Consider the following 71,138-nt stretch of genomic DNA (forward strand, 5'->3'; position numbering starts at 1 on the left):
ACCTCCTTTTCTCATTTTATCCAATTTTGTGGTCCGGAGGCGTAAGCTTTGGGATCAAGCCCCTCTAGCTAGGATAGCAATCCAAATTTCCATAAGATCTATATTTTCATCAAACCTGGTGAGGTTGGGAGTGACACAATGACCTGTGATGTCAGTCTTTAAAGGGACGTCATCCCATTTGGTCGCTATATTTGCATATTTATAGTTACACAAGAACCAGTCCTATCTACTTGAACACGGAGGACAGATATCTCTAAATTTGCTGGCTCACAAGTAAACAAAATAGAGTCACTGTCCTTTCAAAACCTCAGATGTCCAAATTCTGCACTTTTTAAATAAAACCCAGTGACAGACATAAAGGATGACTAAACATAATGATGATTTATGGCACATACACAAAAAGCTGAAAATATGGAGATAAAGGGTTTCAGAAGGACAGAAGTGATATTTACCACACACAGTTAAAGGGACGGTTCACTCTTAGGGAAACTAAACAGTTCTGGGGCACCATCGACTATCATAGGGATGCTTTTGACTTCCATCGAAAGAGCCCCAGAACTGTTTGGATACAAACATTCTTCTAAATATTTATTTTTGTGTTCATTAGAGCAAAATCTTGACTATGGGAAGAGTAAATGATCACAGAGTTTTCATTTTTGGGTGAACAATTGCTTTAAATGGGATATCGACTACCATAAATTGTGCTAAAATATTTTTTAAACTAGTGCATTCAAACAATTAATCGCATCCGGAATAAAAGTTGTTTTTACATAATACTCTATGTGTACTGTGCATATTAATTTTGTATTTATAAACACATAGACATACATATGTATATTAATGTATTTATATAATGTGTTTATTTATATTTACCAATAATTGAACGTTTATTAATTTTTATACTTTATATTTTTCCGAACTATATGCATTTATGTGTATGTTCTTATAAATACAAAATGAATATGCACAGTAGACAAAATGTCCTTAATCATTATTCTTGATGAAATTAGTCTCTGGTGTTATTTGAGACGCTGTTTTTTTTTCATAGTAATATTTTTTAAACAAAATAACCTCATTGACATCTATTTCAACAATATACATCTTTCGAAAAAAATTTCAGGGCCATTATAACATTTTTATTGTACTGTATATATAACAGGTGTGGCATAATGTTCATTTTGGACTCTGTTTATGTGTCAATAAACCAGTTTAAACATTTCACATACAACGGCAACTGTTTTATGCAAACCAATTTCTGACCAATTTTAAACTCGCTTATTTACACTTATATACAGAACTGTGTATAACCAAACCTTTAGATATTGAGGTTGACAAACCATAAGTGAAGATCTGAGATGATATGATCGCAGTAAATTTGTGATTTATGAGAATGTCAAGAACAGGCTAAATTGTGTATTGTAAGTCCACCCTTCATGTCATACATTTTTAATGTCCCCTGTTTTGCGTTCAAAAAGCCGTATGTCAAAAAAAAAACAATCTCTCATCTGAGCTGCTTAACCTTGCATTACCTGATATTTTGATGTTTCCACAAACCTGTAATTCCCTAAACTTGGCAATATTTTACTAATGCCCTTCCATGTGATGTATCTATATGATTATAATAAATTAGGAACATACAAATGCTCTTTGTCATGTGATAGCCAATAAGAGGGTGTGGATTTTCCAAAATGTCCCATTAATAAGGCTTGTTACATTACAAAGTGCCCATTACCGAGATCATTATCGAATAATGTAGATGTCGAAAACAATCTCATTTTGCACATTCAGATGATTCAGATCTGTTCTGAGTGCTGGCAATGGATTGGGATCGTTTGAAAAGGCTGGTTTTGTGGAAAGCGTTGCTGCGGGGCATCAAGTTAGATACTGTGGGTAGCATGATAAATATTCTCTCCTGTTAGACTCCGTCTGGCTCATACCACTGGTGTTTACACATGAATGTAAAACTAATACAGATTTAATAAAGAACTTTCATATCCCTGGACTCATGATGTCATCATTATTATTATTTATATGAATACATTATTTAGCACATACTTTTAATCCTGGCACACCGTAATGGTTTACAGGTTACCTAACTTTAGCAATACAATTTAATATTTACTACTTATATTCTGTCATCTTGTTTAGACAAGTTAACAACTAACTGCTTTCTTTATAGTGCCCTCGACTTCCTAGCCTTCACCCTCGAATGCACGCACGCATAAACCTGCACATATAAGCTTAGCGCTCGCAAGACTGATTTGCTCCTCCTGCACTTTGAAGACTATAAAAATAAATTAAGTTTTGAGTCCCAAGAGGCTTTAGTTCCGGCAGTCTAGTCCTGATTTATGGCACTTCTTAATCCTCTCCATTGTTCTATACTTACTCTGCTTTAACAGGAAGGCGTTTGGCCGAAATTAATTTGCGTTAACTGATCTGACAGCTCTTTATAACAAATTTTACACAAAACTTAGTTTTGTTTTTAATGAGGATATAGAAATGTCCCAGATATGTTCACATTGCCGGGAGACATCAGAGTTCTCCGCCGTGTTTGATGAGAAGCATCGGTAGGCTTGCTGTAGGGTTTGGGTGGCACCGAAAAGCACATTAACATATTGTGTTAATATGGTCGATGGGCAGTCACTGCTTAGGGTCCGGTCGTGTTGAGGAAGGAGAGAGAGAATGATATAAAATGCTGAGTCAGTGGTTTCATTATGCTAACAGTCCGAGCGAGGGAATTAGTATTCACCGTGCAGAGCGTGTGTGTAGGAAAGAGCACAGTCTGAAGAAATTGATAAAACAGACAGGTATGTAGCTGAGACGGGGAATATAAATGACACTCCAATATAAACTTTGCTTATCTTTAAATTCAGCATGACTCTGTTTGAATTGTTAATACATGTACCTGAACCTTGGTGTACAATTCATCAGTCCAGATTCAAATATATCGCCTCTTAGGAAAATTGACCATGTTTTTATTATAGTAAAAGTATGCACAGTGTAATTTGGCAGATTGATTGATTATGTTTGTATTATTATAGTTTTTTTGTATTATTGTAGTTAGTATAACAAGAGTTTGTATGTTCTATTCTATTTTTTCTATTTTCTAAGGGATAGTTTACACAAAAATAAACATTCTGGATTTATGAATTTTTCTTTCTTCTAAGTTTATGGTGGCCAGTAATGATGGGTGAGCAACATTCTTCGAAATATCTTCTTTTAGGGTTCTGCAGAAAAAAGTCATATCAGGTTTGTAATGACAAATTGTTGTAAACTATCCCTTTAAAGCTACTAGACAGACAGCTTGGTTGCTATTCTTGTTACCTTAACTCACTGCTCCATGTCTACGTCCCCTCCCGTCATCTTCGGTCTGAAAATGAGCGACGCCTGCTTGTTCCATCACAGCGAGACACCAAATCGATTGCAAAAACATTCACTCATTCGGTTCCCCTGTGGTGGAATGAACTTCCAGCCTCCACCCGAATCCTTCACAACTTTCAAAAAACAGCTCAAAACATACCTGTTCCACATTTATTTGACTAACCAATAACTGTCTATGTCTTGTGTCTAGAAAAACATATATTTGGTCATTCTCTCGATTACTTTTTAGCGTGGTGACAAAATGTTTGTATGGTCTCCTACTTGTAAGTCGCATGCGGATAAAAGCGTCTGCCAAATGAATAAATGTACAGTAAAATGTAAACGTATTCTGTTTAGAATCTCGAGTTAATAAAAAATGAATGTTGCTTGACATTCGTCCCCTCCATATATATATCACCATTATATATCACGAGTCCCATCATTATTGTGCTGACATTTTGCTTATTTCTAAGATCATAATACATTGATATGCTTCACAGATCGCTGAGGAGAAATTAGGTGCTAAGCAAAAGAGGAAATGTAAAGCAATAAAACAAGAACACAAGCACGTCCTCCAGTGTAAAGTTTTATTACAAAATCATTGCATCTCATCATCTGGTAATATGGATGCATATTTGTTTTTGAAAGAGTGTGCAGGGAAAGGGCGCTGATCGTCTGGGTTGTGTCAAATGAATACTTCATTAAATTTCCCTGCAGCGGGACTTAATATGCACGGATGGGTGTGGGAATGTGCCGGGGGACTTTGGCAGTCATGCATCAGGGGTTCGCACACAAGCACACACATGTGCACGTTTTAGGGTGTTTGCACCCACCATCCCACACTTTTATTAGGCAGCGTGCCCACTCAGAATTTTCCAGCCCCTCCCACCAGGGAAGGGAGACCCCTTTCAGCCAATGTGTAGAAATCCAAACAAATCTCAAGTCTCCCGGCGAAACACGGCTCATTCTAGCACAGACTCCAGCAGAGCTCAGACTGGCTCGTCGTCTCTCCCCAGGGTCGACTTCTCTGTCTGCATCTGAACTGTACGGACAGATACAACAAGGTGGTTGGGCGTACACCCGGAACGTTCCTTGGAGATCAAGTGCGAGACGCATTTTGAGTTGGGAAAATGCAGGATAAGAAGTTTGTATCTGAGGGTCTGGGGCTAAAGGTTCAGCCCCAAATGGGTGTCTTCTCCTCTCCCCACACCCGGACGGGTAACACCATCTCCAGCGCTGTCCAACAGCAGGATTACTCGGCCATGATCTGGCTAAAAAGAAGAGATAAAATGGAACGGGTAAGCCTGAGCGAAGATATTGACAGTAACTGCTGACTGTTGCCCTTTTCCCCTCAGCAGAGACAGCATCCACCTGTAACGCTGAATGCACCACACACACACGCTCCTGAACGCTCAGTTGTCTTGTGTTATGAATACCATATAATTGCACGTCGTTCATTGTCAGTCATGAGCGGATGTTTAAGTTAATAGTTAAAAAGACATGTTTGAGGCAATATTACATTTATTTTTGAAGAAACATGTTCCAGAAGTAATTGAGACCGATGTTCAAGCTGCGACGATGCATCTTGTTACATGAACGTCGGCACAGATTTATAATGAAGTCTGTTGCTCAGAAATCAATCTCATTAAACGCTCCCTGAAAGCTTCTAGTTAGGTCACGTTTTACACTTATGCATTTGGCAGATGCTTTTATTCAATGTGACTTATGCAGTATCATTTTTTTAAATATGCATGTTCCCAGACTAAAGGTTTGAGCTGTCTTAAATGAAAATAACTTGCCCTGACATCTTAAACATCTTTAATCATACAATGCATTTCAACTGTACCTGCAAGCTTTCTACATGAATGTTCAATTTACTGCAGAAAGCCCAACGTGTCATCAAACATACTTTAAGAATGCAGTAAAGCAGGGATTTCTTCATCCCTGTGCACTGTGTAGTGTATCATCCAGGCTCGCTGGCTCTTTCTCTTCGTGAAACATGGCACATGGGAGTTAGATGGAGGAAAGTGTGCTCTGCTCTGCCTTCGCCAATAATAATTGATTACCTTCCTCTCTCTGACACTCTCCCTGCGTTTCTTTGATAAAAATATAAATCTCGCTGCCTTAACCTTGTCTTCTTTTCCCAATTACACAAGCAGACCACTATACCTGAGAATATAGCAGGCATAGCGGTGTAAAGAAGCATTTGATCAAAGCGGATGTTTCTTTCCTTTCTTCTCTTTCACCTGCTGTTTAAATGAGATCTGTTTAACCGTGGGGCTTCAATCTTTTATCACAGGAGATGCCGGTGGGTGTTTAAAGTACTCTGGCTGAAAGAGACTCGTCCTCAGATAGTCTGATCACACACATCTATTGTTAGGCCGTTATTAACCCTACGTAAACAATATACTTGACCTTTATAGCAAATCTTCTGAAAAACAAAAGCATATACTTAAAAGGATTCATACTTATTAAGCACACAGTAAATAAAGTCCCAAACAGGTCTCATGCAAATGTGTGCATGCATTCATTTTCATAATCATGTATTACTGCAAAGACATGTTTATGTCTCTGAATTCTATTATAAATCTTCTTTTAATTAAACTTATGTTGAGGAACGACATTTAGTCAAAGGAACGACATTTAAAAAAGGAACGACATTTAGTCATCTTCATGTCATTCCGAACCTGCATGGCATAATTTCTTCTGCATAACACAAAAGGAGATATTTAGAAGAGTGTTGGTAACCAAACAACATTGTTCCCCATTGACTTTCATTGTGAGACGTTTCTCTTGTATTTTTGTCTCTTTAACAAAAAGCAATTTTGTAGAACATACGGTTCTGTTTAATATTTTATCATAGTCGGTGTTAGATGGTATGCTTTCTTCAAGAACATATAGAGGTGAATTATTAGATTAATGTGGCGATGTAATATTATGCTGTCATCAGTTAAGTCCTACATGGATCAATTTAGCTGTTATTAAGATCTATAAAGACAGAAGATAATTATGTCTGAGTTCAAGGACAGAACAGCTCTGAGTAAAGCTTTTACTGGAAGATATTACGATTATTCTGAAATAAGATAATTAGAGTCAACATTAATAGGATATGAAGGTTACATTTAAAAAATATAATTTGTATTAACGATATTATTCTAAAATAAAACTATTGTAAACATTAGCTTAATTGTAAACCGATTACTGTTGCCAAGCAACGTAGCAATTTGATGCGAAAATATACTGTAGAGAAGGCTTGTTAATGGCACAGTTCACCCAAAAATGCAAATTCTCTTATCATTTAATCACCCTCAGGTTGTTTCAAACCTACATAAATTGATTTGTTTTGTCAAACGTAACAATCATATACGGTAAATCAATATACTGTTATGCTTTAAGTGGGCCTCATCCAATCCGATTTTAGTCAATATTATGTCGTCTGTTTTGTTGTAATAAGAGTTAGTCCGTTCCAACTTGACACTAGTGATTCCAATATTTCCTTTCCGCAAATCTTTGAATCTAATTTTATGATCCAGTGAGAAAGATTGTATTCAAAACACTGCGAGGCATTTTCAGGCTCAGAAGATGGAACTAATATAAATCACTCAAGAAGGTTCCAGCCTTTAATACTTTCTTCATTATTTTTTCATTCTTTCTAATAATGTGTTTTCATTACGAGTATAGTCCTTGTGTGAGTCAACCCGCCCATTAATATCAATTCCTGATGCAACCCGCTGCCCCATTTCTGCCCTTTCATCAAAGTCAGTCTGACTGTGTGATCCTTCCTGAAGTTTAAAGTGCGATATCCTGCAGACAGGAGCACGACACACACACAGAAACACTGATCTTAAATCGCACACGAGTACACGCTCGCACACAGCGGGTGGCAATGAGTCAGGAACTCGAGAAACTCACAGCCCATCTTTATATGAATTAATAACCCATGGAAGCGTGTTGTTGTTGTAGTCAGATTGGGTTTTGGTGTTTTGTGTTGTGTGAGATCTCATTTCACAGTGGACAGCGAGGGGAGTAACTGGAGCAGGTAGAGGGTTCCTAATGAGTCTTGCGGGAGCCAAACGGCCCTTAATGATGTGGCGGAGATGTTGCTGTCGAATCGGATGATGCGGCTGTTGAGGTCCTATAATGGATGAATGCCAACCGCCTGAATTTTGACAATCGCTTTTACTGAGAAAGACATGATTAAGCCCTGGGAACGTATAATTATGGTTTCTGTGTTCCATAATCAAATTGTGGTAAAGTGTAAAGCTCAGGGGGTGAAACATGGCCAGTTTCATGTCCTCAAGGAGTACATCGAGACCAATGCATGACCTCGATTTAGAAAAACTCTCTAATTATTACGTTTATTTATGTGGCAAATAAAGTCACACAGTAAATTTCACACATATTTGTGTGAAACATATATGAGCTATAAAGTGAACATGCCGACCTGTATGAGTTTCTTCTGCAGAACACAAAAGAAGATATTTTGTAAATGCAAAACCCCCGTTGACTTCTATTGTGTGAACACAAAACCACCGGCACATTTTTCAAAATATCTTAATTTGTGTTCCACAGAAGGACGAGTCGTGTACAGGCTTTGAATGACACGAGTCTGAAAAAATGATAAGAAAATGTTGGCTAAACTGTCCCTTTAACTGTTTGAGTGCATTTGCAATTTTACCTTTTGTTTAATTCTTAAACTTTCAAAAATCACACTTCATCAAAATCATGTATAATTTACTAGTATGGTACAGAAAATACTTTAGATGCTAGTGTACTCTACTAAATTCCAAAATATCTGAACTTGGAGACCATTAGAGAAACAGAAGATTGGTCTTGTGTTTGCAGTGTTTCAGTACTTATTAATGCCAAGGCCCAAAATAAGTTTCGCTTCTGGCTGTAATGGTCCTCTGTGAAAGAAGGACACACTCGTTTCTATTATACGTATAATACACCAGCCTGCTGTATCTGTCCCGGGAGACATGACTCACCTTCTGACGTCTGGACCAACAGGCCACCTTTGTAGCTCTCAGTCTAAAATTCTGTTGTTTCCCAGAGGAATATGTTATTGCTCAGAGGTTGCTCTTTCATTGCTCAGGAGATTTGATGGAGAGAGTTCTTACGGGTGTGTTTAGTTTTAGATGTTTCTTCTAAAATTGTTAAAAAATAGAAACTGTTGAAAAAAGAGAAATGAGACTGCTTTATAATGACATGAAGAGAAGGTGTAAGATGAAAGTAGGGGTAAAATAATCTGGATTCAATTTGATAGAACATGTTTGAGTTCATATTGAGATCTTCAATAATATTGACTTTTGAATGCAGGCTTGACAAATCTGAGCTCAGTTTGAGACATGGTTGAGATATCTTCTACTGTAGAAACAAGGTAAATTCCATATCGAAATGCTCATTCTGAGCTAATAAAAACATAAAACTTCATTATGTAAGGTCTTTATGCACTTCTGAACACATAGTTATGTAGATTATATTGCGTTTCTGTCAATAGATACTCCCATCACAAACAGCACTTTTAAAAGCTCAGAACCAAAATGCCAGACTGGATTGTAGGTGGTTGCCAGGGCGCTGCTATGTGGTTGCTACGGTGTTTTGGGTGTTTATTGTAAAGTGTGTAGTTCAAGTGTAAATAGTCTTAACTGGTTTAGATTGATCTCGCTGGTCACCCAACATGCGGTTCTCTAGAGCAAACCAGCATTAAGACCAGCACAAGGTCTTACGTTTTTAACTGGCTCACTCTTTTTTCTTAATAATTTGTCTGAAATGCATCCATTTTGCATAATGCCTGTGTTTATTAAAACACAAGAACCGTTCTTCTCCTCTGCTGTACTGTATGTTCAATGGTGATGCACAGTGACTTGCAGTTGTGTGTAAATACAGCATCTGTGCAGTGATGGAGTGGTCAGAGTTTTGAGATGAGGAGCTCAGCTCAATCTAATGGATTTCATGCTGACTGTGTCCTCTCTTACTGTGATCTGTTCAGGGTCATTTCTTGTTTCATTTTGACTGTAAAGTTATGCAAGGGAAACGCCGGTGCACGAGCTTACTCAAACTGTGCTGTGTATAGTCATAATCACAAAGGATGGAGAGCAGAAGTACATACGGGCTGAAGTATAAGCAACGATAAAAGTCCCGGTGAGGCAGGTCAGCCGTATCTCATGAGTATAGACATTAATTACAGTGCATACGTGAGATGAGATTCAGTAAATGTCTCCTGCTGTAGGCGCTGTGTGTTTTTTATTTCTGCCTATATACTGTACCGTGAATGTCTATAGATTGAGCCCGGAGGAAATGGTCGGTTAGAGACATCAAAGCAAAAGTTAAAATTAAATTATTTATTCACCCTCATGTTGTTTATGTGACTCTTTATTCTGTAGAACACAAAAGACGATATTTCGAGAAACGTCTTTGTGGTTTTGTGACTAGACAACGGAAATGAATGGGGTTCAACCAACATTCTTCAAAATATAGTTTTTTGTGTTCTGCAGATGAAAGAAAGTCATACAGGTTTGAGCAAAAGATAGCACGATTTTCATTTTTTTGCATGAACTATCCCATTTGCAAAAAGAAGATTTTTAAGCTGTCCAGCGATTTGTCTTTCCTACGGGAGGGTCCTCTGAATCTGAGGTTGCTGTGACTGTCTCGCTTGAGAGATTAGTTCACAAGCTTGCCAGGCAGTTGTAAGGATGCTGAATTATTTATATCGTGGATGTGTCAAGCTCATTGGGGTTTGTGCCGGACTCTCCCTCCACCGTGCGGGAAAAAAGAGAGAGAACATCTTAGAGATGCTCGGAGTCAAAGATTGATGTTTTATAACATGTTTTTTTCTCGTGTCCTCCTGCTGAAGCCAAATCAATTTCACTGTGCTGGGAGAGTTTTTGCTTCACAGGGCAGGTGTGGAGGATGCAGATGGGAGGGGGCTAGTTTTGTCTAAGCCCAGCATTGGATGTTTCGAGAGAGGGTGGGGACCGTATCGTTCTCTCTCTCTGAATCACTATGGAGTTAAGGAGAGAAAAGCACACACACATGCACGCAGCCAGCAGGAGGATGCGTAAGCTGATACAAAAAACAGGCTATCTGTTAACCACGATCTCATCGCAGAGACGTGCACACTCATCGCGGTGATGAGCGTAAGGGGAGGCTGGAGGGGACACGTTACCAAGGAGACTGAAATGATGGCTTGTACTGGCTACTCGTTTTCGTGAAGTCTAAAAGAACTTAAAGCTGTAATGCCTGGCTCTGCCACTCAGGAAAACATCATGAAGGTGAGAAGAACTTCATCTTTTGACCATCGACAATCCAACACAAATCGTGCGCTGCCATCATGGTGGTGGCTGTGTAAAAGATTAATATGGAAATTGTGTGAACCTCGCAAAAATGTCAACGAACGCATGGGTCCTACTTCAGTTTGATCAGTGATCAAATGTAGAAATTAGGTTTTGTGGAAAGACAATGACTCTTTCTTTAATATATAGTTTCTTTAATTTATGTTATTTATTAAGGGGTGTGGTCACTGATTGGTTTAGTTGCCTGCCCTTTTTATTTGAATATCACCGTGGATTGGTCCATGGGTAGCCTTATTTAGTTTGACCAGGCGCGAACAAAACATTGTCTTATTAATGAGAAAATACCTGAAAGCAAGTTGGCATTTGTTGTGTATATTAATAGGATGCAAGGCTTTGTTTTAACATCATTAAACATTTAGCATTGTTGTAATACTTGTTTAAAGTAAACATTACTGTAATACTGTCAGGTTTTTTTATGAAATGAATGAAAGAAAAATGTGCGTAGTTGGCATAAAAATATCACAACGCCAATCATCCTATGGTCCTGAATAAAGGAAGGCACATGACAAAACTTAAAAATAAAATTCTTTGTCTCAAGTACAACCAGGTTTACAGTACAAGTCTGACTAAGATGTGTGTCAGAACGCTCGACTCGGCAAGAGGGTACTTTGAAAAGCAGCAGATAAGGTTGGAAAGAGCAGCGCGTTGTCGTGTCAATCAAACGTGTCCGCTCGGGCAGATCGGTGCAAACACAGCGTTCATTTGACACAATTTCCCTTCAGGCCAGGAAAGCATAAGACTTTCTGTATTTTCCGACAACTCTAATCTCCTAATCACCACCGGAAAACAACTTACTGTGCAAGAAATCAAAGATAGACTGTATCTTTTGATTAAAAACAAAGGTATGAGGAGATCTGAAAATCTATCCCGATTTTATCACAATACATACTCTGTATGCTATATACCATCTCTGCTGCTGTCCAAACAGAGAACCAAAGATTTCTTTGGTATCTCAATTATTTCTCTTAGACATCAATGAGATTAAATGGAGAGCAAATGGAAATGTTTTATGTCTCAGATGTTTCTCTTGTGAAAGAATTCTCACAAATGTTTCCATTAGAGTTCAAGAGAGATCTCAATGTCACGAACTGAGCTCAAATTTGTCAAGTCTTCATTCAAAGGTCAATATTATTGAAACTCTCAATATGAACTCAAACATTTCTCATCAAATTTAATTAAATTCAGATTATTTCACCTACAATCTACATTCCTTTTTTTACACCTCTATAGTTAACATAAGAATTGTCTCAGATGTTTATGTTTTTACATCTCCTGAACGATTTCAGGAGAATCATCTGAGACTAAATTGACGCTAACAAAATTCCTTCATGCCAACTCTCGGAGGGTTTGGCATGGTAGTGTTCATAGTATTGGAATGTATTTGGTCTTGACGGAATAGATCTGCTACGCTGATGCCGCGGGGCAGCAAGTACGGACTCTGAGACTTGCTACTGCCAAAAAAATCCACATCATGCTGCTTCTGCACATATAACATGAATAAACCCCCATAGATTACGTGATCACCTTGTCAGATCTATGCAAGTGGAGCTGGGGAAGGAGGAGGGTTTCTGAAACCTACAACAAACACTAGCAACATATATTAAACATTGAAATATCAACTTGATATTCAAATTAACCACATGTGACCACAAATATGTTTGTCATATATTGTTGGAAAAATGGAGTAAAGTCCATATTAACTGGTTTCAAAAGAAGAACAGAAGACTAACCAATTTCACACTAGAAGGTGCATCAGTCTGCAGCCTTTCGATCCGTACACCCCGCTCTTTAATTAAACTTCACTTTGCTCTTCTCCTTCTGAGTGAAAAGATGTACATGTCACTCAGCAGACAGATGTGCTCCCCATTCCGAGGGTCGACAGATGGAATTGGAGACTCTCGGGAAAGATAACGCTCAGTAAAGCTGCAGTGCTTGCAAAAATCAAGTTGCAAGTGTCCACATTTTTGGAGGGAAAATTAAAACTCCCACAACTCGCCACAATCTTGATTATTGACATTTGTTTCGGTTTAATGTCGCTGTTTGTTTACAGGGGTTTGTTTATAGATGCTATTAGCAAGCACACACTACAAACAACAGTTTATCTGCCTTAATACCCAGGAAAAAAAACAGGTTCAGAGCATATGGTGAAATCTGACAGCTATGTTCTATCATTCTCTAAGTCTCTGAATGTAATTACAGGAGAGAAATTATTTCAGAGCAGAAATGCGAAAGCACAGGCAGGCACGCATATCTGGAACGCCGTAAAACTTTACCCGGCAAATTATGGAACCTGTCAATAAACCAAAACAGAAATGGGGGATGAGAACGGGGAAAAATCACTACATTCCAAATGGAAGATTCAGTTTAAAGAGCCTTTTGCTAGTTGCACTGCCTGTTCATCTTTTTATCTGAGATATCCAGACCAAAAGACAACTTTTTAACATGATCTATTTTATTCAATTTGTTCGACTGAAAATTTCTGATATTTCAATATATTCCTGATAAGAAAAACTGGGGGCACTGTCCAGAGTATACTGACTCCCCTTTCATTGACTGTAAAATGCATTAGTAAATAAACCTCATAAATGATTAATTCATCCAATATGGAAAATCTGTTATTATTTACCTCATTTTGTTCCATCCCTGCACAGTCTGTACTTTCTTTTACCTGTAAAATACAAAACGGTAAATCAAGAATTGTAGAGGTTGTATGAATGATGATTTTAGGGTCCTTTCAAGATTTGACAATCATTATTATGCCATGTTGCATGGTTTATAATATTATATTTATTAATTTGTGCCCTCATAGTCTTTAATAAGAAATATGAACATCCCCTCCAGACGCCGTTTCTTCCCTGCATGAAGAAGGTCCAATGATCAGGATGCCAACTTATAAATGATCCAATGAATTACCAAAAGATAAAATAGAGTTCCGCCCTACAATTTTCTCATTCCAGAAGCCGTTTTATAAATTAAATATAAAATAAATGGTTATATAATGAAACTTTGGCCCAGCGCGTGCGTCTATATGTCTTTATTCACCAACACAGTATCATTCAGCAACCGTGGTGTTTTGTTTAAAATGGCATTTTTAGAGTTTCTTGAATATCATTTTCAATAGCTGTCTCTAAAGTGATTTATAGTGCTGTATTAGTACAGTTGGATGTAACTTCTTGTGCTTAATGACTGCAGCCATTTTGTGAATGAAATAAGGCATCAGACTGTAAGACGCTTTGTATAATGCCTAGCAGTTAAAACATGATAATTACATTGAGATACATACAGTGATATCCAATAATAAACGTATCGGTCTTTTGAACCAAATCTTTTCAATAAATTGGTCTGAACGATTCGTTCACAAATCAGACTCTGTTGACCGAATCTAACCTGTGACCTATGATACGTTTTACTACTATGGTAGTGAATGGTTCCTCTTTCAAAGATCTTTTCTTGTGCTCAACCGAACAAATACGTTTTAACAGGTTTGGAACAACTAGATGGTGAGAAATTCATGACGAAATGTTTCACCTTTTTGGGTGAACTATCCATTTAATGTGATACGTAAATGGCGCTTTTGATTTCCTTGAACACCTCAATGACGACTAAATACGTGAAAAACAAACCTAATCGTACACGACCGAATTTTGGGCCAAACTATTCCTCTGGTTAATAAGAAATCTGAAAACCCCTGTAATATTTGTGTGTAATGCAGTCCCAGCAGAAGTGTATCGCTGTGTTCGCGCTGATCTGCTGTTTTGCCATCTTGGTGGCTCTTATCTTTTCTGCGGTGGACGTCTGGGGAGAGGAAGAGGATGGAGTCACTGAGGAAAACTGCAGCAAAAATTGTCGGTAAGAACATGGCAATCCTCAAGTAATCACACTGAGGGCTGTTATCAGTTGTGTGACCAGATTTAAGAGTGAAACTACTTGTATTTTAAAGTCTAGCTGGGGTGATTTATGTGCTCTTAGTATCGTCCTTGTTGAGAACATCCCAGGAGAGCTGTCCTTCAACTCCAATAGCACAACTCATCTCTCTCTCACTATGGGTCTCAACCAACTTTTGGACAAAGCTAAGCTGTCAGTTGAGATAGTATCACCACAATGGGCCCTGACATCCAGCGATCAGGGGTCGCGGCTTTATCCTGCATATCAGGTTAGTTACTCAACAGCTCATGTACTTCATCGACTTGCATTGCAAACTGTATATCCATTGTTCTACCGTGTTATGTTTTCCACAGGGCCAGTTTTTGTTTCAGAGACTGCTAAGTCTAAAATCTCGAGGTGTCAGATTAAAGATCGCCAGTGACCAGCCCAACTCCACTGAGCTGAAAGGCATGACCGACCGCTGTAAGTGAACTCAGCTGAACTCTCGCATCTCTCCGCGATATGTTTTGTTGTGTATTGATTTCTGTCTGCCGTGGAGTGAATACAACGCAAATGCTGTGAGATCACACACACATCCATCTATCAAAACTTAACTCCTTAGACTTTCCCAGCTCTACACCCGAAAGGTCAAATACACTGAACGTGTAATGAATGACAGTTAGGGAAGGTTGAGAGCCTGATGGTTGCCCACATGCCGTGTCTGTTTCCCACTCAGATGCAGAAGTGCGCTTCGTCAACATGACCGCGCTCACCAGAGGAAGACTCCTGTCCTCGTTTTGGGTGGTGGACCGGAAGCACATTTACATCGGCAGTGGCGGCATGAGTTGGGAGGCACTGTCCAAGGTACCTGATTTCCACCATTCATCATTTGGATACACCATATACTCAAAAGTTGTCATTATTTTAGCTAACAAAGTATAAAACCACTTTTAATAAGAAATAGCATGAGCAAATCCTTGAATAAAACCTTTCAGATATGTGTGAAACGAAAGGCTTTGGCTTTAAAATTTACATTTATCAACTATATCCAGACGATGTACATGCATGCTTTAGTCTCTTCCGACATCGCAAGGTCTCACTAACTCCATCTCCTCATCTTACATATCTTGGTTTTTATTTTCTTCTCCGTTCATTAGAAGTCCCATGGGGGTTAAACAAGAGCTCGAATCGAGTTTCCTCCTTCCGCCAAGAGTTAAGCTCTTAAATTACTTTATCCTGAACCTCTTATATGGCCTTGTGAGCTTCTGAACCAGACATACGCTACCAATCAAACATTTAGGGTAACTTAACTTAAATGTTTCTCATGATCTAAAAACAAATTCGACGTGCACGTGTTTGCTTAAATGTTTTAAATATGTTTTAGAGATCAAATAAAATAGTGCCAACCCATTCTTTTATTTGACAACAAAACTTAGATTCTTTTAAAGTCACGTGCAACGGAAGCAACAATCATGAGAAGATGTAGGGTGGGACTTGATTTCCCAAATCGAGAACTGATTGGTTGGCTGAAAGATTGGCGCATTGCTAATAAAATGGAGGCAGATTTCAATCCAAGTTTGCAGTCAATTTGAGAACCTCAGAGATGATGTTTTTTTGTAAGCTAACCCACTTTAAATGGTGTGTTTTCTGTCATAAAAAGTACGTCATCTCTGAGGTACTCCACTGTGGAAGATTGTGATTAAAAATGTGAATCTTGGTGGGAGAGAAGATGGCTAATAAAAGCTAAGACACCTTTTTTCGAAATTATAGGGTGACTACATTGCTAAAATATGACCTAGTTTTCATTTATTTTGGATGTTTTACAGCTTTGATGAATGTATTCTAAAATGTTGAAAAAATTTTAAAGGATCAATTGGATACCTTAATGAAGTTATCTACGTATATGAGAAATATAGTAATAATAAAGTGAATTTGGTTAAACGTCATTGGCTTTCTATATTTCTAATGTTCTGTAAACAAAGTCAGTATGACTCATAAGGCTCATATATCCACAACATAGCTCTGTTGTGAGGAACAGAGTCAGACTGAGATTTAAACAACTTGTCACACCTAATGCCTGCTGCTATATATCATCTGAAAGTTACCCTGGAGGGGATATATTGGCCTTTTCATCGCACACGTTTCTGTACAGCTTTTAAAGGCTTTAAAAATAGTACACAAATACTTTTAGATTTCTAGAGTGCTCTATGCATCTTTTATGCAATTTTGGTAACAATATTCCTCTGATGGTCGTACAAACAACACTGCAACCTCTCAAAACAGAGGTATTGTGATTATGTCATTTTGATGTTTTTAAAAGCTGACGCATGTTTTTTTATCAGCTCAAGGAGCTTGGAGTTATAGTGTACAACTGCAGTTGTCTAGCTATGGACTTGCACAGGATCTTTGCTCTCTACTGGCAGCTGCAGTACAGAGACTACATCCCTTCAATCTGGTCCAAGAGAGTCACAGCCGTGTTCAGCAAAGATGAACCGCTTGAGCTCAAACTCAACAATACAGACGCTTACGCATACGTATCGGTGAGATCCTTCTTCACATGTTCCATCTTGGTCTGAATCTGACTTTGGTGATCTCTCTTTTGGGTGATGTATCCCTTTAAAACCGACCTAAATGATGATTCATTCACAGTATTATCCATCCATTTAGCTTGCATAATGAAATATAAACTTCAGATTAATATTCATTTAAAAGCGTACACCACTATATTTCAGTTTGCATATATTACTGTATCAATACTGCATATATAAATGATGAATTTACAACATCATTGCTTTGACATCACTGCACATGTAGAGACTGCTGTAATTCTACAATGTGAAATATGTTTCACCGGCTTTATTCATTCTTAATTCAAACATTTGCATGCAAAGGATTGGTTACAGCATATATAACATGATTATCCCGTCGAGTCTTCTATTCTGGCTGCACCACACAGGGCATCTGACTCTAATAGGAGCGTAATGAATCCCGACTCTCTTCTATCCAAATAATTTTTTCCCAAACACATCTGAAACATCCATCATCCGTTCTAATGAATCGAGCTGTAAAATGTTACAGGCTGCAGGGAGCCATTTCCAGCTCGCTGATAAGGTTTCTTCTCTGACAGTGATGTATGCACACATATGGCTATGTCGATGCTGGTTTTCTGACCTAACAAAATGAAAGCGAGCAGGTTTCAAAAACTGCATCTTTTATCATTCGCCAGACGTCGCCAGAGCTCTTTTGCCCAAAGGGTCGAAGCCGTGATATAGATGCCATCCGCCACCTTATCCGAGAAGCAAGGAGATTCGTCTACATCTCTGTAACGGATTACCTGCCCTTAGTGAACCTCAGCTCGCGAGGATCAGGGATTATAAGGTAAGGCGGCTTTCATAAATTCCTTTATTATTTCCTACACTTTAAAAAATGCCTTTTAGGATGTAAGTTCTTGTATTTAACATTTTAGTATTTTGCCATCCAAATCTTTGGAACTATCAGTTAGTTCGGGTCTTTGAATCGGATTGCTACTTATGCATGTTTTTTGCAATCGATTAACAGTCCATTGAAGGCAAACATTTGACTGTATGTGTGTTGCCTGGGGATCAGACCATGACCTTCATGTTACTAAAGCAAGGCTTCACCCATTGAGCCACAGGAACACATAAGGCATCCCAAGAGCGTCATCACACGTGCAATCTTGCAGTTGTGGCTGCGTATCCGAACACTTACATTACCTGTGGCCTTGTGTGTATGATTGAATCACAGCTGATATACAGCCATAACACATAACATCTTAGTTGTGTGATATTGCTTTTATATTAAAAACACTGTGTATTGCGGAGTTTTGTCAACCGTGTGAATTGTGTTTTGTTTTTGCACCAGATATTGGTCACCAGTAGACGAGATTCTCCGAGAGGCAGCAGTTCTGAGAAAGGTCAAAGTTCGTCTCCTGATAAGCCTGTGGACACACACACAACCGCTGACCTTTAACTTTATGACATCAATGCAGGCGCTGTGCACAGGGCTCCCCGGCTGCTCTGTCGAGGTGGTGAGGAAAGAATCTGACAGACTGATCCCTTAATATAATTACATGCATGTACAGACGGGCACGAATTTGTTGGTACCCTAACAGCTCATAGAAATAGTGCTTCATTCCTCCTGAAGAGTGATGAAATTAAAAAGCTATTGTTTCATGTATACTTGCATACCTTTGCGATGTCATAGAATAAAGCTGTGGAAAGAGATTAATTATTGCTTGTCCTACAAAGAGATTATTAAATGGCCTGGACACATTTGTTGGTACCCCTTACTTTAAGCAAAAGTTGGCTTCATGGAAGAAGACCCAGGAGGACTCCACTCTACTTTTTCATATTGAGAAGCCGCAATCCTTCTGGGAGAATGTCCTTTGGACAGAGGAGTCAAAACTGGAGCTTTTTGGCAAATCACATCAGCTCGATGTTCAAGGACGGAAAAAAATCAAGATTTCAAAGAAGTAAAAACCAAGGACACATGGAGGACGCTCGGTTATGTTTTGGGGCTGCTTTTCTCCATCTGGCACAGGGTGCCTTGAATCTGTGCAGGGCACAATGAAATCTCAAGACCATCAAGGCATTCTAGAGAGAAACGGACTGACCAGATTCAGAAGGCTCGGTCTCAGTCGCAGGCCATGGTTCTCCAACAGGATAATGACCCAAAACACACAACTAAAATCACCCAAGAATGGGTAAGAACAAAACATTGGACTATTCTGAAGGGGCCTTCTATGAGTCCTGATCTGAATCCTATCAAACATAAACGGAAAGAGCTGAAACTTGCAGTTTGGAGAAGGCAGCCATCAAATCTGAGACAGCTGGAGCAGTTTGCTCAGGAAGAGTAGACCAAGCTACCTGTTAACAGGTAAAGAAAGTCTCATTTAGAGCTACAGAAAACGTATCTCCTCTAAATGTTGTACAACAAAACATTAGGTTGGGGTCCCAGCATTTTTGGCCATGACATTTTCTTTTGTTTTATTATTAACAATATTATGTTGAATAAATAATCTAAAGCAAAGTCTTATTTCTATTGAATATGAAATAAACAATGGCGGTTGCAAATGACTTTTGTCAGTTTCAAGTTATTTCAGAGAAAATCGTGCATTCTTCAGGTTTTTGTGGAGGGGTACCAACACATTTGAGCACGTCTGTACATCCAGACACATCTTCAAATATGTTATAATATATGGGCGCACGTGTTTGTTTTGATTTAGAGATTTTACAGAGGCAAGGAACAGACGGGAGGAATAAATGAGAATAAATTCATGGTGACAGACAACGCAGTGTACATAGGTAAGACTATTACTCCCTCTCTCTCTCTGCTACTCATTCTCAATGTCGGGTTAATGTATTTTGCCTTATCGGCATGAAAAATAACAAACGGATGTACTGCCCCATTCCTCTGTATTTGCATTTATTATTTAATTAATTTAACACATGTTTTTGAAGATTTTTGCAACAATGGTGAATCTTGTCACATGGGGCAAGTTGTCACATTGTGAATATACATTGCATATTGTGGGTTATTTAATGGCTTTTCAGCAACAACAAAAATAACTGAAAATGAAACAGAAAGATTTGTTTTACACAACAGATATTGTTAATAATCATTTGCATAATAAACACGTGACAACATGCCCCAATGACAAAACGACACTTTGCTACAACTTTACATTTTTACAAAAAAACACAGACAGCTGCAAACAATTTATTCATGCCCAATTTAGCGTGTTGAAACGTAGGGTTTATACACATTAATATTGAAATTCTCTGTTGATAAGGGAATCTGAACTGGGTTGGCAGGGAATTTGCCTTCAACGCAGGAGCCGGTCTGGTGATTCAGGAATCGCAGAGCCAGCAGCAGGACGGTCAGAACTCTATTGTAGAGCAGATGACTGCTGTATTTGAAAGAGACTGGTTTTCACCCTACACAATAAGCCTGCAGGCTGGCAAGAACATCATGCAGGAGAGCCAAAACACGTGGAAGAAAGTATAGCTCAGAAGACAAAACCCCGATGATTGAGCGCAGGGAATCTTTCTAAAGCGGGACCAAGAAGCAAAGCACACAACTGTGTCTCCGAACATCTGTGCCGTGACTCTGAACATCTGACTCTTTCAATCCTGTCAATGGAACTTAATCACAGTCTTCAAAGGACTTCTGTGGAGGGAATATTTTTTTAGCGTGTACTCTCATTTTTACATTATAACAATTTCAATAAAAACCAATTTCTGTATTACGGGATGGTTATATAATGCATGCTTAGTTAGATAAGCAAACCCTAGCTGTTGAATGTGTCAACATTCATAAACTCAATATTCAAAGACTTTCTTTCCAATCCAAAATATTCAGACTTGAGGCTGCTCAAGGAAGATTTTCAAGATGGGACATTGCCAAACTTGTATATTTGTTTTTCATGAAATGCTTGACTGGGATCAGTAACATAAAGATTTGTTTACAGCATTTACATACTGTATGTATGTGCACCGTTTCTCTCTGTTTGAGTTGACATTATAGCACAGATACACTGTGTACATATATCAAATGTTTACATTATGAGGCATGCACAGTTTTTTTAAGCTTGAACTATAATATCACTTGCACAAAATAATTTTCATGTGGAATGCAAGGTAAGCTTATACCCTTTAAATATAGCTTTATAGAATAGCGTTTTATATATCATTCATTATGATATTAATCCCAAAAATCTTTTTCGGCTGCTTTTTGGTGCACTTCTACAGGTCACATTGCTTTGATTTCTCTATAGTTTGTGGCCTGATGCTAATAGCATGTCTTTGCCTTATATATGCTGCTATAAACCGTATCTGTTGTCGCTTTCCGGATGACTACCTCCTATTATACAATGTATCTTGTGATATACTCTATATGTATATATTTCTGTATGAAACTGCTTGCTGTGGCATGGGTAATATATCGGACCGAGTTATATTCCCGTGTGCATTATGGTTTTCTTACATGGAATGAAAACTTCACCATACGAGTATAGCACCCTGACTGACTGTTATAATTAAATATTAAAATGTTCATTAAACGTTGACTGCTGGTTGTAAATATAGGCAATGTTGCTCCAATGGATTTCTCACTGTATCGATGTGACGGGTTGTGAGAAAATGTCTATCAAAGCCAAATCAATGCAGTGCTCTCTTGAGGGAGCAGTTTATTTGCCGGGTGTGAAGAAGCTCATTGACTTCATAACTGTGACATGCATTAGGAGAACACATGTTCCCTTGAAAAGAAAATATAGCAGAATAGTGAGAAGAGTTATGTAGATAATAGTACTGAAAAAGTTTAGTTACTTGTTTGCAGATGATGTTATACAGTATTGTTTTGTCATCCACATTCAAACGAGCCTAAATTTAGTAGCCTACCAGTCATTTTAGACCTAGTGGGGACATTTTTTGCTAACCTTTGGAAAGGATGTACTATTTATTTTTGTCAAATGCAGAAAGATTTCTGTCATGGTTATGTAAGGAGATAGAATAGAAGGCCTACAGTTTGTACAAAATAAAACTCGATATAGCTTTGGAAACACATTCCCCCACACTGCGTGCGTGCGTGCGTGCGTGCGTGCGTCTTAGTCCCTGTGTTTGTGTGGGGTTGGTAATCAAAACAATGCTGCAGTTTATAATTCGTCCGCGAGATGTCGCCATAATACTAGTTAACAATTAAGCAGCAACATCTTCCTCTGGATTATTTCACCCAACGAGTGTAATTATATTAAATAAATGTTTAAATCTATACACAAAATCAAGCAAAACTGACGTTTCAAATGTATGTATTCAATTATCATTCTGAAATCAATTTAATAAACACAAATTATATATATTTAATGATCATTATTTTAATAAACACAATCTTATTTTTTAAATGAGATCTTAAATTGAATAATCTTGTTATAATATTTGACTGCTGTTTAGGGGGTTTGGGGGGGGGTTGAAAGCTGTTTGTAACAGATTAAGGTCACCGATGGACTAAACCAGACCCGTTGACATTGAATTACAGTCCGGTTTAGGGCACTCGGGAGTCTGGAAACGTCAAAAAAACGTTTTCACTTAAAAAAAGTCTCTTTTTACAAATTTGACAAGTTTGCATGTAAATAATGAAATCAGCCCAAACTCACGGTTACTGAAACACCATATTGTTTTTGCTACCACTTGTTAGTGAGTGAGTGAGTGAGTGAGTAGCCTAATGGCCCCTCGGAAGTCAACACCCCTCGCGCACACTGCAGTTTGGGCTTGATGTCTGAAGGATGCGGCAGTCGAGGACGGAAGATTTAAACAGCAACAATCTGCGTTTATTTTCGACCTAATAACAAACAAGTGTGTTGACGACCAACAAACAAGCCACTTGAATATTAAATCATGCGTGAATTGCAGATTTGACTTCAGACGATGCGGTTGCATGTATTCGGTCCGCTGGAATAAAACTGCTGGATTTATGTGGATGTACTGTATTATTCCTCAGATCTGTTTATTTCAAGTGTTTTTATGACTGGTAAATCTTTGATTGTTTAATATGGATTGTGAGATGCAAGTCATATTAGAGCAGTTTATGACCAGCCCTCTTGTTACTTGGGTAAGTTGCGGTATTATTTCTTTTCGTTGCAATTTTGTCACTGTGTCAGTTTGTATCACTGAGAATCTCCCCTTACAAAAATCAACAATGATTTCCGCAAATACATCTATAGTATACTGTGGTATATTATTATAGTAATGACTACACTTTGTAACTGTACAGTTTTCTGTATAGTTCATTTATAAACTATTGTAAATAATGTTACTAACTATTTAAAAATAAGGCTCAAAACACTATAGTATATAGGAATGTATATAAAGTTTACCGTGGTAAACTCTAAAGTATATGACAGTATTTATTTCTTATGGGTTTAACTATGCAATGCTTTCGTGGTTATATTTGAAGTAAAAACCACAGTAACCACAAATTTACTCGGTTTAGCTATGGTATTTGTTGTAATACACCTTGTAATCAAACTTAATGTTATCAATCTGCCATTATAATAGTTTTACTGTTATAAATTCATAGTTAAAGCGTGATACTGTATGACAGTTATGTAAAATTGCAATGTGATGAATCTGAGATTCGACATGTGACTAGTTACAACATCAAATATGTTTAACTTTTTCTTATATGTTTATGACACATAATGTACATTTACATACAATTACTTAAGTGGCAATATGTGGCTGCCAAATTCTATGTTATGCTAAACCGTCAATATCTGTTTATGTTTAAGGTTAAGACATTTGGTCAACTAGGTGATCAAGAAAGCAACATGTTCTCCGAATACACTGAATTAGTTGACGGCATATTTCTAAACACGGTCATGGATCAAATGTAAGTATGTTTTATATGTATAAGTATGTGTAATGTGTCTGTATATGCAGTATAGAAATTGATCTTTGCTTGGTATTCTGTATACCTTTTGTAAGGAATTTTGGATAAATACGTGAGTCTTTAAGCACACATTCAAGTCTTTTTGGAATTGAACTAAAGTTTTCCTACATTAAGTCTAACCAAGATATTTGTAGTAACTCTATGGTTTTGCAAATGGTGATCGATCTAACATAAACCATGCACTTTTACTTAAAAAAATAAAATAAAGCTTGTTGTTTAGTTAATACTTTTAATTCAAAGCAATTCAGTGATGTACTGAGTTTATTAGCATTCGTCTTATTGTCTCTCCATGTGTTATGCAAACATTATGCTAACTGTCTAGACATCTAACTATAAAATTACCTCCACCCCTCGGTCTTGTTTGCTTGTAATATCGAGCAGTTGTTGCACACAACATGTGTTTCAGCTTTTAAATGGCCCGTTCCATACAGAAAGCCCAAAACACAGTACGCTTTGTTACGGCAATGAAGGAACACTTTGTAGTCTATCGTTTGGGCTGTATTTCAGGATAAAATTAGGATGGGTGCATATGGGTGGAAGGTTTCTCTCCTTAAATGTCTCTCTTTCCACACAGCAGAATGTTTTGTTTATGTTTATCTGCTGTAATGATAAAGACACTACACTGTATTTTCCAAAGCAAACTAATCTGTGAAGATGCTGAGATAGTAAACAGTAGAGTATGAAACTGGTCTCTGTAATCCCATGGATTGGGGGAGGTTGTTGGATTAGTACTTGTCCTGAGATTTTTTTTGTGAGGGTGGCATGGACTTCATCCCAGACACAAGTGCATCATGGGAGAGCCTTGTATGAGGTCACTGTGTCAGGACTTGGACGTTGAGCTGCTAAATGATGGAGGAAAGGCGAATTAAGGCTCAATTCTTTTGACTGTATTTCTACCTTATAAAAGTATAAACTAAACAACAAGCTTTATTTTATTTTTTTAAGTAAAAGTGCATGTTAGATCGATCACCATTTGTAAAACCATAGTTTTGCTGCAAATATCTTGGTTAAACTATGGTCAATGTGGAAAAACAAAAAGACTTGAATGTGTGCTTAAAGACTCATGTGTTGTATTATTTACTTGAGGAATGAAGTCTGAAAATCCGAAAGAACTGATTGTTAGTTTTTTAGTTTTGCCCTTAGCCCAGGATCATATACTCAACGGTTCTGAGAACCGTGTTTTAGATGATATAAGTTAATGTTTTACGTACTGGTTTTCACAGAAATCCCGAAGGGACCGTTCAAGGCTTAAACAAAGTGAATAATGATGTCAGCCAGAGAGCTCAAAATCTGTCTGTTCTCATTTACCACATCAAAACATACTACCAGGTAAGGCACAAATATTTCTCCGGTACCTTTTGAAGGATTTATTTTAAAAAGTGTGCAAGAATAGGGATTCCAGAATCCAGTTTTAACCTCTGGAAATATTATTTTTCGCATTACCCTTTCAAGACAGAACTATGAGATTTCATTCGGTGAACATTTTTCAGTAAAAATACCAACAGAAGTTGATAAAAGTGATTTGCTCTTAAACTTCTAAAAAAAAATATGTTTTAATATTGTGCTGTTAACCTAAAACATATGGTGTTGTTTGCTTCAAAAAAATGATTTATAGACAGTAGTTTTGTGAATTACCGATGTTCCTGGTTTTAATCCATCACTTGCAGTACTCAGTGAGATGTCTACTTTAACACGTGCTCATTTCGAAGTTTTATACTTTTGTTGTGTTCAACAATTCATATTTATCTCCAGGCACGTTGATTTGGTTTAAGGCTTCATTTATTTTCAAGTCTTTGAAGAAAATAAGGAAAGGAAACATAAAGAACTAAATCTACTTGAAATTTGATTCAACAAGCACTGTTGCGCACGTTCAATAACAAGTCAGGTTTACTCTAATACATTATGTTCGCTACATTCACATTTGGAGGCCCCTAAATAAAACAACAGGTTCTAAAGTTATTGCCTAAATTTCCCATTACCCCTGCCTCTCCATAGAGGACCCATTCTGCGTCCTCCACATCTGTCCCCGTGGAAACAGTCTCGCCATCAGACCCGCAACCTCCTCTTAAGAGATTGGCCTAGATATGAGTCTGCCAAGCCAACATCTGTTTAATCAGTAGCGAGGAAACGGCAGTGGCCCACAGCAAAGCTGCAAAATGACCCAATTCACATCCCATCAGACCTCTCTCTCTCTCTCTCGCTATTGGTGAAACTGGTCAGAGTAACGATGTTACCCCAGAAAGCAGACAAGCCAAATGATGGAGTTATATCCATGTAATAATATAGACGAATAGTAATGCTGTCTATGTTGCTTTTAAATGGTATTTATGCATATTTACACAAAGACCCAAAAACATTGGCTGATTTACAAAAATACTAACAAAATATGAAAAACGAATGTTTATAGTTTTAGTTTCATTTAATCAAACACATAAGCTGTTTGGACTTCATTAGAAATCACTCTGAAATGGACTTGGACATCCTCTCTTGGGTTTTGTTAGCCTGGGGAGTTTTAGAAGAATCAATCTCTGGTCGAGCATATTCAGCAGAAATAAAAACGTGTTTTTTGCATAAGCAAGAATCTGCATTAATGAATTCCCTTGTGGATACGTGACAGTCGGAGTAAGATCATTTTTGTCCATTTGTATTGACTCAAACATCCACTGACGAGAAGAAAACATGAAATTACATGAAATTGTTATTTTAATATTAATAATGCCTTTCTGTCTTTAGCTAAAATGCTCTGTAAAGAAATTGTCTGCTGTGGTCGTCTGGTTATGTGCCTAGTGTTTATTTAATAACCACTAATGAATCTGTGGTAAATAATCACAATATAAAAAGTTCTTGAAGTACCTCTGCAAAGGCTCTTTTACATGCTTTTGAAAACGAAGTCTGGTGACCTCAACCCTTGATTCCCACATCAAGGTTTAATAATTGACTTCCCCCCGGGGGTCTGCACGAGTTTCCTGAAGTATTTGGGATGGTTAAGAACAATTACTGTTCCAGGACAATTATTAGTCCCCCAAACAGTTTAAACGCTTGAAAGTGATGGCAAGCAGGTTGGGTATCCGCACTTTTTGAAAGCAAGCTTCTTGAGTGTTGGTGTCTTTAGGGAGAAGATTCTGTGTATCTCATCTCGTTTGTTTCTGAATTTGTCTCTATTTTAGGAGACCCTGCATCAGCTGGTTATGGTTTCACCTCCAAACGTGCTGCTGCTGGGCAGAAACCCGCTCTGTGGTACGTCAGCTCTTGAAAAACAATGCAGAACTGTTCCTGAGGCTTAAATCTAATGACATGAACATGTGTCAGGAACTCTCAGAGAAACATCAGTGTATTATAATGTATGTTAAAGCTGGTGTGTGTTCTTTATTTATGTTCAAATACTCTATTATTGTTGCGCAGAAAGCTCTATAAGGAATGCTTATACTGTAGATGGGAAGTTCGCATTTATGATTCAGGAAGATGTTATTATGATGTGTTTGAGTCATTTGTGGTCTGAAATGTGCACGTGGTCATTTTCAGATTGTATTGTTTTGTTTTAGAGGAAAGTCTGGAGGAAATCCACAAGTTGATCTTATTGTTACTTGGATGTGCTGTACAGGTAATTAGTTTTATTATTTATGTATATAATGTATCATGACTTTTATTTTGATAGCTTATGTCTTTTGTTTCACTCCATGCTTTCTGAATCTGAAGTTTGACTTGAGTTGTGTCCCAAATGACATACTGTACACTATGCACTGAAACTATGCACTATGCACTCAACTATGTAGTGTGTGAATTTAAGAAGGGTAGTATCGTCCCAAATGGAATGCTAAATGGTTTTATACTAACCGGAAGTATATCGGTTTCCCAGACGAGCGCAAATGATGTCAATCGCACGGCAAAATGTGTGTGAATAAAAACCAATTTGTGCATTCTTCACTTAATGTAGTTTTCATCTGTTTTACCCAGCAATACTTTAGTCATCATCAGATTGAAGCGTTATCACTGCAGTTCCATACCTCATGCCCGTTTCTCAATATGCGTTCTTCAGCGACCTTGTGTCCTTGTGTTCTCACTCTATGTCATCAACAACCGTCAAAGTCGGTTCCAATACTCAAGTAGAGAGAACGCATGAAAGTACCCGGATGTGTTCTCCATATCAAGGATGCATGATTGTATGCAGCCTTGCGTGCCTTCGGAATCCGCATGAAGGTTTCCTAAGAACACAAGACCGTTCTTTGGGTTTTTGGAATTGAGAAACGGCCCATATTTTCGGTTGAAAAAGTGCATCGTCCGGGTACTTAAAGTGCACTTCTTTTTTGAGCATTTTCAATGTGAACGCGCTATATTCAAGTAAATGTCACTCGCACAAAAAAAACTGTTTTATTTTACTTTATCAAGATTGTAAACAAGTTCTTGCATATCTGTAAAAGACCCACAGCACTGTTACATTATAACACACTGAAATTATGCTAATGACCCCAAAATCTTGTTGCTCTTTGACTTCACACTGACATAAAAAAACGTATTGATGCTTGATGCAATAACGTTATTTACCAGAATGCTTTCTTTTTTTACAGTGTGAAAAGAAAGAAGAGTACATTGAGAAGATCCAGAGTCTTGATTTTGACACCCAAGCAGCGATCGCAGCTCATATCCAAGAGGTTCTGGAATCCATCCATCTATCCAAACCCGCTTGTCTAAGAAAAATAAAGACAAGTCTTATTTCATTTCGAGTTAGTATGAAGATGGCGATGTATGTATCATTAAAGCGATGCTTTGTGCAAATGCTTCGCTGTAGGTGACCCACTGTCAGGAGAACGTCTTTGATCTGCACTGGCTGGAGATGGAGGGTTTGTGTCCAGAGGAATGGGAAAATCTTTGCAGAAATATAATCAGCGATCTGAAAATGCTAGTGGAGCAGCGATACCGGCAGTTTGAGGTACCTTCAGAAGTCTTTATAAGAATATCAGTGGGGTGTAGGGATGATTCTAACATGTCCGTTCCTCTATTACTCTCTCTCTCTCTCTCTCTCTCTCTCTCTCTCTCTCTGCTGTTAGACTATAGTAGAGCTGATGCAGGGGAATGAGATTGTGCAGTCTGCAGTGTACACTGAAAGCCCCTCCCTCACGGAGTCCTCCGGATGCCGGTTCCCTTTATCCCAACAGCATCTGCCGCTGGAGCTGACCGATGCTAAAGCCAAGATCAAACGCCTCCAACAGGAGCTGTGAGCACACACACTGACCTAGACATGCACAGAAATAATCAATGACCAGCTCAAACAAATCCAGGGCATCTGAGTTTTAGCTGGACCGGTACATGGTGCTCATCATGTGTTCAAGGTCATGTGTTCGATTCAGAGGGAACACGTGAGAACTATAGCATCCACACCAATAGATGCTGCAGTTTTATATTTTAAATGTGTGAGCCCTTTAAATCTGTATGGATTTTGATTGGCTGTCATTGTTTGATCATTCATCAACTGAATAAAATGCTCTTAAAGTCACCATGAAATCTAAATGAACCGTTCTTACATTAATAGAATATTGTAGTGTTTTTATAAACGGTTTATATGTGAACTTTATTTTTTAAACAAACAAAATATAACAACTTATTCTGTCACGAGTTAAGGCGTGAGGGCGGGGCTGTCGGGGATTCGTCTCTACTCCTTGAAAAGATTTCAATCAGATCCTCAACGGTTGAAAAAAACACACATGATGGTTAGGTAGGTTTTGAAGCATTGTAGGTGGTTTGTGCTGGTTAAAGCTGGTCATGAGCTGGTTTAGGACCAGCTTAAGCCAGCTCAGGACCAGCACATGACCAGCTCAAACCGGCTACCATGCTTTAAAACCTACCTAACCATCATGTGTGGTTTTTTTCAACAGGGCTGATGGACGAAATCAGATCCCGCCTACTTTAACTTGGATATACGTCATGATATGGGAAAATGCTGACTTTAAAGTGATCTCAACTATACTGTTCCTCTGTATAGTTATATTTAGTTACGGTGTGGACTTTCAAACTTTATCTTTGTGATTCTTATTCTTGGTGTGTTAATCCTGAATGATGGTTTGAGTTGGTTCAGGTGTGTATGATTTGGGTTATAAATCTGCTTTAGACTTAATAGACAGTGACAGAATGTAGGGTCTTTCCTCATTCTGCTGACCCACTTTAATCCTCTAACACAACAGGCAGTTAACCCCCCCCTTATTTTTACTTATTCATCTTTCTGTCCATCAACATTTTTCCATCCATCTACAAGTCTCACCGCGCTCATACCGCTGCAGTCCTCAGATTGTGTTCTGGAATATTTCCCCAGGCATTAATGTCCTGACAAATCTATTTAGCCAATGTTGTTGTGAAGTATAAATGTTTGCTTCTTTTATCCAAAGCGATTTTTAATCCATTCAGTACATTTTGTCAGTATGTGCGCTTCCCGGGAAACGAATCCGGGCACTACTAACACAATGCTAGCCACAGGAACATCAAGTCATGTGCTACCGACATGGACGGCAGTTTGTCATGCGTTGATACTGCCGGGTCACGACTTTGATGTTTGATGTTGGTCGCGACTTTTGACTTTTGTTTTAGTGTGTGTTTAGTTTTTACTGCTGGTCTGATTAAGAAATTACATAAAAGTTTTTAGTACATAAAAACTCAGACAAGTGTGAACCAGACGTGTGTTTTTTATGTCCGCCGATGTTTGTTTTTTGCTTGTCACAGAGTAGAGAAGAGTGAACAGCTGTTGGACTGCAGGCAGGACCTGGACGCTATGGAGGCGGAGCTTAAAAAGCTTCAGCAGGAGGTGCTGAAAAATACATTTTATTACATTTTTATTATTTCAATGAATGTGTCTCAATGCAGGCCAGAGCTCTGATGTTTTAGGCAAATGTTGCAAACAGCACACTTAAAATTCTAGCATTCTTTCTGATACTTTTATGGTAACAAACAGTCAATTTGTGGTCTTTCTGTCATTTGACGGTTTTTGAACGTATTTGAAAAATACGTGAACACTCAAACAATTACAGTTTTTGGACTTTATACGTGAAAAATCTGTAAAACACTTAAAGCAAATAACAGTTAAATTCTGTAAGATGAATAGATTCAAGTCCGGTTTATTTCCCATTTGTATGTATTGTTATGTTCATTTCTCTGTGTTGTGGGTGTGTGGCAGAACATGCAGCTTCTAACAGATGCTCGAGCAGCCCGGATGTACCGTGATGAGCTGGACGCTGTGAAAGAAAGAGCCATCAGAGCGGACAAACTAGAGAGTGAAGTGGCACGCTACCGAGAAAAACTTCACAACATGGACTTTTACAAAGTCAAGCTAGAGGTGAGCTTATAGCAACTTAACTTAAAGCATGTATCACTTTTACTACTTTTCATTTTCTTTTTGTTGATGAAAGGAGCTTAAAGAGGATAATCAGGTGTTAATGGAAAGCAAAGTCATGCTGGAGGAACAGCTACAGAACACGAGAGCACGAGCTGACAAACTGCATCACCTGGAGAAACACAACCTGCTGCTCGAGGCAAAACTTCATGATGTGGAGGAGGTGAGAAAAAGGAAATGAAACCTGTCAAAAGGAGATTTCTTATCCGCTTTATTCTAACTGTTTCAATATTTTCTGCTGTTGTTTTAGGAGAGAGCCGTAGATCGTAGACACATAGCGGAGCTGATGGAGAGAAATGTAACGCTGGAGCTCTCTCACAAACGGACCATGGAGGAATCAAAACATCTCGGATGGGAGCTGGAACAGCTCGGCAAGAACCCTCAACACAATTCAGGATCAGGTAAATACATATTTACTAACCTATATATACACATTTATACATGTAAATATATAAATGAAACAGTTGATAAAAGTTTGTCTATGCTTTTGGATTGGAGTGTACTCGAGTGGTTACAGATCTATTAGAAAATACAGATTTTATATGAATGTATTTGCGGAAAATGAAAACTGGAGAAACATGTAAAAATAACAGAAAATATGCTCTGTATTTTTAAGGGATGTAACAATATATTGAAGTATCGTATGTCTCAATGCAAAAACATTAAGATATGTATCGTAGATGGCAATATATATTTTTTCATGTTCAAATTTAGTTTTATTCGTCAGTGACAGATCTATTCAGTTTCTGTGTTTACATAAAAATGGTTGAATTAAACCAAGTTTATATTCACTTTTAAGCAATACAATAACAGTCATATTTATGCATTTATTTAGGAAAGGTTTGAAAATATTGTTTTTTATTCGATAACTTGAATTTCATGTGTCTTGTCATGCTGTCAGTCTTTTACATTGCTGTTGGATGACTTTATGTCTTCCTGAGGTTTGATCCTTTTTTAAACTCAAGAGACACTGGATTGGACTGACAACAGTACATCTAGAAATGATGATTCAATGAACATTTTCATTTAATTTTTTTCCACTGCTGCATTATGATTTTCAATTTTTTTTTACGTCTTTACGGTTTCAGAGCTGAAGTCTTTAGGTCAGGAGGTCACAGAAAAGGCATGTAGCAGGTTGCTGAAACTAGAAAAAGAGAACCAGAGGTTGCTAAGGGCAATTGAGGACCTTCAAGGAGCCAGACTTACATCAGATGACACACTCTCTTATATTAGCCAAGAGTGCCCTACATACCCGTCTCGAAGGACTCTGGAAGATGACATCAACACGCAAGAAGATCAAAGGATTCACATGACCAAATGCTTTACTGAGAAGATAAAAGAAACGACAGAGGATAAATCTGAATGTGTAGTGGAAAATTTTAAGAGTCCCGAGTCGTCTCTAGCGTTTACAAACGCGCTGGCCAGCGACACAGAACATAAACATCTGCATGCATCCTTAGAAAACGTAAACTGTCTTGAATCAGAACTCCATGAGATTGAGAACCTTCAAATCAATCTGCACCAGGGACTGGAGAAGATTCACCAAGAGGTAGAAAAGAAACACTTGGAGAAGGAGAATAGGCGACTACGACAGAAAGTGAAGATCCAGGAGGCTTCTTTCGAAAGCAGTAGCATGAAGTTGGCCGTTCTTAAGAAAGAAACCCGTACCATGGTTACAAATGTCAACTGTGTTAGTGATGTCTCTATCAAGATTAAAGATCTGGAGAAGGAGATGGAAAATCAAGAGCTGCTTCAACAGGCTGCTACGGACAAGAAGTTGTTGACGTCATTGAGAGAGGTTACAATTTTTATGCTTTCATACAGTTTTCTCTTGGTATTTATACGGCATACTCAAAGGACATCTGTGTTTGTGCAGGAACTGCTGGACCAGAGATTAAGAACTCAACAGAAGGAGATCGATCTTGAAAAAGTGACGTACCAACTGGAGAAGCTGAGGTTGAAGCTGGAGATGGGAATGGGAGACCAGCAGTCTGGAGACCAGTAACTCAAACACTAATACTACAGCATGAAGGACTCTTTCTTGTGGAGACTTGTTAGACAGTCTTTTGTTTTTTTTCTTAGTGGGTGTCAGCAGTTAGTGTCAGAGCTGGATTCTTCTCTGATGAAGTCTCTGAAGATTAAAAAGGAAAGAATGACAAGTCTTGAAACACGTCTGCAGGAGTCGTCCAAGATAAACCAGCAGCTACAGCAGGATCTTAAAACTGTGAGCCAAACCCAACTTCCACTCTTATATGTTTAGCGGCTTCTTAAAATCATTTTTTATTTGTGCTCAGTCTCTTTATACCGTCTCTGTTCAAACGCATTGTACGACTATTTCAGTATGTTTTGGGATTTTTCAATTCAGTTTTATTTATATATATTCATATATATGAATATTCAATATAAATTCATTGTTGCAAAGCAGCTTTACATGCATTATGATAAAAAATATATAATGATATATGATTTAATAAAATACAGTATACAGCGTTGAAATGCATGGTATTATATCAAGTTGCTATGCGATGCAATGTACATCGAAGACACTTTAAATACAATGTTAGATTGTTAGAAACTGTAAATTGTTTAATTGAAATATATGATTTAATTTGATTATTTTATTTTAAATATCATCACTACTAGATTATACAATTTGCAATAATATAACATGAAAATAGAATGTACATGTGAAAATGTCCCTCTGAACTGGAAGTTGCGATTGTTTTTACTTCCGTATTCTGTCCAGGGGCGGAGGCAGACAATGTAAACATTCGGGGCTTAGCCCAAACCTAGGGGGGTCCAGGGGCATACTCCCCCGGGGAGATTATTTCCCCCCCATACGTCAGCTAAATGCACTATTTTGGAGGCTGTTTGAGATAATAGAATGCCTAAAAATCTATACACTATCTGGGGAAATGATGATAGAAGAAAAAAAAATTCACCCAGTAGAGCCTACAACCTATTTTGTATTTAATTGTTCTCCAGCTATAGTGAATCCAAAACACCAAAAATGTTAAGGGTGACTCATTTTCACCCCTGGCAACTAAAAAGAGGCAACCATTATCTGACTATTTTTAAGTTAGCCTACATAGGAAATATTGGAATTTGGTGTAAACATCATTACTAATCTTAAGCGTTCAGTTCTGTTTAGTTTGTGCTTAGCTGACAAATTTGCTACATCAGAATCCATGCCATAATAATTCAGGCTGCTCTACTAGCAAACAGCAAATGCTGCAGTGCCAAGTAAATGTGCTCTTCAATACTCTGAATCGAATATCAGGCCAACGGAATAACATTTACTAAAATTATATGATATTTCTTTGGGAAATAGCAAAGTATGACCCTATATTACTGTGTTACGGAACTTTATTTGTCTGACTACCTTCTCTTAACTCCTGCTTTTCACTTCTTTCTCACTTCCCTCATCATCTCTCCTCCTCTTGTCCTCCAGCCTCTCCTGCTCCACATGTGTATTCGTGTCCTTGCCTCTTCACTCAATTATCTTTCCTCCTTGCTCATTTTCAGACTTATCCGAATTTAATAAATATATACATGTAAAAAGCTATTAACCATACAGAAATTCTGTATATCTAACCTATTTAGTAACTAGCATATTAAGTATCTCCATTCTTTTGCTCCTTTTTCACTCTCCATTCTTTTCCTCCTACACACTTTCTTCTATTTCTTCTTTGCATTCCTTTACAACTGCCGTGCCTCCATTCTTTCTCTCGCAAACCAAATCTAAATCTTTGCTCTCCTATTGTTGTCTTGATCAAGCATTTTTTGTCGTCTTCTATTTCTGTTGCAACAACATAAGGCTGTATCGACGTGGCTTTAATTGAGCGAATCTGTCAATAACGCTGTCAGGGTTGATGTCATTCAAATTGTCCTTTTCAATTGACATGATGGCCAAGTCGTTGAGCCTGTCTTGACCCATGGTGTTCCTTAACCATGTATGAAGACGGCGCAAGGCACTGAAGGAGCGTTCACAGCTGCAGCTGCTTACTGGAATCGTCAGGGCAACTTGGAAGAGAGCCTTCAGGGTGGGAAACATGTCTTCATCAAGCAGACGAAACACAGTGGAGGTGTCAGGGACTGTCTCTTTCTCCATCCTTCTTTTGATGAAACTTTTAGCCACTAGGAGTTCTTCTGGCTTCAACTGAATCTTATAATGGGAAGCAAGGCTTTTGAGGGCTTCTTCAAAGAGAAAGGTCTCTGTGGTTGGGTTGCAAGCATGAATACCTGACATAAGTGCTTCTCCCAGACCTGAAAACCGATGGGTGAGTTCCTCTACCATCCTGTCCAGGCATGGATGAAAAAGCTGTTGTCTCAATTCATCTGAGGTGGTCAGATTGGAGGTTGAACCACAGGCTGACTCCACCACAAAACCATCATATCTTTTTTTGTTTTTGCCTGGGACCAACAGGGAGTTGTATGTCATTTGCCTCACATAAGGCCATGCCCCTCCTGAACACATCTTCACCACCAGAGTCTGTGCGGAGCTCTGTCAAAGTTTGAAGGACTGCCGTCTTGTACTGAACTGCTTTGCCCAAGTCCAATCTTTTCCCCCTGCAGGTACCGGTGTAGACCTTCAGTTATGCCGAGGAGTTTGGAAAACATCACAAGCATGTAGAGTGTCTTTGTCTTGCAGAGCTTTGACCGGATCCCTAGGGCCATGGATTTGTTCATGTTGCGGAGACATGCTAAAATGGCAGAAAGGTTGTTCAAGACAGCATTGACAGACCTCACCTGGCACGCCCATCTTGTTGTGGAAAGCTGCACAAGTTCAGATGGCCTTAATCCAAGTTGTTTCTGGATTTCTATGAACTTGTTGTGGTTCACAAGTGAGTTGCTGAAAAATGTGTACACATTCTCCAGCAGTTCAAAGAATGTGGTAGCTTCAGGTAAAGCTTTGCATGTGTAGCACAGAACAAGGTTGAGTTCGTGTGCATAGCAGTGCAAATACACTGCTTCAGGGTGTCGCTCTCTGAAGCGGGCTTGGACACCGCCCACTGCTCCACTCATGACAGATGCCCCATCATAGGCTTGTGCAACACACAGTAGGTCACCCAAGTTGTGCGACTGTAACATTGCCTCTATCTCATCTGCAATGGACTTTGCATCAAAGCCCTGTAACTTCCGAAGCCCAAGAAAACACTCTCGCACTACGCCCTTTTGCGTAACAAAACGCACACAGACAGCAAGCTGCTCTGTGTATCTGTCTCTGGCCTCGTCTGCCATCACAGAGTACATCTTTGCAATCTTCATTTCCTTGATGATGCTTTCTGTGATTTCTTGTGAAATGCTGGTTATCATTTCATTTTGGGAAAAAAGAGAGAGGTACGTGGTATGAGAAGGGGGAGTATATTTTTGTAGAAATGGGTCAAATTGTTTAAGGAGCTTCATACATTCAATAAAGTTGCCTTGATTCTGGCTAGATTCCTGCTCATCATGCCCCCGGAATGGGATGCCTTGTTTTCCTAAAAAGGTGGTTGCTCCCACAATACGGTGAAGGTACTGGCGCCTCTCTGAGATTTCTGCTGCACTAGCAGTTTTCAGCTGCTCAATTACATCCCCATGAGTTTTTGTGCTTTTAAAACTTTGCCAGCATGTCATGGTGGAAATGTGGAGGGCACTTCTTTCATGCTCCCGGAAGGATTCCAAAGCCCTCTTCCAATTTGAAAACCCAGAGGAACTGAGTGCATCTTTATTAGCACGAATGTTTTGCCTTCCGTATAGGCGACATGAGACATGAGACAGAGTACTCCAGCCATTTAAATTGCTCAAACCATCCCTTGTTAAATGCTCTTTGTTGAACTCCAAACTGGCTGAGGGGGTACTGTGGGAGATGAACCTGCTTTGGACCACTTTCCGGAGTCCCTAGATCACTAACTGCAGTTAATCCACCTGGTGTCCCTTGCTGTGCTGCCTGTCCTTCCTCTTCCCTAGCTGACTCATCTGTGTGACAAAATAGTCCCTCAAACACATTAAAATCAGAAAACATTAGCTAGCGAATAGTGATGGGTGAATGAAGCATTATGAAGCTTTGGGGCTTTTTTCCTATTTGTGCCAAAAAAGAGTGGAAGCTTGGGGGCGTGTAAAACTCCGCCCAAGCCGTCTAATTGACATCATTTGAGATGGATAGTAACTAGAGGAGGAGGGGCATTTTCAGATTTTAACTGAAGATTATGAGAGCACATGACCTACATTGGTAAGCTATTTACAATAAACGCTGCAAGATTTCATGAAAAAATTGGAATTGTCATTATTTATTTCACTGGGTCTTTAAAGTTAAACGACGTTTATGGAGTATAAACCCACAGAAGCTTAAAAAGCAGTCTCCCAATGAGTAAGCTACAGTGAGAAGGAAACAAAACTTCACTATAAGTTTATATATGTATATGTATGGAGATAAGACCCTGAGAGAGACCAGACTCAACCAGGAGGGCCAGTTCTCCTCTGGCATATTAATGGAACTGCTGCAACTACAGACAGAATCAGTAATGTCAACTATTTTTCAGGTCAAACAGAACTATGAGGCTTTACTTAAGAGGCAGGAGGAGAAGTCCTGTCAACGCTCTCCACCAGAGAGGGCGTGGCATATAGAGAGCCAGAAAACCACATGGGCGTTGCTCAAGGTCAAAGATCAACTGATAGAGGTGGAGAGAAACGTAAGTCCTTCAGCGTCAAATTTGGCATCCAAAATCGAACTTAATTCTTAACGAATGCTCACTTTTGGTTTCTCTCATGCAGAACGCAACGCTGTTGGCAGAGAAGCAGGCGTTGCAGACTCAGCTGCAGAGCTTGCATACACAGTCGGACAGGTTGCAGGCACAAATAGTTGCATTGCAGCAGCAGACCGCTTCCCTGCAGGAGAGCAACACAACTCTGCAGACCCACAATGCACAACTGCAAGTGAGTCGGATTAAATGTGCAATCTTGACTATATTATTTTTACTTTTTGAGTTGATTGCATTTTTCAAAATTGCACATACAGGTACTACACGTTACTGGAAATGTAATGTAAAAATGAAAGCAGGTCTGATCAATTGTCTGGCTTTCTTTAACCCTTTCATGTCCGTCTCAGGTTGAGAATTCCATTGTGTCTACCCAGAATGCCTCTCTAAAAGCCCATAATGGCCAGCTGCAGCGGGAGCGTCAGAGTTCAGAGGCGGACAGGGAGGCTGCGGTACGAGAGCGAGAAGATCTACGCACCGTTAATGAACTCCTCCTGCGAGATCACGAGAGACTGAGCGTCCTGCACGAGAGACAAGCGGCCGAGCTGGAGGTGCTTTCCCACAGGTACTCCTCACTGGAGAGTAACCATCGGACCCTGGAGATAGAACACAGATCACTGGAGGACAGGTCAGTACACGCACGCTCAGTTCTTATAGTGACAGTTTTTTTATATGACCCAATCTTCACTGCAAAAGATTTCTCGTTTCTTGTTTTCTAAACAACAACATCTTCAAACAATCAAATATACTTGTTTACTGTATATACATATATATATATGTGAAATTTGTGAATTTGTGAAACAGTGAATTTGTGCTATACACTGTATGCTGACGTAAAGGCTAGCTATACAGTATATGAAGAAGAAACAGTAACTGTGCTTGTGTGTTTATCTGTAGGTATGACACATTACTTCAGCAGAGAGCTCAACTGGAAGGATTCAAGAAAGCTCTGAGAGAAGAACAGCAGAAGATGCAGAATGAGATATTAACACAGAGAAACACAACAGCAGAATGCCAAAGACTACGAGATGAGAAGGACTGGTCAGTGTTGTGTAGATGTGTGTGTTTGCGTCCTCAAAAAACATCGTAAAAACACTTTCCTTCATCCTCTACTCAGGTTGAATCTGAACTATCAGAAGCAGTTAGTGGAAAATGAGGGACTTCAGACGGAGCACAGCGACATTAAGAGTCAGCTGAACTCTAGCAAACGGGAGCAGAAACAGCTGGAGTCAGATCTGTCCAGACTCAAAGAGCAGAACCAACAGTTGGACATCACCACCATTAAACTGAGCAACCAGTGTGAGGTACACGGTCAAACAAAGCAAGACAGAAACCCTTCTTACATTTTCCCTTCCATCTGCTACTGGAAAAGGCTTTTTAGATCAGCATGAGTATCAAAGTCCAAGCTGGTTTGTTTATGATTAGCATGTGGACCAGCATTACCATGATCTGACTGGTAAAGCTTGATGTCGAGTATTCAAACGCACCATACCTGTACAGTTCTGTGACAAAGTGTCTGATCTTTTATATTTCTACATGTGTTTATACATCGTCTGTGTCTGTGGATTCTCTGTCTTAGCTGTTGACCCAGCTGAAGGGGAACTTGGAAGAAGAAAACCGCCACTTGCTGGACCAGATCCAGAGTCTGATGCTGCAGAACCGGACCCTTCTAGATCAGACAATGGAGAGCAAAGACCTGTTCCATGTGGAACAAAGACAACACATGTGAGAGAAATGGTTTGGCAAAATACTGTTTTAATTTATTTATTTTAGGGCTGTCGTTTGTGTTTACATACTTTTTGTCTGTGTACTGTGCGTATTAATTTTGTATTCATAAAAACATGCATATATTTAAGAAAAATAAAAGAAGATAATTAATGTATAATTTAAATTATTTGTAAATATAATAAATAAATGTAAATATTTCCTAAATAGATATATGTGGATGTGTTTATAGATACAAAATCAATATGGACAGAACACAGGCATATTTTTTTGTAAAAATAAAATTTATATTCTGGATTATTATTATATTAATCGTTTGACAAACCTTAATTATTTTACTCATTTATTTTATTTATTGTTTTTATTGTTTATAATGACTTCTGTGCGCTTTATTAATATCAAATGCTGTGTTATGCATATTCTATTTTATATACAGTTAATTTGCAAAAACTGTATTTTTTTGTTATTATTACTTTATTAAAACAACCCAACTGCAGTTCGATTAATATAATTTGGGATGCACAATAAAAAACATGATTTTTGAAAAGTTTTAAAAACAGTTATCTGTCATAGCAAATAAACTCTTCTGCATAAATTATTCCAAAGAACTTTTTTTAAGGGTTTTAGGGGTTGGACTTATCTGGTTTTTGGTTTTTAGTTTTTGTATATATTATCTCGTTTATTTTCTTCCATTCTGGGGGATATTTGACCCAAACTGAACAGTTTTCTAGAAGAAACCCCAACTTTACGTTTGTTTCGACAGAGACAAACTAAATGAACTCAGAAGGCAGAAAGAAAAGCTGGAGGAGAAAATCATGGATCAGTACAAGTTTTATGACCCGTCACCTCCACGCAGGTAATGTCCTACAGACACGGTTTCAGACGTTTGTTTGGATGAGCGGTCACGATGGTGTTATCATGTTTCTGTGTTTTGAGCTCTAAAGAACTCTCATCACTGCAGACAGAAGAACTGGATTACGCTGAAGATGAAGAAGCTGATGAAGACTCGAAGTCGCGACCAGCAACACTTTCATTCCTCGGCTCCTCCTCTCCACTCAGAGTCCTGCGAGGGTCTGGATAACTTGCGTTGCCGTGACAACGGTTCCTTAACCGGTTCTCAGGGCTCGGAGGAATCCGCCTCCAACTCCCTTAACGGCGATGGCCCCTCCCCTAGAAAGAGCAGCAGTGAGTATGATCTCAGTTACCTGAAACGCTCACCGTCCAAGCAGGAACTTTCAGAAAAAGTCCTTTCGATCAACAGTACGCCGTTTGCTCCAGCTCCAGCATCCAGTGGTCAGGCAAAAATTCGTCGACTGTCATGGGACGGCTGTGTGAAGGAAAGAAATATGAACACACCTGTTCTTCTTAGAAAAATCTTCAACTTCAGCTCCTCAAATGCCAGAAACGCCTGCTGCAGAGACCTTAAAGAGGAACCAAATAAATCTGAATAAACATGTTTTAACATATGATGTGTTTCCTGTGCATGTGAAGTCTGGCGTGTGCATGCTGTGTTCCACATTGTTTAAAGGTGATGTGTGGTATTTTTGCCATGTTAAAATACTAATATGCAGAGAAATCGTAAACAACATCTTCCAATTTCTGTTTGGTTTCAGCGGTGCAGAAATGACACACGCCACCTTTAGAAATGTTCCTTGCATACATCTTTTGTTCTTAAAACACGATAAAATGGCTGTGAAAATGCACATCACATTGATTCTAAAAGCATGAAAGGTTCACAGAAGTGGTGAAAAGGTGTATGTGTATGTGTATACCAAACTAATGTTCATGTTTCCCCTTCCTTCCTGTCTTCATGTCGTCCATCGTGGTGCTCAAGTCATCCCTCTGAAAATGTTTCATGTTAAGCGTAACCGAGCAAAGGATCACAGAGGGACCGAGAAAGTCAAGTCCCTCTTCCGTCGATCTCTGTGTAAGAACTAACGTCGGCTTTTCCACTGCTCATTTGTTTCATAAAGAACGGTCTTGAATTACTTTTGCTTCAGGCGTAGCGCTGCCGCTGTTGAATGGGTCATGAGCTGTCAGATTTTTCTCTTTTGACATAAAATAGCTTGTTGTAGCTGCATTATTGCATGACTCAAAATGAAGTTTTTAAAAAATCTAGATAATATGGCCATGCATGGCCCCTTTAAAATGAATAGAATTGGTCGAGGCATTGCACCGCAGGGCATCCTTCATCTTGTGGTCCTTTATCATCTTCATCTCTTGTTCCATCTCAGCCATGAATGACCTGCTGCAGGCAGAGGATTGTATAGACGAAGACTCTGAACAAGAAGAGAAGATATTACAGAACTCCAACGGCATGTCGAAAATCCCCTCCACATCATCATCATGGTCATCCATACATCATTACTGTTCCGTAGACGGTCAAAATACAATTCTCAATCAAGGTACATGATGTTGAAAGAGAATATTGCAGCACTGCATAGGAAAATGTGAGTGGAACGAATGTTGTAGGAACCTTATGCTAACCATAAATTAGCGCTCTGGTAACGTTAAGCAAACTGGAATTTTGTACATGTTCCTAATAAACGTTCTCAGAACATTGTACTTTCAATACATTTTTGGTGGCAATAACGTTGTAGGAACTAATACAAATAAAAGCAAGGTTAAGCAAACTGTTTTACGTTTTTGGAACATTTTAATCACGTTCCCACAACCAAAACAGAACGTTTGAAAAAACGTTCCCAGAACATACATTTGTTAGCCGGGCTACATAGAAATGAGCTGTCATTAGAGGATAAAACATGTTATGTATGGACTAGAGGATGAAAGACTGAAGCAGGGACCGATCATTTACTCATCCTCATGTCATTCCAAACCGGTATGGTTTTCTTTTTTCTGCAGAACACGATAGAAGATATTTTGAAGAACGTTGGTAACCAAAACGCATCGGCCCACCTTGACTTCCATTGTTTGAACACAAAACCACTGAGACATTTCTCAAATGATCTTCTTTTGTGTTCCACTGACAAAAGACACATATACAGGTTTTAACTATGAACAAAAGATGACACATCTTCGTGGATTTGTAATGCACACACCATCTATAAGTTATCACCTGACCTGGATATGTCTGTCTGAAGCACCAATCTCTGTTTTTCTAACTGCATCTTTGCGTTTCACCCTCCAGGTAAAGATTTACAAGATACAATTCCACCAAGTGTTGCAAATGGGCCTGAAGACCAAAATCATAGTAAGAGTTAAAAATATCTTTCCCGAAAATGTCCTATTGTCATGAGTAACTTAACTAAATGTCAGGGTAATTGTTCTGTCTGTATATTATGTATTCTATGTATGAATTATTTATTACTTGCTGTCATTTTAAACAGGCTTGAATGGGAAAACACGTCGCGGCCACAGTGCCAGCAGCAGCGGTGAGTTCAGCGTGAGCTTTGAGAATGTCGCTTGGTCCAGCGACAGCAGTCCCCGTCCAGATCCACTATACAGACATCACAGATCCCATGACACCCCTTCTCCAGCCCATCCCGGTCACGACCAGTCCAAACCGAGGTCTTCCTCCGGGAGCGGGGTACGGAGATCCAGCAGTGGAAGATCCCCTGGAGATCGTTCATTCCACAAGTTGGACAAAGCCAGCATCGGTTTATATAAAACTCAAAGTGTTAGGAGTACAGAGGGCGATCTGAAATCTGATCTCGAGACTCAAGGGAAGTCTTCTTCTGTATCCGGCTGTTTGAATTGCTTCGCCACTCCAATGCGGAGCCCCAAACCAGGCCACGAACTTTCCGGTTTACCTCGCGCCAGCTGTGTCATCTCCACGTCGGAGGGCAACAGTCGGCGCGCAAGTGTCCACAGCACCGCGTCCGGGAGGTCCGTGGCATCCCTGCCAAATAAAAACACTGCTGAATCTCAATTGAATCAGTGTGACCCTAGCGAGGGGGGTTTGAAAGAAACCACAGACTTAGAAGCAGAGGACAGAAAAACTGAGAAAATGTTTGATTCTGAGTTCACTATAGAGTCAGTCTTCACTAACACGATTTTCAGTGAGACTTCAGTAGTTAAGGGAATATCAGTCAGACCAGAATCTGGACAATGAGACCAGGATGGTTTTATCAAGCCCTGATGCTCACTGGGGAAATTGAGTTATGGTTCCCAGAGAACACGCATGCTGATAAACATGTGCACCTTTAATGCATTTCTAAGTCTCTTTGGATTCAAGCTTCTGCCAAAAGCATAAATGTAAATGGTTATTTTCCAGATGTAACCAGTTGGACTAGGTTCCGCTCAAAGAAATCAGCAAATGCATTATGAGTAGCCACAAAACACAAAATGTCTTTGTTGTGATGTACACAAATGAAAATATTTTAATGAAAGTTTGTAGGGTTTTTGGGTCACCATTGACTCCCATAGTAGGACAAAAGACTACTATGGGAGTCATTGGTGACCCAAATGGGCTTAGTTACAAACTTTCATTGAAATATCATAATTTGTGTTAAGCACAACAAAGAAATGTATACAGGTTTTAACAACTGGAGGTTGAACAAATAATGACAAATGTTCATTCGAACTGTCCCATTTTCTGTGAAGCTGCATTGCAATCAAATAAATTGTGAAAAGCGCTATATCAGTTATCTTGAGTTGAACTGATGTTGGCTTTTTCCAAATTGAGCCAACAAATAGGGTCTTGGTTTGGCTGGCACATAGAACCATGGGAACTTTCAATGAAAGATATATCATTTATACCATTATTTTTCCCTTATCTGTCTTTATATTCCTGTTACATTTATTTGGGTGATTTATTTTGTGTGTTATACTTTTTTTCTTTTTTTTCTTTTCCGAATGACATGCTTGAAAGAAAAAAAGTGAGTGGAGTGGAAAGTGTCTTAGCCCCTCTGTTCGTGTCATTTTTAGTTGTCCTGTGCACTGTATATTAGCACCATATTTCCCAATGCAGAATAAAAGAAAAATGCTTTTAATGCTGCTTTCATTGGCTGGTAGCATTTCTGGTTTGTTTCTACATTTTAAGTGTATTTAAGAATATAAATACATTTTGTACGATTTTAATGTATGTTTATGTTCTAGCACAACAGATGCTTTAAGCTAATAATAAAAATCTGTAATGGATTATTTTATGTTTTTTCTTGTGGGGGTATATGGGGAAAGCCACTAACACTGAAATGTGCCATCAGGGTGTTTAAAATAAGTTTATAGCCCACTCTAAAAGTGTTGATGTTTAGACATTTTCAAAGAAACCTATAAAATATTTTTTTTGTTTCAGGTTCATAATTCAAACACTTTTACAGGGGTGTTATGATATATCATGACACAAACTATTGAGACAAAAAATATGTATTGTGGAGCTAAAGCAGTGGAAAGTTACGATGCCGATGACCAATGTCAGCTGGACGTGGTACATTTCGGTGTGGGAGACATCTCAGAGAATGACATAAACCTGGCAAAGACATTCTCAGGTGGGAAAGGATGGCAGTACGAATGTGGCTTTATTTCGATTTTATTAGGTTTACCGAATGGTCCATTGAATGAAAGTTCACATTTTTATTTGTCTGTAAGACCTGTGAATAAGATTTCTTCTAATACATTTCAAATAGGGACGCATTAGTCTCGTCAAACCTGGATATTGTTAAAAACTGCATTTTCTTTACCTTGACAATGTAGTCTTAACTGAGATCCAGTATTATTTTATCTCCAGGTACCATATACGGGTTCAACGTAGCTGCAAATAAAGCGGTTCAGCAGATGGCTGCTAAGAAGGGTATTCCCCTGCGATTACACAGAGTCATCTACAAACTCATCGATGAACTGAAAGAAGACCTAAGCAGCAAACTTACCCCAGTCACAGAGGAAAATATCATCGGTGAGTTTATTGCAACAATATCAGATAAAATCAGGAGTCACGGTTGACTGAAAGATTACTCTTGAATATTGGATCTTCTCCTCTTTCTGTAGGTGAGGCTTCTGTTCTGGCCATGTTTGATGTGACTGTGGGAAAGAAGAAAGTTCCAGTGGCTGGTTGTAGAGTTCAGAAGGGACAGCTGGAAAAAAAGATGAAGTTCAGGCTCATACGAGGAAGAGATGTTCTCTGGGAAGGTAAGCCAGCCGTAGGACAAGAAAACTGATAAGTGTTTTGTTTGATGTCATTTTTTGGAAGTTTTTCACATGCCAGTTCTGACCCACTTTCCTCTGTTCCTCAGGTTGTGTCACCACAATTAAACACCTTAAGGATGATGTACCAATAGTGAAGACGGGCATGGAATGTGGTCTCTCTATTGATGATGAGGACTTTGAATTCAGACCCGGCGATGAAATTGTTTGTTACAATGAATCAGAGACAAAACTAAATATATGTTGGGATCCAGGATTTTAAGCACTTGTGTACAATAACCCACAATCGCTGCTACAAACCAATTCTAAATTAACAATAATGTCTTTATTTTGACTTGTCAAATCAGAACCCAACTGTCTATATAAATGTTTAATTTATAATAAATGAGAAAATTGCTCAAATTTGATCTTGGAATTAACATGATCATGACTCGTTGGGCTTTATCAAAAATCCAGCTTTATTTGCATGGTCCCAGACTAAAGGTCCCAGGTTTGAGCCTTAAATGATAATAAATTGGCCTAACTGTTTTGCTTTGAGGTGCACACCAGTAATGTATTTATTGAAGGCGTTTTATTAAAAGCGACGTAAATATCAATTTCTTTAAGCAAAACCTAGTCTGTAAAACCGGGCCTAAATCTTAACATTTCACAAACGGGCTCAATCACAACAACTGCACAGGAATTAAGATTTAGATTTTGGAAAAACACTGCAGAAAACCTACAAGTTCTGTACCATGCTATCTGGATGTATGAACATCAAGAGACATCAACAAAAAAACATACACTTTTAAATGTGACAGAGTACGTTTATTTACGAAGTCTGCTGTGTTAAGCAGTAAGTCAGGCAGCACTTCCCGCAGTAATGACGATCGAAATGGCTGGCCATAAACACTCCGGCACCGCACTCATCTGCTGGACACTCACGCCTCAGACGGTGGATCTTACCGTTCTCATCCACCTTAAGTAAAGAATGACAAGTCCGTGTAAACGTCATCCTGATGCTGAGAGTCCAACAGTAACGGATAAACAAATCTCATTTATGAGCGACCTACCTTGTAGTATTTCAGCACAGCGAGCTTGACCTTCTTTCTCTTGTGCTTGTTCTTCTTGGGAGTTGTGTAGGACTTCTTCTTCCTCTTCTTAGCACCACCGCGCAGTCTCAGCACGAGATGTAAAGTGGATTCCTGGATGAACAAACACAATGGGACCAAAAATACATTACATTTGACAAATCGGATAAGCGTCCATTATATGAAGGGCTTGTAAAACATAAGACGACATATATCATTGTTTCTATTGACTGACCTTCTGAATGTTGTAATCAGACAGGGTGCGTCCGTCTTCCAACTGTTTTCCAGCAAAGATCAACCTCTGTTGGTCAGGAGGGATGCCTGCAACGAGGACAATAAACACTTAACGGTTTTCTTAACAGATCTACAATATCCTTAATAAACCTAACAACTTACCTTCTTTGTCCTGGATCTTGGCCTTGACATTTTCAATAGTATCAGAAGGCTCAACCTACAATATCAGATGAAATCTAGTTTAGATGAACATAATGTCTTAAAGTCCATATCTATATACTTTTACTAAGGATTGTCATTATATAATAAGGATAGGGATTTTACAGGCTGCATGTTGGTTTAAAAGTTCACAGGAATCATAGATCATCCATGTCTGGGGTCAAGTAAAATTTAAACAAAACATTAATCCATGAAATGTGATTTAATTTTAAATCATCTAGTTAAAGATTTGCTAAATCGCCTCGTTTAATTGTTTCATTGAGTATTAGCACATTGTCGGTTTTAATAAAAAAAACTACACTATGTACATTGTTATCATTTCTTTAAGTTCATAAAGGAGAAAACGTATATGCAACTTTGTAGTAATGCCGTATATTTAATGTCAATACAAATTGCTACCACGATGCAATATTATATTACCCTGAATGTATCGTCACGAACATTAAATGTTAATAATAAAATGTTAAATTGTGCTCATATCTCACAATTTTAGGCTAGGCACATGACTCGCCAGACGAATTATTCAGCGTTTCGTTTAAGCACAATAGTTCACATAACGCATACTACTTCATTAAATTTATTCATAAGGACTTAATCACATATTGTAAAAATATGTGACCCAACATGACCAAATATGAACATAAACTCAATCTATGTGTGCGATCGAGCCATGCCGCGAGCCGTTCAGTCTCACCTCAAGGGTGATGGTTTTACCCGTAAGGGTTTTCACGAAGATCTGCATCTTGATGTCCAATCCACCTGTGCATAAAAGAAATATGAACGTTTCTGGGAGAACTTTAGATGAGTATTTGTGCAAACAATCGATTTATTTCGTTATTATTCGTTCGTATCAGTAACTCACCACCAACGCTTAGATGGCGGAAACCGAAAAGGGTCCTTCTCTAGGCGCAACGTGCTCTTCAGCGTCCGGAAGTTGTCCGGCGTACTGCCTGAAATAAAATGCCCAAATGTATATCGGATTTTTAAATAAGGTTAATTTAATGCCTCATCTGTTATCTGAAAGGCTTTTGATAATTTTACGGTGTCGAAAAATTTACATGTTATGTACTGTCCTGATAAACACGCATTCGCCCGTAAGGAAGATAATGTTTTTTATCATAATTAGTATTATTCTTACAAATATCTCGTATGGTTGTTTAATATTCAAATTATTTTATTCCCTTTTTTCCACCGCGCAGTTGGTTTTCTCACTGTTATGAGAAAATAGTTCGATCGCTTTCTCCTAAACATCGCTGTGAAACGTAACAGATTCCACGTGACAATGCTTTCCTTCCGCCCTTCAGAAAATGATCTATAAAATAATTGACAAGTTAATAATTACGCTGAGGATGTAATAATTTGATTTAAAATAGCCATTGAATTAAAACTACACCTTGAAGATTTAAATTCGAAGATTTGTTATTTAGTTCTCCGGCTACACATCGGTTTCATATGAATGCATGATTATGTCGCCCTCGTGTGTTTGTGTTCTAAACTGCAGCTACGCGTTTATGCGCAGTGCATTATGTGACATGCTGTCATGGCGGCGCCCTTACAGCAGAATGACATCTGATTTAGGGTTTAATTTCCCTTCTGTTGATGTCTTCTTCTTCGTTATTTTGCCTTCCATGATGCTGCGTTGAAACAAACACAGTGAATATCGGCTCGAGCGCATTTAATAATTGTTTTTAGTAAGTAGGAAATATAATATGCATGGAAATCATCATGTTCTAACGTTAGTGCGTCTGAGATACTGCAGTGCAATGTATTGTTTATAGTTTTGAGGGTCTGTTTAAGTGTCGTTTAAAAAGTATTTGTCTGTTTTTCAGCATTTCCTATTAATTTGGTTATTCTTTAAACCATTGAATTATGATGACTGAAGTTTATAAGCAATTGTAGTTGTCATCTACACTACTATGATTCTATTTACAATCTAAAATGTTACGTTTTTGAAAGAGACTTTGTAAAAACTTCACGTAGTGTCTGAACTAATAAACTCAAGTCTTTTATCAGTTAAGTTGCAATGAAGCGGATTTCATCCTTGATCGGCAGGACCGCGTCATCATGTTGGCATCATGGAGGCCCAAGTCTTACCTCATTGCCCATCTGGTCCCCTGGACCACCATACACCTGTCCTCAAGTCAGGCACCTGGCGGCCAAACAGGTGAGATGTGCTTCACATTCCTGATCATATTACAGACCGTATTACCTTGTCTTCGTGTATCGAGTTGAATGTCTGTGTTTTTCCTGTTGTAGAATAAAGGCAATTTCAAAGGTCAGAAGATCTTAAAGCCAGTGAAACTAGAAAAACAACAGAAACAGGAGGTGGAGATCAAACAGAGGATGACAGTCTATGAACTCGCTAAAGCCATGAATAAAGACATCGGTGAGCGGTCTCATCCAGATAGCCCAGGGATGCCCTAGTGGCACTAATTTTCAAAAACATTTGCTAATATATTATTATACTAAACCTGCCTATTTTTAACTTTCCAACGTTTTTCCTTCTGCCATGTCTTTGATTTGTGAAATCTCCCTCATTAGATCATGTATATGAGGCTCTGCTCAACACTGAAGTAGATATAGATGAGCTGGAGCCTGACACAGTGCTGGAGGAGAAATGGATTAAAGAGGCAGTGAAGAGATCTGGAATGAAACACAAATGGGCCAAACTAGTGGAAACCAAAGTCAGAGAAAACAAAGACACACAGAGACGGTACGGAGGATTATAATGAAATTAATTGTTTTCAAAATTGGAAAGAAACATTTTAGTATTTGAGAAGAATGTAAAGTTAAAATAATAAATAGATATCTGCACAATTTTAAATGTAAGAAAATGTGTGACAACTCGGAATTAGTTAAGAAAAGAAAATGCTAAATTTAGGTGTTTTCGCTTGTGGTCTTAGGTTTAGGCCCTAACTACCTAACAGAGCTTCTATCACACTACAAGCCATCACGCTCTCTAAGATCTCCAAACTCTGGACTTTTGATAACATCTAGAATAACTAAATCCACCAAAGGGTGTCGAGCTTTCTCATACGTAGCACCTAAACTCTGGAATAGCCTTCCCGACTCAGACAAACTCACCCAATTTAAATCTAGATTAAGGACACATCTTTTCAGCCAAGCATTCACTTAAATTGTAAAATATGCTAAATAAACCACCGGGAGACTGCTGACATTAGATATTATTATTATTATTATCATTTAGAATAATTTAACTTATTATATGAAACACCATGTAGTGTGTTTTGCCTTTTTTGTGTTTTTCGGTTTCTATTTTCCCCTGTAAAGCTGCTTTGGAACAATGCACATTGTGAAAAGCGCTATATAAATAAAATAATATTGAATTGTATATAATATGATGCATTCTTCGCCCATTTCTCTGGCTTATAAACTGTATGAATTGCTGTTTTCAGACATCCCCCTGATCCTGCTCACTTGGTCGCCCGACCTCCGGTGGTTACCATCATGGGTCACGTTGACCACGGTAAGACCACCCTGCTGGACAGTCTGAGGAAGAGCCAGATCGTTGCTCAGGAGGCGGGGGGCATCACGCAACACATCGGGGCTTTTCGGGGTAACGAAACTCTCAACAAATCTACAAAGGAAACTACATTCAAAACTACTTTTGTGGCAATTCGTGAGTCTGTCTCTATCTTCAGTTCAGCTTCCCTCAGGCGAGAAGATCACCTTTCTGGACACGCCCGGTCACGCTGCGTTTTCTGCCATGCGGGCACGCGGAGCCATGGTTACGGATATAGTCATCCTAGTCGTTGCCGCTGACGACGGAGTGATGAAACAGACGATCGAATCCATTCAGCATGCCAAAAAAGCCAAAGGTATCACTCAATTTAAAAATGATAATGAAATGACAGTAATATATGACGTAATCAGGTTATATGTTTATTCATAACTGACTGATGTAATCCAGCTGGATTCACAGTTGTGTGTCAGTGGTATTGATTCTCTGTGAATGGGATTTTTCCTGCAGTTCCGATTATCGTGGCTGTGAATAAATGTGATAAACCTCAGGCCGACCCCCATCTTGTGAAGGATGAGCTGTTAGCACATGATGTGGTCTGTGAGGAGTTCGGTGGGGAAATCCAGGCCATCCATGTATCTGCGTTAAAGGTACAGCGACCCAGATGAATTTAGACAATGCAAATACAAAAATGTTACAGGTATAAGGTCATAAGTGGTATTTCTAATAAGACAAAACAAGTATTGTCTCCTTGAGTGATTCAGGTAGTCCGAGTTGGTTTTGGGCACGAGTCAATCAATGTTACTGTCATAAATATGTCGTTCATTTATCATTTAAATGAATTTCTCTGCAGGGGGATAATTTATTGGAGCTGGCTGAAGCAACTGTTACTCTGGCGGAGGTCCTGGAGCTGAAGGGAGACCCCACAGGTCTGGTCGAGGGGACGGTCATTGAGAGCCGAACCGACAAAGGCAAAGGGTGAGTATCCTTATCATAAGAGACACTGCTATGGCTTCTTCTGAGGAAAGTTTGAACATTTTAAAGATGTTCTTAGTCGAAATAAGATTTCACTCAGCACTTTCCAGGATAGCTGAGGATCTGATGCTCTGAAAATCATAAATTCAACTTTGTGAGTATCTGTTGCTGCCCATCTTGGCCAGGACACTTCTGGGAAAAAAATATTTTCAATCTCAGTTTTACTTTTCCAGCTTAAATGAAAGTTAATAAAATGATAATATAAGGTGAAATTCATGAGACAAAAAACATGCTTGATAAGACAACCAGCCTGTTTCAAGTTCATAATTCAAACACTTTTACAGGGGTGTTATGATATATCATGACACAAACTATTGAGACAAAAAACATGTATTGTGGAGCTAAAGCAGTATTTTTTCACAATATGTTGTCTGTTTAATCCTATTGTTTGAGCTGCAAACATGTGACCTGCTTCATCCTATTCATATTCATACACAGATTTGATTTTCATTCATTTACGACAGAATGTTGAGTTAAACATTCAATGTAATCAATTCTGTTGTATTTTGTACTTTATCAAATCGTGAATTAAGTGTGTTGTTACTCATTCACATCACCAATTGCTCCTTGACAGGTCCGTTACCACGGCGATCATCCAGCGTGGCACTCTGAGGAAGGGCTGTACGCTGGTGGCCGGCAAGTGTTGGGCTAAAGTACGCTTTATGTTTGATGAATATAATCAGTCTTTGACTGAGGCCGGACCCAGCATCCCTGTGGAGATCGTGGGATGGAAAGATCTTCCATCTGCTGGTGAGGAGATCCTGGAGGTTGAATCTGAGGTATCTACTAAGCCCTATCCTACAAGTATCTATGTTCCCTGAACTCCAAATATAACGGCACATGAGGTTCTTAAACCAAATTCAGTTTAATCTAACTTTACATAACCATTTCCATCCTCTGTCGAAAATCTCTTTTTGTGTTCCTAGCAAAGGGCTCGTGAGGTGGTGGAATGGCGCACCTACGTGGAGGAACAGGACAAGCTGAAAGACGACCAGCAGGCCATCGAAGCCAAGCAGAAGCAGCACCAGGATGTCTATAAGAAGGAGCGAGAGAGCACCGCCCATCTCACCTGGAGACAGAGAAGAGCTGCCATGTACCGGGCCAACAAACACAAGCTCACCCACAGGGTCAGCGAGAAGACTGAGACGGAGGAACTCGTGCTGCCCGTCATCATCAAAGGTGAACCGCTGGAGCCTTCATCTCATCAGTCCTGTCTTTATTCATCTTGAAGTCATGACGGGTAAAGACATTGACATCCTGTGCTTGTGTGATTTTGCAGGTGATGTCGACGGCTCAGTGGAGGCCATTTTGAACATTCTGGAAAGTTACGATGCCGATGACCAATGTCAGCTGGACGTGGTACATTTCGGTGTGGGAGACATCTCAGAGAGTGACATAAACCTGGCAGAGACGTTCTCAGGTGGGAAAGGATGGCAGGACGAATGTGGCTTTATTTCGATTTTATTTGTCTGTAAGACCTGTGAATAAGATTTCTTCTAATACATTTCAAATAGGGACGCATTAGTCTCGTCAAACCTGGATATTGTTAAAAACTGCATTTTCTTTACCTTGACAATGTAGTCTTAACTGAGATCCAGTATTATTTTATCTCCAGGTACCATATACGGGTTCAACGTAGCTGCAAATAAAGCGGTTCAGCAGATGGCTGCTAAGAAGGGTATTCCCCTGCGATTACACAGAGTCATCTACAAACTCATTGATGAACTGAAAGAAGACCTAAGCAGCAAACTTACCCCAGTCACAGAGGAAAATATCATCGGTGAGTTTATTGCAACAATATCAGATAAAATCAGGAGTCACGGTTGACTGAAAGATTACTCTTGAATATTGGATCTTCTCCTCTTTCTTTAGGTGAGGCTTCTGTTCTGGCTATGTTTGATGTGACTGTGGGAAAGAAGAAAGTTCCAGTGGCTGGTTGTAGAGTGCAGAAGGGACAGCTGGAAAAAAAGATGAAGTTCAGGCTCATACGAGGAAGAGATGTTCTCTGGGAAGGTAAGCCAGCCGTAGGACATGGAAGAAAACTGATAAGTGTTTTGTTTGATGTCATTTTTTGGAAGTTTTTCACATGCCAGTTCTGACCCACTTTCCTCTGTTCCCTCAGGTTGTGTCACCACAATGAAACACCTTAAGGATGATGTACCAATAGTGAAGACGGGCATGGAATGTGGTCTCTCTATTGATGATGAGGACTTTGAATTCAGACCCGGCGATGAAATTGTTTGTTACAATGAATCAGAGACAAAACTAAATATATGTTGGGATCCAGGATTTTAAGCACCAGTGTACAATAACCCACAATCGCTGCTACAAACCAATTCTAAATTAACAATAATGTCTTTATTTTGACTTGTCAAATCAGAACCCAACTGTCTATATAAATGTTTAATTTATAATAAATGAGAAAATTGCTCAAAGTTGATCTCGGAATTAACATGATCATGACTCCTTGGGCTTTTATCAAAAATCCAGCTTTATTTGCACGGTCCCAGACTAAAATGAAGGTTTGAGCCTTAAATGAAAATAAATTGGCCTAACTTTGTTTCGAGGTGCACACCAGTAATGTATTTATTGAAGGCGTTTTATTAAAAGCGACGTAAATATCAATTTCTTCAAGCAAAACCTAGTCTGTAAAACCGGGCCTAAATCTTAACATTTCACAAACGGGCTCAATCACAACAACTGCACAGGAATTAAATAAGATTTAGATTTTGGAAAAACACTGCAGAAAACCTACAAGTTCTGTACCATGCTATCTGGATGTATCAAGAGACATTAACAAAAAAACATACACTTTTAAATGTGACAGAGCACGTTTATTTACGAAGTCTGCTGTGTTAAGCAGTAAGTCAGGCAGCACTTCCCGCAGTAATGACGATCGAAATGGCTGGCCATAAACACTCCGGCACCGCACTCATCTGCTGGACACTCACGCCTCAGACGGTGGATCTTACCGTTCTCATCCACCTTAAGTAAAGAATGACAAGTCCGTGTAAACGTCATCCTGATGCTGAGAGTCCAACAGTAACGGATAAACAAATCTCATTTATGAGCGACCTACCTTGTAGTATTTCAGCACAGCGAGCTTGACCTTCTTTCTCTTGTGCTTGTTCTTCTTGGGAGTTGTGTAGGACTTCTTCTTCCTCTTCTTAGCACCACCGCGCAGTCTCAGCACGAGATGTAAAGTGGATTCCTGGATGAACAAACACAATGGGACCAAAAATACATTACATTTGACAAATCGGATAAGCGTCCATTATATGAAGGGCTTGTAAAACATAAGAGGACATATATCATGGTTTCTATTGACTGACCTTCTGAATGTTGTAATCAGACAGGGTGCGTCCATCTTCCAACTGTTTTCCAGCAAAAATCAACCTCTGTTGGTCAGGAGGGATGCCTGCAACGAGGACAATAAACGCTTAACGGTTTTCTTAACAGATCTACAATATCCTTAATAAACCTAACAAATTACCTTCTTTGTCCTGGATCTTGGCCTTGACATTTTCAATAGTATCAGAAGGCTCAACCTACAATATCAGATGAAATCTAGTTTAGATGAACAATGTCTTAAAGTCCATATCTATATACTTTTACTAAGGATTGTCATTATATAATAAGGATAGGGATTTTACAGGCTGCATGTTGGTTTAAAAGTTCACAGGAATCATAGATCATCCATGTCTGGGGTCAAGTAAAATTTAAACAAAACATTAATCCATGAAATGTGATTTAATTTTAAATCATCTAGTTAAAGATTTGCTAAATCGCCTCGTTTAATTGTTTCATTGAGTATTAGCACATTGTCGGTTTAAATAAAAAAAACTACACTATATACATTGTTATCATTTCTTTAAGTTCATAAAGGAGAAAACGTATATGCAACTTTGTAGTAATGCCGTATATTTAATGCCAATACAAATTGCGACCACGATGCAATATTATATTACTCTGAATGTATCGTCACGAACATTAAATGTTAATAATAAAATGTTAAATTGTGCTCATATCTCACAATTTTAGGCTAGGCACATGACTCGCCAGACGAATTATTCAGCGTTTCGTTTAAGCACAATAGTTCACATAACGCATACTACTTCATTAAATTTATTCATAAGGACTTAAAAATCACTTATATTGTAAAATATGTGACCCAACATGACCAAATATGAACATAAACTCAATCTCTGTGTGCGATCGAGCCATGCCGCGAGCCGTTCAGTCTCACCTCAAGGGTGATGGTTTTACCCGTAAGGGTTTTCACGAAGATCTGCATCTTGATGTCCAATCCACCTGTGCATAAAAGAAATAGGAACGTTTCTGGGAGAACTTAATACGAGTATTTGTGCAAACAATCGATTTATTTCGTTCGTATCAGTAACTCACCATCAGCGCTTAGATTGGCGGAAACCGAAAAGGGTCCTTCTCTAGGCGCAACGTGCTCCGGAAGTTGTCCGGCGTACTGCCTGAAATAAAATGCCCAAATGTATATCGGATTTTTAAATAAGGTTAATTTAATGCCTCATCTGTTATCTGAAAGGCTTTTGATAATTTTACGGTGTCGAAAAATGTATATGTTATGTGCTGTCCTGATAAACACGCATTCGCCCGTAAGGAAGATAATGTTTTTTTATCATAATTAGTATTATTCTTAAAAATGTCTCGTATGGTTGTTTAATATTCAAATTATTTTATTCCATTTTTTAATTGATTTATTTTCATAAATGGAATTTTGTCCACATTTCACAAGTAGATTTCCTATGAGGGATGTTGTGTACACCACCGGGGGCGCTATAACAATAGTCCGGTACACGTATCGAGATGAGAAGAAATGATGTTTCCCCCAAAATCCTTCACTTATTTCAGGTCTGACAAGCACGTGAAAGTTATTTCTTTCTCTATCTTTGTATTACACAGTTCCAGCCCTTGTGGTCTTTGGCTAATTTACCCGGCTCTGTCAGTCCTTGTGTGAATATTGTGTGATCTTGGTTTTGTAACTCTGGGTAACAGAGAAACACACTGAATGCTTCACATAACATTGCACTTATTTCATCCCCTGATACCATTAAAGGAATGAGCAGATGTGGATTTGGAGAAATACATTATGAAAGAGGAAACAAGCTTGAACTCTATGTTCCTCTACAGACATCAGCCACTTGTATGCACACACAGCACAATGTTTAAAAATGCACATGTTGATTATTAACATGCATTTATTTCCATGCATTATTAAGAGCCGTTACTGTTAGTACTGTTCATGTTACGTGATGACGTAGACTGGCTCCTTAAAGAAACCAGAAGCCTAAATGTTATGTGTCAAGGCACGTTGTGTTCCAAAAACAGGGCTGTCTCTGCCTTTGATAAATGCTCAAGGGAAGTTGCAAGTAGATACACAGACCACAGTTATGCAAGGGTGGAGTCCGTGTGTTAAACTGTATTGTAGGAATCACTTTAAAGAGAGAGAGAGAGAGAGAGAGAGAGAGAGAGAGAGAGAAAGAGAGAGAGAGAGAGAAGAGAGAGAGAGAGAGAGAGAGAGAGAGAGAGGGGAGAGAGAGAGAGAGAGAGAGAGAGAGAGAGAGAGAGAGAGAGAGAGAGAGAGAGAGAGAGAGAGAGAGAGCGAGAGAGAGAGAGATAAGATCTAAGTGAGCAGAGGTCTGGCATTATGACAACATTCTTGTGATCAGATGTCTGGTCAGCAAACGGATGAGGCAAGATAATGGAACAATTTACAAGATGGTTTGCATTTTTTTGCTGGGGTGGATGGAATATGCACATTAAAATCAAACAATCAAACAGAATTGATGCACATTTATGGGGTGAGATGGTTTAATGAGGTTTCTTCAATCATCAACAAAACTTCGCTCTCATTAACAAAACTTCGCTCTCATCTGAGAATGTAAGTCCCTAAAAGGAATAGTTCATTTCTCTTTCTCATGTCATTCTACCAAAGTTTTACCAGAGAAGAGAAAACCAGAGAAGGAGAACTGAAAAATCGTAATGTAGAAGAAAAAGACGTGATTTGACTTAACATCCTGTATTGCATGAAACCTGCTTATTTTAAAACAACATTTAAAAATCTAATTTGTATCATTCATGTTTAATTTAGGGTAAAAGGTGCCTTTATTTACATTGAATGCAAGCAATGTTGTCTTGGCAACATATCTAAAAAAATTAATTCTAATTGTAGTCAAATAAACCAATTAAATGATTACAAAGGTTATGAATTAGTTGTTCATAAACCAGGCATTGTAAAAGCGGCTTGGGAGGAAGAATTAGATTAGATTAGATAAGATTAGATTCAACTTTATTGTCATTACACATATACAAGTACAGTGTAACGAAATGTAGTTTAGGTCTAACCAGAAGTGCAGTTAGCAAGTGCAGGATATACAGTTAAAATAAATACAGAGTACAATGAGAGAATATAATACAGTGGGCATGGATTATAAAAATATTTAGCAGTAGGTATGTTCTATGAAAATATGAAAGTAGAATTAGATATACGGATAGGAAATGAAGTGTGGGAGGAGAGTCTTAGCAGGATTCGGTCTTGTTCTATTAATTCTAGGCATCGGTTAATTCAATATAAAGTGATGCATAGATTGCACAATTCAAAGTCTAAATTACACAGAATTTTTCCCACCATTTCTTCTACATGTGACAGGTATAAATCTGCAGAGGGCTCTCTTACCCATCTCTTTTGGACATGCCCTAAACTTTATGATTTTTGGTGTGACATATTTAAGTGGTTTTCTGACATGTACGGTTTTGTGTTCAAGCCCGATCCAGAGATTGCATTATTTGGATATTCTCTCTCTCTGTCAGATCACAATGTATCTGTACAAAATACCATTGCTTATGGAATGATTATTGCTAAGAGCATCATTCTAAGACTCTGGAAATCCGCTGATGTCCCTCAGTTCAAGACCTGGTTGACCTATATTACTGGAATATTGCACATGGAAAGAATCCGGTAGGGAGTTTTGGGTAATCTTGACAAATTTTACAACATATGGCAACCATTTCTAGATCCTCTTAACCAGTCTAACATTGACTCTGACCAATAATAGAGGGCATAGTATGCTGTCTGCTCTACCCCTAAAGAATGCTTGTTAGTTAGTGGTTTATCATTGTAACTGCATATACGCCACTTGTTGTTCTTGGTTCACCATACCTTTCCCCTCTCTACAACAACCATTCAAAACATGATGTAAGCAACAAAAAAGGGGTTGGACTATAATGACTGTCTAATGGCCAGGCATTTTTAGCCCTCCAGGCCTGTGTCAGTCACTGAACAAATAAAGCCCCACCCTACATTTATGTCGACTTCCAGAAGCCGCTTCACTCGGATACGGAAAAAATGTCAATCGCAAATTCTGTTTCATGGTGACTTTAAAACTATATATTTGAAAGGTTGTGTATTTAAAAAGAATGATATCTAGGAATTTCACTTTACTTCAGTATAGAATATATACTATAGTACTTTTAATATGGGGTGTGTTTTAATGCTATTTGATGAAGACCCTCTCATTTCTGCTCAAGAAGGAGAAGACTCCTTGAGAAACCATTTACTGTACTTATTCACACAGTTTTATAATGAACTATTTGACTTGGCAAAGAATAATGTTGATTTTAACTGCCATTTTTAAATAAAGAATTAAATGAACACTGAAGTTTTAATAAGATTGTTGTTGCCACCCTTTTAAATAAACAACAGCTCAAAGTTCTGCCTAACACCTATTAAACACAACATCACTACAACGACGAACAACCTGTAGTGACTGTTGTATACACGTCTGTTTAATTCAATGTTTGTTATTTACACAATGTAATGATATCATTGGCAGTAACTTCTACATCACTGCAGAAGCCACAAAGGCCATCTGATAAATTCAGTCAAAGTCCTTTTAGGGCTAGTCAGTTCACTCAGCAGTTCCTAGCCAACCCACAAGACTTAAAACTGATTGTTATTTGACAATATTGGTTCTATTTTTAACTTATCTATGTTATGCAATCAGGCTGATCATAGATCCAATAGTGAATCCAACATTAAAGGGATAGTTCACCCAAAAATGAAAATTCTGTCATCATTTACTCACCTTCGAGTTGTTCCAAATGTATATAAATGTCTTTGTTCTGATGAACACAGAGACAGATATTTGGACGAATGTTTGTAACCAAACATTGCCCCCATTGACTCCCACAAAAATTACATCATCTTTTTTATTCTGTTTTTTATGTATTTTAAAGATGTATTTTCCTACTATGGTAGTCAAAATCTCTCTGGTTATAAGGATTCTTCCAAACATCTTTCTCTGTGTTCATCAGAACAAAGACATTTATACAGATTTGGATAAACTCGAAGGTGAGTAAATGATGTATAGTCATTTGTGAACTAGTGAACTATCCCTTTAACAATTATGACAAATGATGAATAATCTGTGATTATGGTGATGATTATAAATGTTAGAGAAAGGTCTAGGAGATTCTTTTTTTTCCTCACCAAACATGACAAAGACGGTAGACATCTGTGTTCTCAGAAGTATGACTGTTACAACACTATTGCACCACATTGACTCATCAACATAATGGATTTCAAGATAATCGCCATCCATATGACAAGATCAATGAAATGAGTGAGATGAGTAAAGCTGCTTTTAAGTTTAGAAATACTTTTTTAAATGCTAAAAAGGTTAAAGCCTCATTTTATTTTTAGCACACAGAACACATGTATAATCGATTAGAAAAACAAAGATCAGGTTATCAGTCTGCGCACGCTGGCGTGACTCCAGAGCAGCACAAAGACTGCACAGAACCGGTTTGGGACTTTGCTTTCCTAATGGCGTCTGTGTCACAATGGAGAACACAGTATCTGGAAAAGACAAACTATCCATCACATCTGCCTTTGTCTCATTCACAACAAAGACGTGTGGACAATAATATTCACCAGCTTGCCAGAAGAAGATAATATCAGCTGACGATCAATTTATAGCTTCTAATTTATGCTATTTATTTGTAGACATTTTCATATGAATATTTCCTTCAATGTTCTTAAAAACATTTATCCCTATAACTGTTTTTCATAAGGCTGTAGTGAAGGTTAAGAAACAGATATTTACATATTAGATATAGGCTTCATGTAGCATGTTACACATTACCCGAGGCATGCAGGACTGTCTAAGAACTAATACAGAGACAAACTCAACATGCATGTCACTTAATCTATTTACTTATGTACATTGCCCCTGACAATGGTTTCTTATTCAAGCTAATGCATTATCACTTTTTAAGGAATTTCTCCATTTAAATCTTTTGACATTTGAATAATTTTTTTTTCATTACTTCATCCATAATTATAGTTTTTTAATGAATGCACAATTTGTATAGCTTGTAAATGTATAAAGCCTTTATAAACGGCATATAGTAGCCTATAATGATTGACTGTGGGGTAGAAAATTCACTCACGTGTTCCACAACTTTAAACAGGTTAATAGGCCTACTCACTAGTTTTATTATATTGTAGTATTTTACATTTAACTGAACTGTATAATGTGTATTCCATAATATGCATATTGTATTGTCATTGGTTTTTAATTCTTAAAGGGATAGCTCACCCAAAAATGAAATGAAATTCTTTCATCGTTTACACACATTCACATTCTCTTCGCTCTCAACGGAGGCAGTCGCATTTTTCTTGCTCCCGTCCTCCCCTTTTTTCCTGCTGATCTCGTGTCTCGTCTCGTATCATCTATTGAGAGATTCTCTTTGCACTGCTCTACAACTGAAATTATGGATCTGATCAACCCTGAGTGGAGCAGTACTGTGAGACGCTCTTGCGTCCCTCCCCATTCTACTGAAACACCTGCATAGGCCGCACTCGAGGGCGGTCTCCCATTCCCAGATCCATCGCCTCCGTCGCTTTGACCCGCCAGCCTGACAAGTGGGTCTCTATACGGCGCCACCATGGCAGCAGGATCAGATGGCTGCTTGTCGGAACTGGATAACTTATCCCTGTTGCAAGTCTTGTCTATGGTGTATTGTGTACATGTTTTTCTCCTCACCTTCCCCATGTTATGCTTTATCTTCTTCTAAAAATACATTTCGTTGCACTGTACTTGTATGTGTGTAATGACAATAAATTTAATCCAATCCAAATTCTTGACATTTCAAAGCTGTCCTCTGCAAAAGAACAAAATATATTGTTAGTAACCTGAGCACGGCGATACGCATTGACTTCCATTGTATGGACACAAAAACAGTGCAAGTCAATGGGTACCGCTGTGGTTCTGTTACCAACATTCTTCAAAATATCTTCTTTTGTGTTCTGCAGAAGAAAGAAAATGATGACAGATTTTTTTTGCGTGAACTATACCTTCAAACAAATAAGCGTCAACAAATAGGGTTCCATGTTATTTGGTGTTCATGCAGGTTTGGAATGACACAAGGATCCGTAAATGATCAATTGATCCCTTTGAGATTGTTTAAAATACAACAGAACACACTACAGTAAGCTGAAACACCTACACATCAATGTATTTCTTTATTTTTATATAATAAATGTACATTATGCCTAAATTATAATGGTGGGCAGTTGATGTCAAAAAGGTTGAGATCCACTAACCTACATAATCCCGCATCTCCACAATACCCAAACATACTAATTTAAAACATTTTACAAACTCCACCCTGCACTTTTCCCTCGGGACTGTGGAGTGTAGGCGTGGTCATCCCGCCCTTTATTGATCCATCGACCAATAACATACACGCAAACCTTTTTACGCTTTCCCTTAGCAAGGTACGTCAAGACATCTTTGGGCGTAGCTATACCGCCCTTTCGAACGGCTCAGCCAATAAAAAGTTGCCCAAATTTACATACACTTCCCTCAACGAAGCGCCTAGTCAAACATTCGCACCCCTGCTGCCTTTTAGGCCTTGTTGAATTCGATGCGCTGATGCAGAGCTCTGAAAATATATTTTCTTGATTCAAATTAACCTCTTTACACTTTTTGAGTTAGTTTTCTATAGATAGCGCTATAAAATTATTTGTTAACCATGGACGATCAGATGGAAATCAGCTCCACGACACCGTCATACGGTTATCAGGATGAAGATGGAGCAGAGCACGTGAACTCACAAACGGATGAAGCAGCGGATTTTCTCAACAGAGAGGCTGTGGCTCATGTAACGGAGGAGGATATTTTGGATCTGGCCGGGGGTGCGAAAGATGCGATCGAGAGGCACAGATCCACACTGCCGCGCGCCGAAGAGCCACTACCGGACTTAAAGCAAGAACCAGAACCGTCATCTTTGTCCACCTTTGATCTTCCAGAGCCAGAAGCTGTCAAACCAGCGCCGATCGGAGGCGCAACAAAACCGACGAAAGTAGACGAAAAAGAGGAGAAACCGACAGTCACACCTGCCAAAACGAAATCTTCACGTGAGTATAAAATGGTGCGATTTGGAACGAAACCATTCAAGGTCTCTTAACTTATAAACAAAAACGGCTTGTAAAAGTTCTAAACCACACAAGCCATAAATAATTAACATGACGTCAGATCCGATTAAATAATTCACTTTTTCATCTATCAACAACGAGTGCCTTTGTCTCTCTAGGTTGTTAGATATATTTTAATGTTTTAATTGTAATTATTTTGTTTGTTCAATTTGGAAAATGATCTTTTGGCGTCAAGTGCATGCGCAGATTTAGTTTGATGCGATGACGTTACCCGAAGTCAAGTAGGCATAAATTAAAGTTACATTTTTAGAAGGAAAACGGGTTAAAATTACCAAACCATTATTATTTAAAGAACAGCATTTATAATCCTAAACTAAAGAAATGTTCCAACGGGTTACGTCATTCTGTCTGTATATGTACCGCCACCTCGTGGACTGTCTGTGTAGTTGCAACCCAACGTGTGATTGTTAAATCAGCCAATGTCACAATGCTGCCATCCATTAACCAAGAATTACATCATGTTGATTTTCAGAATGCTTCTTGCAAATCAGCTGCAGACGTTTAATGATTATCTTTACTTTGCAAATAAAACACTAGGACAAAGGGCAGCAGTTAAGTTTAGTAAAGTGACTAAGATCACTGCGGTTTTCATGAGCGCACAATGACCCATAGAATCGTTGCCTTTATAAACCAGCCATTGTACATTGAGAATGTAATGAACGGATGTAGACCGTTGCTTTAACACCATTACTTGAAGTTATTTCGAATGCGTTTTATTTCATTAAAAATCCCCAAAGAAATGATCAGTAAGGTGATGCTAGAAATCAAAGACTTGCCCCTATGTTACAAATATAGCATTGTCATTTTGTGGTATGCTGTTTACACGAGCCCTGATCAATGTTGGACCCTGAACCCAGACGATGTCAGAACACCTTAACCTGTAAAGCCCTTAAGATGGGGCAAAACACACAAAATGTATTTCTTAACTTCCTAAAGTACATTCGCTGAAGTTATATAATTCTTTATTATTTAACCAAATCTGCCGTTCTTTATATTTGATCCATATATATATATATATATATATTTGTAAACTCCTGCTTCGTACTTGTATTGCAGTTAATGTTGTGCTAAAACCTCATATTACTGCTTCATCGGTACATGGCGTTCAACACCTTTGAATGTCGTCAGCTGACCTCAGCAATGCTGGTCTCTGCAGAACGTGATCAGACAGAACTCGGCTAGGAGATCCGTAGTGTCTCTCCCCTTCAGTCCTGTCCGGTCCCAGCCAGAGACTCGTACCTCCTTCCTCGCCCCAACCACCTCTGCTGCAGACCCTCGACTGGAATGTATAAGTGATGTACGCCAATTCAGATAACACGACAACCTCGGGGATGGAGATTAAACATTGGAAAGAACAGGGTATATTCTTGCTTTACCCTAAATTTGCCTGAAAATGGACTGACATGCTGGTTGGTCACTTGCCTTGCCAGTTACCTTTAAATGTTTGTGTCATGTAAACCTGTAAGTGAGCTTTGCTTCTTTTTGTGGTCTTGCTTGGATACGTGTTCGGGGGAGAGAAGGTTCTAGTTTAGCTCGGTAAATAGTACGAGGTGTCTTGATTACAAAGCATATTGCAACCAAGCATTTTGCTCCCTGCCAGAGACCATTCTTGGCAAACTGCCTGCCTGTGGTGCAAATGTTGTACGGCTGCATGTTCCGAAGAATTTAAACATATTTTGGTGAAAAGTATGCAGTGTCTTGCCATCTTATATTTATTCATAGTTCATTTCAACAAACTTGAGCAACTATTCTGCTCTTTCATAGGGATTTGAGCGTTTTAGGGACTTTCTTGGTCTTGCAAGTGTTTACTGATGTTCAGGAAGATCTTTAGGGCCATGTTTTATCGTGGGTGCACAGATTGTGCTACTCCAATCAAGATGGGACATCTCAGAAACCGACATTACCTGTCCTGAACTTTTGTGAACCCTAACATTGGCTCACGCATGCATTTCCTGGACGGACGTCCCTACATTAGAGCTTGTGTAATAAGGTTACACATTCTATGGTGATACCGATTTTGACATGAAGATCATTTTTATTCGACCTTGTGTCCGTTTCTTATAGTTCAGTGATTTTCACATAGTTTAATTTCTAAATTAGTACTTAAATTATATGAATACAATTAAAATATAATTTTTCTGTCAATTATGACCGGAAATAATATCCTTTGAACATGTTTTGTATCCGAGATGTGAAGTGTTGACTTGTCATTTTAAAAACCACTGACTTGATTTCTATGTTTGAAAACTCGTTGGACCATGTTGTGCAGACTTTTATTCTAAACGTGTCGCGTTCCTATCGTTAATAGCTGTGTAGGTGACAAAGAGACTTTATGTTTCGGCCTCGTGGCGTTTTGTGTAGTTATAGACTTGCCTTTTGAGTCATGTGTCGTATCGTTACATCGGGAGATATCTCTAGTGTTGCGATTCTACACTGGGCCTCGCGTTCAGCGTGTGCCATCCGTTACTGAGGGTTACGGCGAGACTTTTATTTTGAAATCGCGGCGCTCGTCAGGAAGCAGAATATGTCGTGTGTGCCTTTCGTGCTTCGCGTGTGCTCTTCTCTCAGAGTATCTGATCGCAGATGAGATGAGCGACATGGATTCCAAACAAGGTTAGTCAGTCATTCAAGCCGCCTTTAATCGCGTCCTTCCTTCGTGGATCGCAGTCACCTCACGTGCACGTATATAGCGAACTGTCTTTTGACCAGGATTTGAAGAGGTATAGAGAAATGACATCTTATCACAGGGGTCTTGATAACGAGGCCGCGCGACCTCGTTTTGTCGTGCACTGTTGCAGTTAACACTACTAATACAGTATGAATATTTATGGCCTTACTTTCACGCATTAACCTTGAAAATGTGACGCATGCTTAGTGTGTGTGAGCTGGTTAGTTTGATGAGCTTATGCCACTGTCTGTTGGCAAGAGTACAAGAGTTTTATTCAGTTGTTGCTTTTAGGCTTGACCGTATTAAACTTCCGATTCTCCCACTGCAATGCTGAAGTAATCTGTATTATTGTTTGCCTTGGACCCTATGAAGAGATTCAATAGTTAAACGCCATGACCAAGGCTCCTGTCCTATTTTTATCCTCCCTCAAGTATTAACAGACTTAAGTTTGCTGTACTGAACACGTTCACCCAATGGGTAGTAACGTGACGTGTTTAAATGCATGCACTTGTATATTTTCCCTCATTCCTTCAAGGGGATTAATTCTTGTGGTCAGATGTCGTTTGAATATTGAAATGTTGTATCCCTCCATGTGATCTGAAACGTCACCACCCAGATCAGGGATCTATGAACTTGCTGATCTGGACGGTGCACATTTTTTTCTGGATTCGTGGGCCAGACATGGCAACATTTTCTCAACCAATGGCTTGCCGGTGAAAGATGGAGAACTTGTGTTGAGAGGGTCACCCTGCGTTTAAAACTCACTGTGTACGGAATAGAATAAAGTGTAAAAACGATATTCTGAACGGTATGTGTGGGTGCAGTATGCATAGATTGTGTAAATGCTACATCCGCCCATGGTTTCACAGTGATTCATGGAACTACGACAAAGGAGCCGTTAATAAAGTGAAGGATTGTGATGTCGTTCCAAACCTGTATGACTGATGGTGGCAGTCTAAGGGTGGTCTCAATAAACTGTTCATTCAATACCAAATCGGCGTCTCTGGGTATTTCTTGCGCACTGTTAAATAAAGGTTAGGTAAATTCAGCATAATTTTTCAGTTGAGTTATTTCAATATCTGCTTAATTGGGCATTTTGTGTTTGGCAGCATTATGTAACATTGCAAATTGGGCCCTTCGGTGTTCTCAAATACTCATTCGTCCTCATTTGTGCAATAAAAGCGCAATAAAATGCAAAATAGTTAAGTTTCATCATCTGTTTTGTTGCGCGCTATCCGTATCTGTCATCGCCTCTCATGTAGACGTTTCATCGCTGATCTTTCAACTTTTCTTTGACAGTGGTGGACCTGCTGTATTGGCGAGACATGCAGAGGACGGGGGCGGTGTTCGGCGCCAGTTTGCTGCTCCTCTTGTCCCTCAGCGCGTGCAGTGTTATCAGCGTGGTGTCCTACGTGGCCCTGGCCCTGCTGTCCGTCACAGTCTCCTTCAGAATATACAAGGGCATTTTACAAGCCATTCAGAAGTCAGAGGATGGACACCCCTTCAAGTGAGAACACACACTGGCTTTGTTTTGTTCACTTTGCGTCGGCTCAAGGGTTTGGATAATCCTGCTTTGATCAGTATGTGTTCCACATCATGTTAGGCAGATCTTTAGAGCTTAGCTTCTAGATTTACATGAGGTGCTTATGGCCGAACCCTGTTCGTTTAGACTCCCTGCCAACATTTTAAGCCACTTTTATAAAATAAAATGAGCTCAGAAGTTTGTTAGAGCACAGCACAGTTAACCTTTTTCTGAATGCAGGATGTACCTGGATAAGGATATCGCGATCCCTACAGAGATGATTCAGAAGTACAGCGACATGGGTTTGGTGCACATCAACACTTGCATCAAGGAGCTGAGACGGCTCTTCCTGGTGGAGGATCTGGTGGACTCGCTCAAGGTTTGTTTATAGGAGAGAAGCGGAAATGAAATCGTCACTGTGCTGCTTCGGTTCGTTTTCTTGATTCAGGGCTCAAGAACCGCTCTCAGGGTGACGATGGGAAAATCTTTGTTTTGCATTTGTTTTTCAATGCTGGTGATTGGAAAAGAATAATAAATGAATGCACATTGCATCCCAAATAAACTCTATATATCTATATCTATATCTATATATATATGATAGTATAGAAGGTAATTCTTGCTAAAAATCCATCCAAAAATAAAAACTTTTACATGTCTGTTTTTCCAGACACTCTAGATGTGTATAAAAAGGAATATGCATGTTAGTCTGACATCACATCAGTTTATTTTTGTACATTTGAGAGCTGAAATTTATAATACTTTGCCTGTTACAACTATCCCCTAAAATGTTTAGTTCACACAAAAATGAAAATTCTGTCATCATTTACTCACCCTTAAGTTGTTCCAAACCTGTATACATTTCTTTGTTCTGCTGGACACGAAGATATTTGTAAGAATGACCGAAACCAAACTGATCTTATCCCCATTTACTGCTAAAGTAGAGAAAATAAATACTATGGAATTAAATGAGGGATGAGATCGGTTTTAGTACTTGCATTCTTCTAAATATCTTCCTTTATGTCCAGTAGAACAAATACATTTATGCAGGTGGAATAACTTTATGGTGAGTAAATAATGAGCTTTAAGTGGGTGCTTGACACATTGGAGTAAAAAAATAAACATTGTGTACATAGTAATATTGTACTGTCCATTGTGTACTATGAGAATTTTGTTCTCTGGAGACACTTCTGTTTATTTTTGGAAGGAAGGACATGCGGTCCAGTTTGGGGGTTTGGTCACGTTTAGCTGCGACCATACTACACAAGGCAGTCTTTGTTGATCATGCTGAAGGGATTTGGCCTGAGTCCGCAGGATAGAAATGGTGCCAAAGACGGCCTCTCTCTTCAGAGCCACAAACTGTTTAAATGGGGGTTTTACCGGGGTGACGGGGTTACATTGTCAGCTGTCTTTGCATCACATGACTTAAGTCTGGCATTTCGTACAGTTTTAGATTCCTGTCACGTGACTGAGCTCGCTGTAGGGATAAATGAATGTGCATGAATAGTTGGATGGCACTTTTCACTCGGCCAGTGTGTTGCCATGCAGAATGCGTTTCAGTTCGGATGAGCTGCCCATTCACAAAGATCTGTTTGGTTTCGTCAGGCTGAAACGCAACATTTTCAGTTTTCATTTGTGAATTTTGTCATTATTACCCTCTTGTCATTTAAAACCTGTATATTTTTTACTGTGTAACACACAACAAGATTTTTTGAAGAATGCGTTTAATGTGTCCCTAAAAGGGAAGTTAATGGAGGCCAAAGTTGTTTGGTTACAAACATTCTTTAAAAGACATTCTGTAAAAGTCATAGAGATGTGGAATGACATGAAGGTAAGTAACTAATGAAACTATTAATTTGATAGTTGTCAAAATGCAGCACTTTGCAAGTCGCACTCTTTTAAGCAGAGTTGATGTCGTAATGGAAAAGCACCACTAACATTAATGGTAAATCAGCACCTTGTGGCTTTTCTTGGCGCGACGGGGTCCCAGCGAACTGAACCATCCGTGTAAGGAGATTTACTGTCCCGCAAGGGGTGGGGTTAGATATGGGGGTTTAGATAAAGTTACCACCGGAGCCCCCTGCCCTTTCAGAGCTCTGGAGGTTTTCCACAGCTGGACGAATAGATTCCATCCCAGCATTCACACTCCGTGCCGTCAGGCGGCTATATTGAGTAATGTGTCCAATTACTAGCGACAGTTTACGTGCCGGTGGCTTTTGAACAGGTCCTGCCATTTGTGAGACCACTCAGTGTTGTGACTGCCTTTCTATTTTGGGTAGACATGGAATGCATTTGACATTTGCAATGTAAATTTATGAAAACAGGGAAATTCTTTGTTTTGCATTGTAAATGACACCAGTAAAACAGTTGCATGAACCTCAAAGGGGTCATATTTGGTTTAGTTTTCCCAGAGGGCCACTTGTTGTGCCACAAAGTTAACGCTTTCTGTGATCTTTGGAATTGAACAAGACAATTTGGGGCTTTTCTGATGTCGTGTGTAAACACTGGATGAAGTCTGTGGTGCATTTAGATCATTGCTCTGTATTAAGAGCACTACATAAGAACATTAGTTAGGTTTTGTGTGTGGGATTACCTGTGTTTGAGGTAAGTCGTTTAAGAAGGGTTCATTCCAGGTGTGTGTGTGTGTGTGGTGTTGTTGTTCATAGAAATCTTAAAGGTACGTGTACAATGTCTGCACTGTGTGAACAGGTAAAACCAGCAGTAAGGTGTGAAATTGGGAGGTTTTATTATAGACAATTGGCCCAACCTTAGAAGACAACGACATCATCCATTGAAAATGGCCGACAGCCAGCATGATGCATGATGCAATTTTGGTCATCAGGAGGTTCCGCGGTCGTCTGCACATCCCGTCTCTGTACGGGTACAGCACCCTCCCAAGAAAAATGCTGACAGCAGAGTCCACAGCATGACATTGAACATTTGTCGCGCTCGTCCAGTCGCGCTTATCTGTGGTCGAGTTTGATTTGGAAGCTGCACGACGCACGTGCGTGCAAAATGGAGACGAACATAGAAAGTGGAAGCAAACCGTGAATCGTAATACGCTCACGTTGTGCGTGTAAACACTTCAATGATGACTTGAACTAAGCATGTCCGCGATTGCAGCGGGAAAAATCAGTGCTGCGTGACCCGCACATTTGATTAAACACACAGGCAGGCTTACGATCTACTCTCATGCTGTCTTGATAACTGGAGGTTATAATTAAGGAAAAATTTAAAAGTTGTGCCTAGTCAAAGTTTGAGGTTGGTGATGTTTTTGTCCCCTAAAGAATATGAAAATGTATGTTGTTACATAATTTCTGACACTTTTCTTTGCGTTTGTTCCTCTTGCTGATGCAAAGTCATGCATTTTATGTCTTTTACATTTGTTAAGTTGTAAGT

The 71,138-nt window shown here is 38.9% G+C and overlaps 6 protein-coding genes across 10 annotated transcripts in view; 4 read left to right on the forward strand and 2 right to left on the reverse strand.

The window, feature by feature from the left end:
• Positions 1-14,421: 14,421 nt before the first annotated feature.
• pld5 (phospholipase D family member 5) lies at positions 14,422-20,606 on the forward strand (the record flags this gene model as incomplete). Its single annotated transcript, XM_079460050.1, has 9 exons — positions 14,422-14,564; positions 14,685-14,868; positions 14,954-15,062; positions 15,316-15,443; positions 16,922-17,119; positions 17,806-17,957; positions 18,462-18,627; positions 19,825-19,903; positions 20,392-20,606. 9 exons carry the CDS (start codon positions 14,422-14,424, stop codon positions 20,604-20,606), a joined length of 1,374 nt encoding a protein of 457 aa, XP_079316176.1.
• Positions 20,607-23,144: 2,538 nt separating this feature from the next.
• Positions 23,145-44,837, forward strand: ccdc88aa (coiled-coil domain containing 88Aa; the record flags this gene model as incomplete). Its single annotated transcript, XM_079460051.1, is given in 27 exon segments — positions 23,145-23,204; positions 23,884-23,984; positions 25,268-25,373; positions 27,212-27,281; positions 27,587-27,645; positions 28,610-28,693; positions 28,831-28,971; positions 29,090-29,256; positions 30,753-30,834; positions 31,204-31,362; positions 31,436-31,582; positions 31,670-31,820; positions 32,508-33,217; positions 33,296-33,420; positions 33,502-33,643; positions 37,941-38,090; positions 38,173-38,334; positions 38,507-38,784; positions 39,054-39,197; positions 39,274-39,460; positions 39,736-39,881; positions 40,645-40,737; positions 40,843-41,066; positions 41,716-41,808; positions 42,116-42,230; positions 43,229-43,259; positions 43,261-44,837. Coding segments are annotated over 27 exon segments (4,620 nt in total). The 3' UTR covers positions 43,954-44,837.
• Positions 44,838-46,765: 1,928 nt separating this feature from the next.
• On the reverse strand, positions 46,766-48,760 carry LOC306896654 (ubiquitin-ribosomal protein eS31 fusion protein). Its single transcript, XM_079460836.1, has 6 exons — positions 48,366-48,760; positions 48,198-48,262; positions 47,447-47,501; positions 47,286-47,371; positions 47,033-47,164; positions 46,766-46,938 (listed from the first exon to the last, which is right to left on the reverse strand). Exons 2-6 carry the CDS (start codon positions 48,243-48,245, stop codon positions 46,792-46,794), a joined length of 468 nt encoding a protein of 155 aa, XP_079316962.1. The 5' UTR covers positions 48,246-48,262; positions 48,366-48,760; the 3' UTR covers positions 46,766-46,791.
• A 250-nt stretch (positions 48,761-49,010) lies between these two features.
• Positions 49,011-54,475, forward strand: mtif2 (mitochondrial translational initiation factor 2). Of its 3 annotated transcripts, none has more exons than XM_079460837.1 (14): positions 49,011-49,194; positions 49,517-49,667; positions 49,760-49,889; positions 50,045-50,216; positions 50,920-51,080; positions 51,166-51,342; positions 51,495-51,634; positions 51,838-51,962; positions 52,594-52,798; positions 52,946-53,198; positions 53,299-53,439; positions 53,635-53,799; positions 53,892-54,032; positions 54,142-54,475. In XM_079460837.1, the coding sequence occupies exons 2-14, from the start codon at positions 49,527-49,529 to the stop codon at positions 54,312-54,314; spliced, it is 2,124 nt and encodes a 707-aa protein (XP_079316963.1). In that variant the 5' UTR covers positions 49,011-49,194; positions 49,517-49,526; the 3' UTR covers positions 54,315-54,475. The 3 variants fall into 3 exon arrangements, with proteins under 3 accessions (XP_079316963.1, XP_079316965.1, XP_079316964.1); XM_079460839.1 differs by having other exon boundaries at positions 49,021-49,194; positions 49,556-49,667; XM_079460838.1 differs by having other exon boundaries at positions 49,021-49,194; positions 49,506-49,667; positions 54,142-54,473.
• Positions 54,476-54,831: 356 nt separating this feature from the next.
• On the reverse strand, positions 54,832-56,492 carry rps27a (ribosomal protein S27a). The gene is made up of 6 exons (XM_079460840.1): positions 56,424-56,492; positions 56,266-56,330; positions 55,513-55,567; positions 55,352-55,437; positions 55,099-55,230; positions 54,832-55,004 (listed from the first exon to the last, which is right to left on the reverse strand). The coding sequence occupies exons 2-6, from the start codon at positions 56,311-56,313 to the stop codon at positions 54,858-54,860; spliced, it is 468 nt and encodes a 155-aa protein (XP_079316966.1). The 5' UTR covers positions 56,314-56,330; positions 56,424-56,492; the 3' UTR covers positions 54,832-54,857.
• Positions 56,493-62,892: 6,400 nt separating this feature from the next.
• The window catches only part of rtn4a (reticulon 4a), a gene marked incomplete at its 5' end in the record, with an annotated part of 10,812 nt that continues 2,566 nt past the window's right edge, over positions 62,893-71,138 (forward strand). Inside the window, 3 exons of one of the 3 annotated variants that reach the window (XM_079460732.1) lie at positions 62,893-63,474; positions 67,520-67,727; positions 67,983-68,121. In XM_079460732.1, the coding sequence (XP_079316858.1) occupies positions 63,090-63,474; positions 67,520-67,727; positions 67,983-68,121 (732 nt within the window). Of the gene's footprint in view, positions 63,475-64,847; positions 64,912-65,917; positions 66,166-67,519; positions 67,728-67,982; positions 68,122-71,138 lie in introns of those variants that run through there. The other 2 variants (XM_079460734.1, XM_079460733.1) reach the window with 2 other exon arrangements.

The sequence above is a fragment of the Barbatula barbatula genome, assembly GCF_947034865.1.
Source record: "Barbatula barbatula genome assembly, chromosome: 7".
Classification (NCBI taxonomy): Eukaryota; Metazoa; Chordata; class Actinopteri; order Cypriniformes; family Nemacheilidae; genus Barbatula; species Barbatula barbatula.

What these genes read in the sequence shown, in the direction of transcription:
- LOC306896654 (XM_079460836.1), bottom strand. Translation starts at nt 48,245, where the DNA reads ATGCAGATCTTCGTGAAAACCCTTACGGGTAAAACCATCACCCTTGAG. An exon ending in GTAAAACCATCACCCTTGAG is followed by an intron (nt 47,502 to 48,197) that starts GTGAGACTGAAC and finishes CTGATATTGTAG; the next exon opens with GTTGAGCCTTCTGATACTAT. An exon ending in CTGATTACAACATTCAGAAG is followed by an intron (nt 47,165 to 47,285) that starts GTCAGTCAATAG and finishes TTGTTCATCCAG; the next exon opens with GAATCCACTTTACATCTCGT.
- rps27a (XM_079460840.1), bottom strand. Translation starts at nt 56,313, where the DNA reads ATGCAGATCTTCGTGAAAACCCTTACGGGTAAAACCATCACCCTTGAG. An exon ending in GTAAAACCATCACCCTTGAG is followed by an intron (nt 55,568 to 56,265) that starts GTGAGACTGAAC and finishes CTGATATTGTAG; the next exon opens with GTTGAGCCTTCTGATACTAT. An exon ending in CTGATTACAACATTCAGAAG is followed by an intron (nt 55,231 to 55,351) that starts GTCAGTCAATAG and finishes TTGTTCATCCAG; the next exon opens with GAATCCACTTTACATCTCGT.
- mtif2 (XM_079460837.1), top strand. Translation starts at nt 49,527, where the DNA reads ATGAAGCGGATTTCATCCTTGATCGGCAGGACCGCGTCATCATGTTGG. An exon ending in CACAGAGGAAAATATCATCG is followed by an intron (nt 53,800 to 53,891) that starts GTGAGTTTATTG and finishes CTCTTTCTTTAG; the next exon opens with GTGAGGCTTCTGTTCTGGCT. An exon ending in AAGAGATGTTCTCTGGGAAG is followed by an intron (nt 54,033 to 54,141) that starts GTAAGCCAGCCG and finishes CTGTTCCCTCAG; the next exon opens with GTTGTGTCACCACAATGAAA.